Source organism: Glycine soja, chromosome 8, assembly GCF_004193775.1.
Source record: "Glycine soja cultivar W05 chromosome 8, ASM419377v2, whole genome shotgun sequence".
Classification (NCBI taxonomy): Eukaryota; Viridiplantae; Streptophyta; class Magnoliopsida; order Fabales; family Fabaceae; genus Glycine; species Glycine soja.
Window position 1 is genome coordinate 41555143 of NC_041009.1, and position 72089 is coordinate 41627231.

General features: G+C 32.1%; 4 protein-coding genes and 1 long non-coding RNA gene across 13 annotated transcripts in view; 3 read left to right on the top strand and 2 right to left on the bottom strand.

Moving 5' to 3' along the window:
- Positions 1–1193, bottom strand: part of LOC114423248 (mediator of RNA polymerase II transcription subunit 10b-like) — a 4767-nt gene extending 3574 nt beyond the window's left edge. For 2 of the 8 annotated variants that reach the window (XM_028389933.1, XM_028389928.1), the window contains exons 1-3: positions 945–1193; positions 724–796; positions 1–34 (exon numbers count right to left, since the gene is read on the bottom strand). The exon at positions 1–34 is cut by the window's left edge and continues 191 nt beyond it. The gene's annotated coding sequence lies outside the window, so the exon portion shown is untranslated. Of the gene's footprint in view, positions 35–173; positions 627–723; positions 797–944 lie in introns of those variants that run through there. The other 6 variants (XM_028389934.1, XM_028389931.1, XM_028389932.1 and 3 more) reach the window with 4 other exon arrangements.
- An 11302-nt stretch (positions 1194–12495) lies between these two features.
- Positions 12496–14157, top strand: LOC114424571. Its single transcript, XR_003669023.1, has 3 exons — positions 12496–12621; positions 12970–13177; positions 13760–14157. It is a non-coding gene; the product is annotated as an uncharacterized LOC114424571 (long non-coding RNA).
- A 2010-nt stretch (positions 14158–16167) lies between these two features.
- On the bottom strand, positions 16168–18851 carry LOC114423249 (mitochondrial outer membrane protein porin of 36 kDa-like). Its single transcript, XM_028389935.1, has 6 exons — positions 18568–18851; positions 18391–18458; positions 17886–17996; positions 17295–17381; positions 16931–17139; positions 16168–16815 (listed from the first exon to the last, which is right to left on the bottom strand). The coding sequence occupies exons 1-6, from the start codon at positions 18614–18616 to the stop codon at positions 16509–16511; spliced, it is 831 nt and encodes a 276-aa protein (XP_028245736.1). The 5' UTR covers positions 18617–18851; the 3' UTR covers positions 16168–16508.
- A 21088-nt stretch (positions 18852–39939) lies between these two features.
- Positions 39940–49701, top strand: LOC114423251 (alpha-amylase 3, chloroplastic). 2 transcript variants are annotated; one of them, XM_028389936.1, is made up of 13 exons: positions 39940–40335; positions 40761–40891; positions 41056–41110; positions 41205–41327; positions 41483–41603; positions 42195–42550; positions 43258–43940; positions 44240–44429; positions 44742–44848; positions 46691–46940; positions 47601–47723; positions 48090–48257; positions 49066–49701. In XM_028389936.1, exons 1-13 carry the CDS (start codon positions 40033–40035, stop codon positions 49222–49224), a joined length of 2769 nt encoding a protein of 922 aa, XP_028245737.1. In that variant the 5' UTR covers positions 39940–40032; the 3' UTR covers positions 49225–49701. The 2 variants fall into 2 exon arrangements, with proteins under 2 accessions (XP_028245737.1, XP_028245738.1); XM_028389937.1 differs by lacking the exon at positions 39940–40335 and having other exon boundaries at positions 40816–40911.
- Positions 49702–52172: 2471 nt separating this feature from the next.
- On the top strand, positions 52173–56134 carry LOC114424622 (pectate lyase-like). Its single transcript, XM_028391487.1, has 4 exons — positions 52173–52556; positions 53628–54288; positions 54869–55111; positions 55759–56134. Exons 1-4 carry the CDS (start codon positions 52333–52335, stop codon positions 55984–55986), a joined length of 1356 nt encoding a protein of 451 aa, XP_028247288.1. The 5' UTR covers positions 52173–52332; the 3' UTR covers positions 55987–56134.
- The last annotated feature ends 15955 nt before the right edge of the window (positions 56135–72089 follow it).

The window sequence follows — 72089 nt, forward strand, 5'->3', positions numbered from 1 at the left end:
ATTACCAGCGAATATTTTTACCCTATTTCCCAGCCTGTACATGTTAACAAGTGAAGTATAAAAGAATGGAATTCCCAACGTCATAGAATAAATGCTAATATATCAGAATCAGTCAGTTTGCAGAAGGCTCATAAACCAAGTTAAAAATTGCATGAGATGGAAATTGAACAAACCCTTTGGCCAGACTTCACGAGACAGATCCTTTTGTCCAAACCCCACAGCGGTTTCAACAACTAGCCGACCAAAAACAGTGTGCAACGCAATAATCTCAATGTAAGAGACTAAATGGTGCCTACTTTTCTCATCGGAAGATCATCATTCTCAAGTTACTACACTAATACTACCCATTTATCGTATTGGGTTCTTTGCTGCAATGCAAACACAATGCCTCGCTTTTTCTCTTCAACTCATTCATCATTCTGATAGAAACCATCTTAAAAGTGACACCTTTACAGCGTCTTGCCTCATCAACTCATGTGGGGTGTCCTCAATACACTTCAACAGGGACAATTTGAAAAACCCAGGTCGCCCAAATGTTGTTCTTGATCTTCTCAAGAACCCTTTTGCCTAAACTCAAGTTCTTCCGTTCTATTGGGGTTTCCAACACTGACATGCCTAAGATCCTACTTCGTAACCATGTTATATTGATGAGTAAGGAAAATGGAACCTCTTAGGATTGAGAAGCAAAAATGTTTTTTTATTATTAAAAAAAGCATATGGTACCTGAAGAAATCAAGGAGAAAACGTTGCGGAAGTTGCTTCTAAGCTATGAAGGGGGCGACCTCTGAACTCGAAGCTGCGTAACAGCGCGTGTATGATTCAGTCCAGATAATTTAGAGATCCAAATGGAAGCACAAATTGAAATTAAAACCAAAATCGAAATACTAATCAATGAAATAGAAATCGAAGCACAAATTAATAAAATCAAAATTGTATCAACAAACCCTAATATGAGACAAGAAATGCACATGGATGAGAGAGAGAGACGAAGAGAGAGAGAGAGAGGGTGTGATGAACAGAGAACGTGAGTCCCTTTCTCAATCGCAGAGAGACAGGGTGGAAGCTGGTAACTATTTGTCGGTCCAATATTCTACAAAAATCAGCGTTGAAGGCTCTTTCGTTATTCCTTCCTTGTTCGTCGACGTTTAGCTGCACTACTAAACCGCAGCAGCAAACTAAAAAAAAAAAGTAACAACGTGATCTTATTAGTTGTGTTGCTCCAGGTAAATATTTATTTTGGTCCTGACGTGTCAGGGGTTGTAGATTGATTCTTAATACATAAAAGAATTTAAATTTAATTTTTTTAATGTATAAAAATGTTGATTTCAAATTTTATAACTTAATATTAAATTAGTCTTAAAAAATATATTTTATTAGTAAATTAGTTCTTAAATCTTTGAACTTAATGACCAAATTATCTCACAAATTTAACAATAAGATTATTATATTCTTTTTTTTACACATCCAGAGATTAAATTTAAATTTTCTATCTTTCAAAATTCAAAATCGGTGTTTGGCGTTAAATTTTCTTAGTTTGCTTGTTGCAACATCACACCACTTACTATGATCACCATTTTTATTAAGTGTCAACAAGCAAGCAAGGACATGTAAGAGATGCATGTGTTTGAACGAGGGAGTCATGTTTATGTAGAGAGAAAGGTTCATCCTAAACCCTAAACAACAAAATTTGAATTGCATGGATTTAACAATGAAGGTGTTGGTTTCTTGCCCAAAAAAGGTTTCTTGGTCATTGGAATGATTTTTAAGGAGTTGAGAGGGGGGAGTATAGAGGGGAGAAAAGGAAGAAGAACCAATAACAAAAAATGAAGAAAAAAATATATAAAAAGTGGCACCATTAGAAATCGCTCCCAATGATGATGCATGATAAAGACATGATAATCAATAAAAAGGATACCCTTTGCAAGTACCCATAGAGTCTTAGTAGGATTGTCATTGTAACATCCTGAAAATTACACTAACTGGAAATCGATGTTTAATATATTTCTCGTGTTATTTGATTATGTGATTGATTTGAAGGAGTTGAAGTATTGTGTGAATTAACCATGTCTGATTTGCTTGATATGGATGTTGAGTTATGTAGAGTTTTATTGACTTAGGTTGAAATTATGAGATTTCAAGTTTTATCTAAATTTTTTCCAGTAAAACCGTGATTTTAGAATTAATAACCGTTGGATCGCCTTCATATTTTGACTATAGGTTCGTAACCCATTTCTTCACGCTTTGACTGTATGGATTTGCAAAATAACACTTCTTTACATCTCCTTTAGCAAGACAAGTGCACTAAGCACAATTCCAACCTGAGAGGAATTGCGCTCAACACGAAATGTTGCACCATAATTATGAAACACAGTCTGGTCATTGACCCGGTCAAAGTAGTGGGTTAGTGAGTTAATGGTCCAACCGATGGAACAGTAATTGACTCGATTTGACCCGGTATATATTAAAAGTTTAAAATATATATGTATCTATTATATATAAGTATATAACTAATATTATTTGAGTAAGAAAATCCAAAATAAAAATTGATAATAATGAGACATCAAAACGCCATTGTAGAAGTGCTTTATTTTTTTTTGTAAAACCGGTCGATCCAATCGGGATCCAGTGACCTAACCGGTTGGGTTTGGCTGGGTCATCCCGGGTCAATTACGTAATCGATCCAATAGTAGAATCGGCTTGGTTAGGCCCCCGATCTCGGTTGGACCGGTCCGACCGGCTAGGCTGAATCGAGTTTCACAACTATGTGTTGTGCTCAGCGCAAATCCCAACCCGAGAGAAATTGCACTTAACGCCAAAAGTGGATTTCCACTTAGCGACTCGCTAAGCGAGATCTGCAAATTATAAATACGTTCTTCAGTGTGAAAAACACGATTTCACGCCTCTTTCTCTCAATATTCCGCCCAAACAACCCTAGAAACTCTTTTTCCACCACCCACGACCACCGATAGCCACCACGAGCCGTTGTTGCTTGCCGTCGAACCACCACACGAAGAGGAACACTTTAATCAAAGCAAAATCCTCATAATCCACCTCAAGGATTCGATGGAGAACAAGCTCCCAATTCTTTCTTTCGTAGTTTCTTTGAGGTAATCTTGACTTCTATGCCTCCTAGTAAGTTTGAGCTTCTCTTAGTGTCCCTTGTGTGTTGGGTATCGTAATAGGATATCTTTACACTTCCTTTGAAAAACTCTTGAAAATGAGATGTTGTAGAAGTTAGCTTTTTATAAAATTGATGTTATTTTCGTGACCTTCGCTAAACCCCAATCACATTGGTGTGATCGGAATTTCAAAATGATGTCTCTTTGTAGTAGAACTTGAATCACCCCTTAGCCTTTTTTTTTGTTTTGACAGGGGTAATTGACCTCGAATGTTATTATTAACCTTATTTTTGAAATCTATAATAAATTCTCTTCTATTTGATATATAGAACTCTGTGTTTGGACCGATGAACAAGAACATGAAAGGCCTCTGAAGGACGTAGAAAGGAGTTGACGGAGAGCTCATGATTGGTACGGGGAATTTATTATAATTTATGGTTTTGATACCGTAATTAGGGTTAGGGAACACAATTATGGGAATGTATGTTTGTTCCTGTGCATGCTGGTTTTCAAGAAAAATAATGTTTTTGACTAATGGGATGCGATACATCAGTTGTTGGTAAATGATAGTATTGTTTTATTAGACTTATGTTGCTTGAAGACCTGGGAAGTGTGAATCTCATGCATGAAATTTATATGTATGTATTTGTGGGATGTGATTATTGATGATGTTGTTATCGATGATAATGTTGATATGAGGTGATATTGTAACTGATGATAACATTGATAAAGAATGGTGTTATTGATGATAGTATTAATAAAGAATGATGTTGGTATTAATGATAATATTGAGTGAGAATGATGTTGTTATTGATGATAATGTGACGTAAGGTGATGTTGTTATTGATGATAATATTGAGATAAGATGATGATGATGTCATTGAGATGAGATGATGTTGATGTTGAAAATGACATTGAGATGAGATGATGTTGATAATGACATTAGGATGAGATGTTGTTGATGTTGAAAATGTCATTGTGATGTTGTATGTTGTGTATGTGCATGGGGGGTGCAGTGAGCATGATGGATATCCTTGGTGGGGGAAATAGAGTGGTTAAAGAGTTTTAAACATCTCTGGAGGGGGATGACTTAAAATCTTTAATTATCCACGGTCAGTGCATTAATGATGCCTATGTTTCATACTTCATATTGCATGGAAATAGTATAAACTTTGTCAATAAGTACTTGTAGTTTCTCATGAAGGGAAATACTTGTACTTGGGGGCATGTCACTTGGTTTGGAACTCCCTTAAGACTCAGGCGGATCACCATGGGGGGGGGGCAGAGGGAGTTGCCTATGCACGACAAGGTGAACTTGAGACTTGCTGCTTAATTTTCCTAAGTGAGAGTGTCGCGTGAACACACTTAGGCTATTTCCTGATTAATGGTACCACATTGCATTTGAGAGTTGAGGTCAGGTGCATGCACCATACTGAGCATGATTGATTTGAAATTGTGAAAAAGTTGATAAGTAGTTATTAAGTATATGTGTATTGATTGATAATTGTTTATGAACATGGTACTTGTTATTGTTTCTCTTGCTAATTATGGTTATTTGATAATTGTTGGTTTCTTTTGTAATAAACCCACCCTTGCAATTTTTGTATCGTGTGATTGGTACTGTGATGATCGTGAACCTTTGTTTGTGGGAGCAAATGAATAACAGTAAATTATGTGGAGTGAGATTCTTTTGTTGGAGTCGCCAAGCCAACGCGATGATATTGGGATTATTTTTTGAGAGAGATGTGTTTTGTTAATCAACTCCTCCATAGTTAATTCAATAATTCTTTTTGAATTGAGGATGTAAATTACAAATTTAATTATATGTATGCACTAATTTACCTTCCGTCATGTGAATGATGTATACTGAGTTAATATATCTATATATACTCATTTAAGTATTTGTGCGTTTTTTGGTGAATGTATATCGTGAAAAATTTTACTCCCATTTTTCATAAGCAAATTAGCGGAATTTTCATTTAAAAAATTGGCATTTACACGGTTTAGAGTAATGATATTATAACGACGAGGCGAGTCATTACAATCATCCTTAGTAATCACATGTTATCGTCCTATATAACATATGTACAAAGTAATAGCCTTTTTTCTCCATGTTATTGGTGCGAAGTACTACCCATCTACTTTGCCAATGATTAATATTCATCCTAAAACCTATCACTTTTCAAAGTACTTTGTAATAGTATTTTTTTTCAAACATGGTGTTTGTTTCTTGAGGACTTCTAGTGCAGGAAGCCTACCATATGAATCTCACAAAATCTTGCAATCAAGAATGTCAAAAATGCATTGATGTCGAAGAAGAAAAAGAAACAAGTTGATAAATCATAGCAAAGATCTATGACCAAGTCAAAATTGGGAAACTTGGGCTAAAAACAAAGAACTAAAAAGGGGGGGGAGTGAGAATGAGAAAGAAAATGTTTTAAGTGGTCCAATCTCTCAAAATACAACATATAGACATCAGAGAAGATAAAGAGGCAAATTGATAGATCAAAGCAAAAATCTCCAACCAAGTCAAAATCTAGAAACATAGGCTAAAAACAAAAAGCTAATTTAAGGGGGAAATCAAAGAAGGAAAATGAAGAAGAAAAACATGGAGATCCATCAATAACAATACTCGTCACTATGGCACAAAATGATCTTTGTTGCCCATAGCCATCGAGATTAAGATGGTTAACATTCAAAATCTCAAAATATCCAAAAACATAATGAATGTAGTAGAAGAAATTGCAAAAAAAAGGAAAGTGATATAAATAAAGGGTTGAAGATTAAGAAAAATAGGAAAAAAAGAAGAAAATGAACACCAAATAAAAAGAAAAGAAAAGAAAGGCTTTGAGAATAATACTATGATACACCAATATTAACACAATGTCATGTATTGAACTATGTGGATTATTGTTTCTCTTTTCCATGTTTCTCTTCGAACGAACACAAATAATAGGTCTACATTCACACATCTTCTCACGTTCCTCAGAATCAATATGTACAACACTCCTTGTAGAAGCAAAGCTTCATGGTGAATCAAAGGTGATTCAAAGGTGTTTTGATGATAACAATGATGATAACAAAAGATGATGACAAAAAGCTCAAAGATCAATCAAAGAACAACTCAAGTGAATCAAGAACAATTCAAGAGTTCAAGATAACAATCAAGAAGAATTCAAGACTCAAGAAGAAAGTTTAGAGTCAAGAATCAAGATTCAAGGTTCAAGATCTCAAGAATCAAGATCAAGATTCAAGACTCAAGATTCAAGAATCAAGAGAAGGCTTAATCAAGATAAGTACAAAAATTTTTTCTCAAAAATTGAGTAGCACATGATTTTTCTTAAAACATGTTTACCAAAGAGTTTTTACTCTCTGGTAATCGATTACCAGATTGTTGTAATCGATTACGAGTAGCAAAATGGTTTTGAAAAAGTTTTCAAATTGAATTTACAACGTTCCAATTATTTTCAAAAAGTTGTAATCGATTACAATGTTTTGGTAATCGATTACCAGTGCCTTTGAACGTTGAATTTCAAATTCAAATATAAAGAGTCACATCCTTTCACACAAAAGCTTTGTGTAATCGATTACACTAATTTGGTAATCGATTACCAGTGTTTGTTTCAAATTGGTTTTAAGTTTTTCTAAAAGTTATAACTCTTCTAAATGGCCGTCTTGGCCAGACATGAAGAGTCTATAAAAGCAAGGCTTTGATTTGCTTTTCAATACACTTTTACACTTATTCAATCAATACTTTACATGCCTTGAATCTCTTTGAACTTCTTCTTCTTCTTTGTACCAAAAGCTTTCTGAAGTTTTCTGGTTTTCCAAACCTTAAAAACTTGTGTTATTCATCTTTTCATTCTCTTCTCCCTTTGCCAAAAAGAATTCGCCAAGGACTAACCGCCTGAATTCTTTTTGTGTCTCTCTTCTCCCTTTTCCAAAAGAACAAAGGACTCTCTGCCTGAATTCTTTTGTGTCTCCCTTCTCCCTTGTCAAAGAATTCAAAATGGCACAGTCTGAGAATTCTTTTGATTCTTCCCTTTCCCTTATACAAAAGTGTTCAAAGGACTAACCGCCTGAGAATCCTTTTGTATCCCCATTCACAAAGTAGCAAAGGTTTAACCGCTTGAGATCTTTGTCTTAACACATTGGAGGATACATCCTTTGTGGTACAAGTAGAGGGTACATCTACTTGGGTTTGACTGAGAACAAGAGAGGGTACATGTCTTGTGGATCAGTTCTAGTGGAGGGTACATCCACTAGGTTCAAAGAGAACAAGGGAGGGTACATCCCTTGCGGATCTTTGCTTGTAAAAGGATTTTTACAAGGTTGAAAGAAATCTCAAGGACCGCAGGTCACTTGGGGACTGGATATAGGCACGGGTTATTGCCGAACCAGTATAAAAACTCTGGTGTGTTTGTTTCCTTCTTCCCTACTCTTTTACTTTCCACTGTGCATTTAATTTTCACTTTTACTTTCTGTTAAGTTTCTCTTCTACTCCTCATTCTCTTAACAATTTAGTAAAAGCCTTAGAAGAGTAATTTTTAATTAGTAAAGGTTTATGAATAATTAATTCAACCCCCCTTCTTAATTATTCTGAGGCCACTCGATCCAACACTCCTTCCATGATTCTCTTCACATCGTCCTCCTTCAGCTCCAAGGATCTGCGAGGATCATCGTGGTCTGAATTATCTCCCTCCATCCTTAGCATCGAACCTACAACACTCCTTCCATGCTTGTCTCCACTTCGTCCTCCTCAAGGGATCCATGATTGAGGATTCAACCAAGGCTTGGAATTTCTTAAGGCAAAACAATTTTAATAGCTCAATCTTTCCAAATCGTGACCAAGAGAGGGAAAAAGAGAGACCGCAAGGAAGGAAATAGGGCATAAAGGAGGATGTGGGATGTGGGAGGGACTATGAGTGTTGAGAAAGATTTGGGGGTGGGTTTGTGTTTTATTGGTTAATTTTTGTAGGAGGAACTGAAGAAGGGGGAGAAGAAGATGTGGGGGAAAATGTATATGCCAAGTTTGAAATGGTGAAGAGACTTAGGAAAGAAGGAGAAATAAATGTGAGCGAAAAAAGTCAATAACAAAGTAAAAATATAAGCACTCCATAAATGTATGTTGTACACATAAGCCAACACATGGTAATATGCTAGGTTATAATTTTAAAAAATATATTATAAAACCCGAACCAATTATACGTTGGGTTTCCTTAACATAGCAATTCCAAAAGGAAGTTCTGGATCCATTGCCTTCGAAACAATGTTTTTTTTTTGTCAAACTCGGTGTTCCTCTTTTTCTAGTGCAGAAAGCTTACCATATCAAACACACAAAATCAATGTAATCGAGAATGCCAGAAACATGTTGACGTCAGAAAAGAAAGAAATTGGGAAATCAAATCAAAGATCTCCAACCAAGTGAAAATTTGGATACTTGGGCTAAAAACAAAGAAATAAGGTAAAGAAAAAAGAAATGGATGAGGAAAATTTTTTAATTAGTCTAATATCTCAAAACAAAATATATAGATGCCAGAAATGCATCAACACTAGTGAAGAGGAAAAAAAACTCATAAATGAAAAGAAAGATCTCTAACCAAGTCAAAATCTGGAAACTTAGGCTAAAAGCAAAGAACTAAGCCAGAAAAAAAAATTAGAGAAGGATAAGAAAAATGAAAAGGAAAACACATGGAGATCAATGAATAAGAATACTCATCATTATGGCACAAAATGACCTTTGTTGTCTATAGCCATCGAGATTGAGATGCTTAGAATTCAAAATATCGAGATATTAAAAAAACGAAGAAGAACAAGAAGAAATCACAAAAAAAAAGGGAAAACATGAGAAATAATTGTTAGATCAAAGTTTGAAGCCCTTAGTTTTTAGTTTTGGTTTGATAATTTTGCAATGCCCAACATGTTTAATAGATGAGGCATTTGTATTGAATGTTTTAGACTAAACACGTGTGTGATACGGTCTAAGTCTATTTCATGCTTAGTGATTGATCAAATATGAAGTGAATGAAGTATTCTTATTCTCTAAGTTTCTTAAAAACTTACTTTTACTTGAAATTAGGCTAGAAACATCAACTTAATCGATTGCCTAACCTAGTAATCGAAGGCCCAAGCCAGTTTTAGAAGGAGAAGGGGTTTGTAGCTTAAGATGATCTATTACCTCATTTGATAATTAATTACCCAACACCTGGAAACAAAGAAAAGCTCTTTGTGTGATTCTATAATCGATTACCACACATGATAATTGATTACCTAGACAACACAGAAGAAACATAAATATTCATACTGAAATGAATTAATCGATTACCCCTTTTGATAAAGTTTTTGGAAATGCAGATCAAAGGGAATTTGATGAATTAATCGATCACCTAGTTTTATAATTGATTAGATCTATTTTAAGTGTCAAAATTTATAAATACCCGATATGTCTTCTTTATTAAAGACTATTGATATGCTCAGTCTTGGAGAAAAAAATTTCAAGAGAGTCTTCTAAAAGAATTACACTGCATTTAGTTTGAAGATTGAAGTTGATCAAAGAATCATTCATTCTACCATTATGAATCAACCATCTTGTGAAGAAAAACTGGAAAATTAAAGATCTACACATTGTAGGTATATTCAATCATTTATCTTTCATTCTCTTAGATTATGTTTCTTGGTTAGAGTTGCCAAAAGGGTTAAAGAATTGATAGAGTTTCAATTTTGAGTCTTTTCTGGTAGAGTTCAAGACAAAGATTTGGTTTTTATTAGAGAATTGTGTGTGCATAGTGTTTGTACTTGTTTTCTCTATATAGTGGAAGTTCTTAGAGGACTTAGAACAACTGGATGTAGGTCTGGATTAGACTGAATCAGTATAAACTCTTGTGCGATTCTCTTATTCTCTAAACTCTGAGTCTTAAATTCATTTTGGTATTGTAATTGATCTCAAGGGGCATCATAAAAGATTCTGCTTTTTACACATGTTATAATCACTAAAGTTTCTAGTTCATATTGATCTTTTGAAGAAACTTTGATTGATTTAAAGTGGTGTTTTTAATATGTGTTAAGAACTAATTTGTAAAGATTTTGAAAGAATCTATTCAATCTTCCTCCCTTCTAGATTCCAACCTGATCCAACAATAATAGGTCGAAGATTGAGAAAAGGATGGAAAAAAAAGGAAAAATTGAAGAACAAATAAAAGAAGCCAATAAAGGCTCTGAGATCAATACCATGAGACACCAATATTAACACAACATCAAGTTCTAGAACACGTTGAGTATTGTTTCTCTTTTCCACATTCCTTTTCTGCACGTTTCATTTTGAACAAACACAAATAATAGGTCTATATTCACACACATTCTCACGTTCCTCAACAACAATATGTACAACACTCCCTCCATTATTCTCTTTATGGCATTCTCATCCAGCTCCAAGGATCTATGAAGATCATCGTGGTCTTAACAATCTCCCTCCATCCTTAATAGTAAACCTGCAATACTCCCTCCATGCTTGTCTTCACATTGTCATCTTCAACACACGGTATTATAAAAACCAAACCAATTCTACATTGACTTTCCTTAGCATAGCAAATCCAAATGGAAATTCTACAAATCCACTACTCTTGAAACAATGTTTTATTTTTTGTCAAACTCGATGTTTATTTCTCTTAAGGACTTCTAGTGCAAGAAGTCTATCATATCAAACTCACAAAATTTGTGTAATAAAGAAAACCAAAAATGCATTGACGCCGAAGAAGAGAAAGAGAGAAATTGATAAATTAAAGTAAAGATCTCGAAGCAAGTGAAAACCTAGAAACTTTGGCTATAAAAACAAACAACTAAGCCAAGAAAAAGAAGAAAGTAGGAAAACATTTTAATCGGTCTAATATTTCAAAACGCGACATATAGGTGTAGACACCAGAGAAGAGAAAGAGACAGAGAGAGATAGAGAGAGAGATTGATTGATATATCAAAGCAAATATCTCCAACCAAGTCAAAACCTAGAAACTTGGGCTAAAAACAAAGAACTAAGCCAAGAAAATGAATATCAAAGAAAGAGAAGGAAAAGGAAGAAGAAAAACATGGAGATTCGTTAATAACAATAATCCTCAGTGTGGCATAAAATGACCTATGTTGTCAAAAGCCATCTTGATTGAGATGGCTAAAATTCAAAACATCCAAAAAGCAAAATGAATGAAGAAGAAATCTAAAAAAGAAGGGAAAGCGAGAGAAGCAAAGGGTTGAAGATTGATAAAAGGAGGAAAAAAAGGAAAATTGAACATCAAATAAAAAAAAAAAGGAAGGCTATGAGATTAATAGTATGAGACACCAACATTAACACAATATCGTGTACTGGACTAGGCTAATTATAGTTTCTCTTTTCCATATTCCTCTTATGCACCTTTCTCTTTGAACAAACACAAATAATAGGTCCCAATTCACACACCTTCTCACGTTTTCATCGTGATCTTAATTATCTCTCTCCATCCTCAACAACAAACGGTACAACATCATTTCTATGCTTTTCTTCATGTCCTCCTCCTTAAAGTATGTGTGAGTGGGGGTTCAACCAAGACTTAAATTTTCTTGAGGCAAAATTGTTTTAATAGCTTAATCTTTCAAAATTGTGATCAAGAGAGGGAGAGACCATGAGGAAGAAATAGGGCATGGAGGAGAATGTAGGAAGTGAGAGGGACGAAGAGGGTTGGGAGAGATTTGGGGGTGAGTTTGTGTTTTTGGCTAAGCTGAAGAAGGAACTAGAGAAGGGGGAGAAGGATGAAGGAATGATTAGGGAGGATTGTCACTGTCCAAAAGAGGAACTAGTCAAGAACTTTGAGGAAAAAAAACTTAAATAAACATAAAAATGTGAGATGCTGAAGAGACTTGAAAAAGAATGAAAAATAGATGTAAGTGAAAAAAAAATAGTAAAAGAGTACAAAATACAACAACTTCGTAAGTGTATGTTGTACACAAAACACCACACATTGTGCTAGGTTTAGAATAAAGAAAGCAAAATATTATAAAATCCAAACCAATTCTAGGCTGGATTTCCTTAACTTAGCAATCTCCAATGGCAATTCTGGAAATTCATTGATCTTGAAGTAGTGCTTTTTTGTCTTCTAGTCCCACCATAGTTATTTTCATAATTGTTACGATATAGATAAATATAAATATTGAGAATAAAAGTTTTATTAACCATACTACTTCAGAATAAAAATTAGTGATATGTAAAAAAATAAATTATACATGCTGTGATAACATTGATTAGGGAGATTAATTGCAACATGACCCCATCAAGGCATCAACTATTGGTTGGTTATTACACGTACGGATATCTAACGTGTTATAACGATCGTGTCATGAATCCAATAAAACTAACAAATAAAGAAGGAAGATGCATATGTCGATTCCAGTGGCATATGTCGCGTTCCTCTGAATGAATAAAGACCCAAATAAACTACTGCATTTTGTGCCACCCCTTTTCCTTTCCTTCTCCACCTTTCAGGTAACAAATCAATTTTCTCTCTTCTTTTCTCCCTGCCTTTTAATTCTCTTTGAATTTGAATCTACATGCCATATCATATCACTCTCCATCATCATCATGCTTTTGATTCTGTTATTAATTCCCTCCACTTTGCATTGTGTTATTAATTGACATCATGCTCTTGATTGAGAAAGCCGTTGATAATATATCAGTCATATGTCAAAGGAGTCTAGCTGAGTTGATTGAGTAAAGTGCGTGAATTATTGTAAATTCCTGATACCGTATTCGATTGTCAGTGAAAAAAAAAAATATAACAGCCATATTCTGTTAGGCTTTATTTTATTTTATTGACAAATTTTTTTGTTCAAGGTTCCTAAAGAATTAAAAGATGGGACTGGCTCTGGGTTGTCTTCAAGTGGAGCAATCAACAGTAGCTATCAAAGAAGTCTTTGGCAAACATGATGATGGGCTTGAACCTGGTTTCCACTGTGTGCCATGGTTCTTTTGCACTCAAGTGGCCGGTTACCTTTCTTTGCGTGTGCAACAGCTAGATGTTCGCTGCGAAACCAAGACAAAGGTTTCTTCTCAAAAACTAAAATCCACAATCAGTATGATTAGCTTTAGGGGGCGCTTGATCTTTAGAATTTAATCGAAATGTAGGTTTTTATACTCTGTCCTCTAATCATATATTGTCATATATATACAGTAAGTTTATTGACTTTTATAATAAAGCGTTTGGTTAACTAGTGCCTTAGTCGTCAATGAATTCAAAATAGAAAGTTTTTATTGGAATTTACATTGAGAATGTATTGGAAATCACAGTAGAGATACATTAATAACACTTTTTAATGAAAACTTTCCATTTTTTATTCCTTAACCAGTGTCTTGTTAGTATTTTGCCTATAAAAATTACCTTAACAGTTATCCCAAGGATTATGTTCTTATGGTTGACCATGTAAATTTTTTTTTTTATAGTAACTGTATAAAAATTTAATGATCTTATGGCATTCCTATAAGTTCCTTTTACCTTATTTGCGTAAAGGTTATGAATGAGTTCTTATGTGACTAGCTCTTGCTAAATGCTTGCTCAATTAAGTTGTTTAACAAACGTGCCTTTGTTTTTTGTGATTGCTTATTTTATCTTATTACATACCTTCAGGACAATGTTTTTGGTGACCCAATACTTTGGCACGTTGAAGGAGATCGGTGCGTCCTCAAAATCCAATTCGGTTTTTGTTCCACATGGACCAGGTGCTGTGAGAGATATTGCTTCACAATTTAGAGATAGTCTTCTTCAAGGAAAGGTGGCTCAGTCATGAAATCACACACATTACATTACTTGAACTATATGAATCTATCTTCTAGACTCTAACGACATATATACATTTTAATTTTGTCTGAGTGTTAAGTTTGAACTAATTCGGTATGTTAATATCCCTTTCCATATCATCCATTGTCTCTCTATCCATATCCTCTTTTTTTGAGTTGAGAATAGCCAAACATTATACTCTTACTTTTTTTCCTTTGAAATAAACATAATGGTGTTCGAATTTGCTTCGCGCTTATGGCTTGTTCTTTTGTTTGCTTAGATGTTAGCCTTGTCCTTGACCTTGTTCATTACATGAGATGGTAAGATAATAAGATTGAAGTTTATACAATAATTCTCTACTTTAATGCAAACATGCACTAAACCTTTCTTACGTTAATAAGAAATAAAGTTGATAATTTAACATGTGAGTTACTCTTTAGTTTAACTTTTCAACTTACTCCTTCCAGCAACATCTATGTTAATAGGTGGAGAGACTTTTAGGGTAAACAGGTAATCACATGGATACTTATACAACTAAAAAATTACCTGCTACTGCAGGATTGTCATCATTTTATATTTATCTTTTAGGGAGTGTATTAAATGGGAAGAAATAAAAATGAAATATATGTAATATATGTAACCATGTGTCCATTTCAAACTTTTCTCTTGCACTGATTCAACAAGAGGCTCACGCTTTCTCAGCAATATTAATCATTATTATTCTTTTGGAACTAAAGGTAATCCTGAGTCTTTATATATATATATATATAAAAGGTACTCCCAAGGCGAAAAAAGTTTTGATTATAATTTTAGAGTTTAATGTCTATGTACTAATTGTACAAAACAATTTTATATCGTAGTTCAATTACAAATTATCATTTAAATTATTTTAAAATTCAACAAATTTATTATACGTAATAGATTGTGATTGAATGATTTTCTGAAAAAAAAATTACATTATTAATATATAATTCTTCCTCGTAACTCTGTCTCATTCAATTTAAAATACTCTGGATAAGATCAAATTTTATTTTATTAACAACAACAGTAAATAAATCATGAAATTCCTAATAAATATAACAAATGCTTAATTAAGTTTTTTCCCTAAAAAATTTCACAATTTTCTAGGTTAATCTTTCATATGTTTTTTCTTTTCAAATGAGTCTCATAAAACATTTTTCTTTAATAAACAGTCCCTTCATTAGCCTTCCATTAATTGTTCCATTAAATGTAGTCTTTGTATATTATTTGGTCCCTTAAAAATTTCACAAACTTGTCATTTAATTCCTCTAAATATCATGGTTTTTACTTTTAATTCCTCTAAAATAAGGGACTAACTAAAAAAAATCGTGATATTTAGAAACCAAATAGAAAGAATTGAAATATTATGCATTATGGCAGAATAATTTAGAAAAAATAAATAATTTTTTAACATGTATTTAACACGTGTTTTAAAAGATGTGTTACATAAAAATATAATATTTAAAATGTACAAATTCTAAAATACTCAATATCCCCTCATATGAATAACAAATTTTGTCCCCTAACTTGAACTCCTTTGGATTAAGGATATTCCATTTTCACATTATCTTTGTATTTATTTTATATTCGCACTAAATATAGTTAAACTTCATTTCAACCCTAACGTAGTCATGTCCTGCATATAGAGAAAGGAATAGCAATGCTGTTCATTTGGCAAATTAGGGTCCTGACTCGAGGGTCTTGACAAATTAGGGTCAAAAGGCCTTCTTTCATCTGTTATAGAAGAATGCTTGGAGTGTTGGTTTGCCTAGTTAAAATATATATAGGTTTGGGCATTTTAGCCCCCTATATTAATCATAAAAATAATTAACACATTGCTCCTCGTCCACACCTATAAAGAAGCCAAGCCTACATTGGTCCTCGACTCAGCCCCGTTTGATTATAGGAATGCGTCGGATGGTCCTCTTCCCAGTTTAGTATTACAAGAAAGTTACATTTCAAAAAATTTACCAAGACTTGCTAGTTGTTAAATAATTAATCTATATATGTCAATCACGGACTCATTTAAGTGAGCAGTTTTCGGTTTTTTGGTGTGTTTGTTTAATCTGCATCTGCTTAAAAAAAGCAGAAAATTTTCCATCTCTGCTTCTTAAAAAAGCACTTATCTTAAAAAGGCAGGTTTTTCACAATTGCTTTTTTTAAGTTTAAAGAATCGGGCCCTGATACATAAAAAAGACTAGCTATTCACTTTTGAACAAAAGAAAAGAAACTGGATATTACCAAATTAAAGGAACCAAATATTTACTAGGCATCTAAATCAAAGCTTTTTGATATACACCCCAAAACAATCAAATTGCAGAGCAATCACCTTTCCATGCTCAAAAAACTTACGCAAAGGTGAACCTAAATCGATGGCATTCGGGTGGATCTGTCAAATAAGTACAAATTAAAATTTTGTTTGTGCTTATTGCTTTTACACTCAAGCCCACCAAGATATGAAGAAATTGATATATCTCCAAAATGAAGCACTAAATGTTCATTGGGAAAGTGAAATCCTACAACTACTTATTACCCCCACCCCGAGAAGCATCCTATATCACGCACAAAACGACCTAGTCTATGGTTTCAAGGCCACAGCAAGACCAACCTTTGCACTCTTTTCAATGGCACCGGTATCCACCTCACCAACAAGAGAGAAACGAGTTCTCGGAGTCCAGTCATGCTGGATCAGAGCACTTGCCCGACCATAGTTGTTCACCCGGGACTTCAACAGAGTTAGTGGATCCAGAGCATGCTGTGTACCAAAGGTGAGTATATTTTCATTGCCAGAAAAGCTATGTGAAAGCTCCGCACCAACAGCCGTGTTAGTCAGCGGGTTTACAATGTGGTAATATGAGGCAGTAAGGTTGTCACCTTTATCATTTCTACATAAGAAAAAAAGAGCAGATAAATTAGGAGATCAACTCAAGTTGAATAGCAATATATGGCTAACCTTCTCTAAAATTGATGGACATATATAGCCTTGGGATAACTACTTACAGAGTTAGAGATGCAATAAGGTCAGCATGAGTAATGTTCAGCCCTGCATTGTATTTGGTAAAGTTGCCAGAGGCAGTATCAAATGAAAGATCTGTCCCAACGGCAACCAAATTATTTCCAACCACACCAGAGAAGTTAACAACAGGATTTGCTGTCAATCCAATGCTGGTGTTGATTCCAGCATACTCATGCTGGTACTGGAGTTCCACCTATTAAACCATGGATAATTAGCAAATGCCATCATCATTCAGGATAACTGGAATTACTACTATTATTATTATTGACATTAATTGAATATAAGGAAAGGGAAAACCAGTAATGAAGTAATAATTTACGAAAGAGGTAAAAGGTAAAAGCTTTTTACCTTGCCGGATTTCTGATCTGGAAAATTAAAGCTAAAAATTGTCTTGAGTCCAGGTGCAGGTTCATCCACAGTAATGGTTGTACGCAGCTGAAAAGTATTCAGTCAGATAAGAAATGTAGCATGAGCTCTAACTAATTACTCATCAAATTTTGTTGCATGAGTCTTGGGTGTACAATAGTCAATTCAATTATAAAGGATACTCAGACTCCTGATGCAGATATCATAGAAATGATCATGCACTATCACAGCAAACAACTCAACTAAGCCTGCGTTTGGTTACACGGTGGGCTCCCAAGAAACACAAAAAGTCCATGAATAAGTGCCCAACGAACATTGTTGCTTCAACACCAACGGGGAAATTTAATTGATCTTGCTTTTTCGCACCACACCCAAACACAGGCTTAACAAATTGGCAAACAGCAAACAAAAAATATAAATAAAGTGATTAATCACTTGTATGACAGGTAAGAAATCCAGGCAAAAATTGTGACCATATAAAATTAAAGAACATATAATTACATCAGACAAGTAAAAAAGAATTGCCTCAAGTGTTATAAGTCAAAACTATCCAAGCAAGAATTTTTAACTCACATTTGAGTTAGTGTCCACTTTGACATCAGTTGTGATGTTCTTGTTCTTCACCTTAGTGCTGACATCGGCCAAATATATTTCACCTTTCCTGACTCCAGTTGAAGTGATTTCCTGAATATATATATATATATATAAGTCATTGAATTTGAAATTGTCAGAACACAAGACTTAAACTCTTACAAGAAACCAATGAATCCACAATTCAAGCTATGAAACACTAATCTCACATGTAAAAAAAAAACATCCAACTTGTTTCTTGAATCATTTTCAAATTCACATCAATCATTCCAAAAAAAAAAAAAAAAAACAGAACAATCAGCAAAGCTTCTAACTCAATTATTCTAAATGCGCCGCCAGACAGGGTTTCAAGGAAATGCACAAAAAGCAATGATTTTTTTTTAAAAAATAACGAATATCTGAAAACAAAAACAAAACATTTTCCATAGTCAAATTTAAACAAAAAAATATACTTCAAAGACAAATAAAAAAATAAATAAAACCTTACCACTCCAGTGGAAGTGTAAGTGGTGATGGTGAACTTGTGGTCATTCTGATAATCCTTGAACAGAAGATCTGAGTTACGATTATCGATATAAGTGAGATATTCATGCAAATTAACAAATGAAAATGAAAAAACACACAAAAAAAGAACACGAATGATTCGAAGGAAAAAATCGGTTACCGCGAGCTCTCTTGCCGATGTCAGAGTAGAGACCTGGACCTTTCACCATGATTTTCCCGAGAAAACTAAAGCGGATAACACGAGAGAGGGGAAGAAGAGGGGAAAATACGAGAAAGTATTGACAGAAGAAGAGACTGAAAGAGAAACCCTAATTTTGGGGAGGAAGAGGACGAACCGCAGCCGTTGGATTAGAAGATGAAATGTGGCCGTTGATTTAGAAGAAGGGAAAAGTTGCCTCGAGAATCGGGACAAGAGTTGAGCTGGGAGCATATTCGGTTCCCGTCCGGATTCTCTTCAATGAGTTTTGTTCAGTACTACTACGTGTAAACTAGAGAAACATTAATTTTGTTTTTTTCTTCTATTTTTATTTTGAAAAATAACACGGACATTCTTCATAACATTTTTTTTTATCGGCTTGAAATTTATTGATAACCACCAATTTTAATGAATCAAAACAACATAACATATTGTCTTAATATCATCACACACAATGCATCAAAATACACATTACATTTAAATTGAGCTGGTGCCAAAATATGATTAACATAGACGTTTTTGATAAATCTCAAAATGACACACATACATATAGTTCATCAAAAATACATTCAACCAAATTTCCACTACTCATATAAGTCATGCTTCAGTCATGATTGTCCGCAAATAAGGAGGCATCTCAAACAATATGCAGACTTCAAAATGATTCTTGCACAAATAATTGAAGGCTAGATATGCATAAATTTCATCCTCTAAATCGATACTAAGCACCAACTCCCAAACATGTGCATCATTATATTCAATTCTACTGCTTTGTCTAATGATGTTCACTTGATCTATCATAATATCATTGCGCCTCTCAAAAGCCACAACTTGGCGTTTCAATCAAAGTTAATTGTCTCTCTGCAATGTTATTAACTTTTTCAATCAATGTATTCCCACCAGCTAGATGGTGACACACTTCATCAAGACCTATTGATATTTTTCCATATGTGCATCAAGAACATTTATCATGGGTGCTTTATGCTTTGTTCCCTTTGAAGTGGAAGTCCCACCACTAAGTGGAATGAGCATTTGTGGCAGAAGGAATGAACTAACCATTTGAGCAAGATCGAATGAACTTAGTATATTGTGGACTGAAAGAGCCACCATGTGAAGGGAAGGCATTAGGTGTAGAAAAGTTTCTTATTTCTGTCTCATTCATGGATGTATCATTGACAACATCATTCAAATAAATGGCGATATTTTCCCTCTCCAAACCTCAAAGGATTTGGCCAATAATTGATCCCATTGCTCATGTTGCATGATCAAGTCCATACAGCTCTTCAAGAATGTCGTAGTGCTTGTTTAGGCAAGCTTTCCATCTCACAATCTAAGAAGCACAGACGCGACTCATCATCGGCGTGTCCCGCGTTGGACTCTCACCAGACATGTATGCGGGTACGACTCCGATGGGACGCGGTGTCTGTCGCCTCCGCCGTCACCGGAAACGGTTGAACAGTAAGACACGCGCGGTTGGACGCGGCCCACCACGTAGACACGCGCGTCGCGGCCCATTAAGCCTTAGGTTTTTTTATTATTTATTTAAAAATGCTTACCAAAAGAATAGCTCTTCTGCGTCTTCTCCTTGTTGTTCCCGCAAGCACCTCCATTGCTGCACAGTGCCGCGTCCGTTTCCTTCCCCGCGCAGGTAGGCCCTTGCTTCCTATTTCTTCTCTGGTTTTTTCTTGCTGCCTCTGGTTTTCCTTCTGTGTTTAGTGTGAACCGTGTGGTTCCACTTTGTTCTTTAAACTTTTTACACATTCTCTCTCTTTCTTGTTGTTATCGGCTGGGTGTTGGGTGTTGCATGTACCCCACTTCTTTATTTTATTGTAAAAAGCAAGTTTCTCTTTCTTTCTTTTTCTGCTACTTCTTTATTTTATTGTAAAAAGAAAATTTCAATAGTTTTTGTGTTCACTTCTTCATCAACATAAACTCACACCATATTAACTGATTTTAGGAGACGTTTAAATTAATATAAAAAATTGATTAAACACTTATTTAATAAAATGAGATTATTGAAATAAAGATAAATTGAGTTTATAAGACGTTCATATCACAAGGCACATTTATAAGCTCAACAAAGCTCTCTAGAAGCTCTACCAAATCAAATGCCCCTATAATTGCATAGGCTTATTCTATTCCTAATTATTCTTTTTTAGATGTCTAAACTATGCTATATATTTTAAGAGTCATGTAAGAGAGAATAAACGAATAGCAAAAACTTTAAATACTTGTCAATTTTGTGTGCCTCGTTAATCAAGCTGCACAAAATATGATTTATTTGCAATTTAAGGGTTGCCACCTAAATGACCAAAAACAAGGCTTCAGTATTGCATGCATCGCCAATGAGTGTATTATGTAACTAGATTTCTCAAGAAGGGAAGCAGAGTGTGTAGGTCATGTTACTATTCTAGGAAGTTGGAAAATATGCAGCATTGTGTCAAGAGCTAAAAAATATAAAAAGTAATTTTTTTTCTTTATTTTATTGTAAATCTTGTGATAATATTTTTTTGCAGATGCCATTAAAAAATTACCTTTCTTGCAATTTTTTTTATTTTCTTATTTATTCTTAAAAAAATTATTTGCTAAGTAATCAAAGAAATAACAACAGACATATTACAGAGGGAAAAATTATAATAGATCACTTTTACATTAACTTTTTTTGTAAATTCAAAATTTGAATGTTTCAGTTCATAAACATTTCACACATGGCTATGAATTTGAATGTTTCTTTGTTTTCCTATTTATTCTTAAAAAAATTATTTGCTAAAAAAGGTATCTAAATTGTTTTAAAAATAAAAAATAAAACAAATAATTTACAAAAACTAAAATTATTTTGAATAGTCCTGTTTTGAATAAAATTAAGCTACAACATGTCCAATAAGACAATAACAACATTGATTAGAAATTGCTTCTTGTTGTTTGTTTTTTACTTAGAAATTGTTTACATTAATTTTTTATTTTTTTAAATTGTTGTAGAGATGAGTGTTTCTAGTCCTAGTCAAGCTAAAGAACAAGATGATGATACCAAACCTTTATGGACCTATGTTACAAAGATAAAAAAGTGTAGCTGGTGGTGGAAACTATGAGATAAAATGTAATATTTGTGATTTTACCTTTAATGGGTCTTATACTAGAGTGAGGGCACACTTATTGAAGATGACAGGAAAGGGAGTTAGAGTTTGTCAAAAGGTAACAGTTGCTAAACTTATAGATTTGAAGAAGATAGACAATGAAGCTACATTGAGGGTGGAGAGGTCAAAAACAAAATCTGTGTCATTGCCTCCAGTTTCTACTCAACACCAAATGGATACAAACACTCTTGGTGTTGATCCAAAAAAGAGAAAGACATTATCTGTAGAAAATGCCTTTAATTTGCAAGCTAGAGAGACACTTGATCATGAAATTGCTAGAATGTTTTACTATTCGGGCTGCCTTTTCATTTAGCAAGAAATCCTCATTATAGGAAGGCATTTGCCTATGCTGCCAACAATCTGATCAGTGGTTACCAACCTCCAGGTTATAATAAATTAAGGACAACATTACTTCAAAACGAGAGAAGACATGTGGAGAATTTGTTACAACCAAATAAAAATGCATGGAGCCAGAAGGGTGTGAGCATTGTTAGTGATGGATGGAGTGAGCCGCAAAGAAGATCTCTTATTAATTTCATGGTTGTCACGGAGAATGGACCTATGTTTTTAAAGGCCATTGATTGTTCAAATGAGATCAAAGACAAGGATTTCATTGCCAAACATATGAGGGAGGTAATTATGGAGGTTGGGCACTCAAATGTTGTGCAAACAGTGACGGATAATGCAGTCGTTTGTAAAGCAGCGGGTTTAATAATTGAGGTTGAGTTTCCTTCCATCTATTGGACTCCATATGTTATCCATACATTAAATCTTGCTTTGAAGAACATATGTGCAGCCAAGAATACAAAAAAAAAATAATGTTGCTTATGAAGAATGTTCTTGGATCACCCAAATTGCGGATGATGCAATGTTTGTGAAAAATTGTCATGAGTCACTCTATGAGACTATCAATTTTCAATTCATTCAATTCATTGAAATTGCTATCCATTGCTCCAACAAGATTTGCCTCCACTATTGTAATGCTCAAGAGATTCAAGCAATTGAAGAAAGGACTCCAAGAGATGGTCATTAGTGACCAATGGTCTTCTTATAAGGAAGATGATGTTGCAAAGGCTAAATTTGTGAAAGATACTTTGTTGGATGATAAATGATGGGATAAGGTTGATTATATTCTTTCTTTCACTAGCCCTATCTATGATGTTCTTAGAAGAACGGATACAAAAGCTTCATCTCTCCATCTAGTATATGAGATGTGGGATTCAATGATTGAAAAGGTGAAGAATGCCATATATCAATATGAGAGAAAGAAGGAGAGTGAAGGATCAACCTTTTATGAGGTAGTGCACTCCATATTAATTGACCGTTGGACTAAGAGTAGCACTCCTCTCCATTGTTTAGCTCATTCTTTAAATCCTAGGTAATTGACTTTATACTTTTTTACTTACATTTTTTTAGAATTACATAAATTTTAATCATGTATATATTTATTTTTAATTGTAGATATTATAGTCATGAATGGTTAAGTGAAGATTCTAATCGAGTTCCTCCACATCAAGACATGGAACTCACTTGTGAAAGATTAAAATGTTTCAAGAGGTTCTTTCTTGATGTGGATGTAAGGAGGAAAGTGAATATTGAGTTTGCCAACTTCTTGGATGGAAGAGAAGGTTTTGATGGTCTTGATTCTTTAAATGATAGAGGTCAAATGGATCCAAAAGCTTGGTGGCTAGTTCATGGCATTAATGCTCCAATACTTCAAAAGATTGCCCTTAAGCTACTTGTGCAACCTTGTTCATCTTCTTGTTGTGAAAGGAATTGGAGTACATATTCATTTATCCATTCTTTAAAGAGAAACAAGATGGCACCACATAGAGCTGAAGATTTAGTATTTGTTCATAGCAACCTACGACTTCTCTCAAGGAATACTCCACAATATCATCAAGAGGAAACTAAAATGTGGGATGTAGCTGGAGATGATTTTGGATCACTTGATGATTGTGGTATTCTTGAAATTGCTAGTTTGTCTTTAGATGAACCAGAGTTAGAGGGTGTCTTTTTCAATGATGATTGCTAGTTTGTGGAATTCTTGAAGACTTGAAGTTGCTAATTCATCATCTTGCTTTATAATTGTTTTTTTTGTAAAAAAACAAAGCGTACAAATTGTATAATGAGGTTTCTTAGTATTTTTTGTGACTCATTATCATAGGAAAAGTTCTTTTGAGATGATGATGAATATATGAATCTCGATTTTTAATTTAGATCTTTTATGCATATCGCTCATATTTAATTTTATGTAATTTTATTTAATTATATATATATATATATATATATATATATATATATATATATATATATATATATATAGCCGTATCCGTGTCCTACATTTTCAACATTACAGGTGTCCACGTGTCGGTGTCCGTGTCGTGTCCAGTGTCGGTGCTTCATAGCTCACAATAGATGGTTTTCCTACAATCATGACACTATTTCATATTCGAATCCACTAAAAAGGAAGAAATTACTCATATTTATTAATCTTGAAGGACTTATATAGTGACTCTTCATTTACCTTTATGAGTTCAACCCAAACTACATCTTCAGCCTCAAACTTGTTTATTTGTGGATTCCATGTAAATCCACTCAAACCTTTGAATAGGTCATGCGCTTCACTCCATTTGTATTTCAAGGATCATTGTCTATTTTTGACATTGGTCTTTGTTACCTCTGCATGACACTCATTCTTTGTCACTAACAATGGTGACACATTTCAAATATCACAAAGTTCAAATGCAATTACAACATAATGAGAATATCGTAGCTCATACACAACCATTCAAATCAAATCTAATTAAGGTTGAATCTTCACTGAAGTACAATTCACACAATATTACATCAAACCTAAATTAATGATGATATTCATTCCACATTTGATTTGCAATGGTGTCTCTTAGATCTACTCCTTGTCTATAAATATCGTCACACAATTCCCTTTATGTTGTATCCACATGAGATTGAAGCAATTCATTGTCAACTTCTAACAAGTAATGCATCATTGTTGTCAACATGCTACTACAATGTTGTTGAAGATTAAATATTTCTTTTGGATTTTGAGGCCCTCGAGTATAGTAATCTTTCAAGCGGTAGCAGACACCACAGTATGGTGTTAGAATTTGATGTTTGAGCACAAAAACAGCATCTCCAAGATAATACTTTTCCTACATACACAATAAGCTTTTATCACTCACGAGGCACACATATGGTGTTAAGCAAGATAATTCATTTTAACTAACCTTCAAGTATTTTGAATGTGTCCTTTAATATCCTAGAATCATATGTCATTTATTACCACCTAGTTAAAACATATGCAAATTTCATGTTAAAGTCACAAGCTACAAAAACATTCATTTTTTTGTGAACTGCAAAAACAATCATGATGTGTGTGTGTGTGGAGGGGATATAGGAATATGACCATCAAGAAACCAAATTAGAACTAAACTTAGAGTAGGAATGTGCTAGCAATTAGTTTAGACAAGAAAGCTTTAACTCATTTTGGGTTGAAAACTTTAACTCATGGGACCCATATTTTTTTAAAATTTGTAGCTGCAATTAACCTCAAACAAACATCTATCCCACAACATTCACCCCTAAAATAGCTCAATTTAATTACATCTCACATTCACCCCTTTAAACCACACCTTAAAATAGCAATTGTAAGATTCTCACACTTTTTTTCATTTCTAAACGTGTAGAAGCTTAATTATTCCAAAACAACAAAGTAAAGAGTAGTATGTTCCCACATGGGTAGAAAAAAATCATATAAAAAAAGTAAGTATAAATTGTAATGATGCTTAAGGGCTCTTTAGATATCAAAGTATTTGTTTCAGGAGCAAAACACCTAAATGATTGAGATGTCATTATTAAATTCTATTAACGTTTTAAAATAAAATATATAAACTTTTTTAGTTTAACTGTGATTCACTATAAAGATTTTTATACTACTAATAAATTAATTTTTTTTCTTAAATATAACTTTAAAATAACGATTATAAAAATCAATAATCTTACCAAACATAACAATCGATAATTGTTAATGTGTGGATATATTTTAGTTAAATTTATATGTTGTGTACATTAATATAAATTTAATGGACAAAACTTAGACATGTTATTGGTCATTTCTTCTAATCAAAATTGTGAAATAACAAGAAGAACACACGATAGAGGGGCTTGAATTATGTATTTTTGGAAAAAAAAAATTGGCAAACAAAGGTATTATTCAAAAACACTTTGTAGAAGAAGCATCCAAAAATAGTGTGAAGGATAAAATCTTAAAGGAAAAGAGATGTCTCAAAGAAATTTATAATGGATGACTCTTAACCAAGAGCTATGTTTAGTTCCTTCAACCTAAAGGATTTTCATTAAACAAATTGCTTACAACTATAAGTATTCTCTAAGCCTTTTCAAGATTTACAACAATGTTAACCCAATTTAAATTAATCAAAGTATTATTTTTATTTTTTAGAACTTTGTGAACACAAAGAATATGAAAGTTTCAAAACTTGTATGAAATCGTCTAAGTGAATGATCAGGTTGTTAAACTATTCAAGTTGCATAACTTTGTAACCTTGTTGTTTTTCACTCTTAAGTCTTCTTATAGGAGTTTGAAGGAAGATTCATTGAAAAAATAAGTAAGTTTCTTTCCATTCTGAATTGTATTAAATGCATGAGATATTAAATCACATAAACTTGAGAAGAGAGACTTTGTCACCACCATCAACACTAGTGACAATATACCTAAAATGTATTTATCTTTCTAAACATGTGTATGACACATTTTACCTTCTTTTTTTTTCCCTTTGTTGAACTACTTTGGTATTAATTTTGATAAGTTTACTTGATTTTTTCTTTAGTTATGTTTTACAATAAATGCTATAAAACAAATACAAAGTAGGATATGAAACATTGTAATACTTAGTCATTTTTTAGAAAGCATTTTATGATTTTAGCTTGTAGGATAAATTTCCAAATATACAAGAGTTTGATGTTTATACACTAATAGTAAAATAATTTTATATAATCATTCAATCACAAATTATCGTTTCACTTTAAGATAATTATTTTAAAAGTCAACAAATTTATCATACATGATGGGGTATGATTGGATGATTGTGTAATTTTTTTTACAATATTATATAATTAAGTAGAAAAGTGTATAAAAGATCCTTTATAGAAACATTACGATATAAAAAATATATAGACAATTTTTATAATATCTTCATTTTTTACACTGAGTACTTCCTCTTTTTCATTAAAATCTCAAATTCTATTGAAAGTTTTGATAACTTTTTTCCCTTCAAATCTTTGTATCCAATAAAGAAAACATGAGTTAAAAAGTAGTTATTGTATATTTTTTGTTTGAAACTCATAAGTTTTCAAGATTTACCTCATTGTCCTCTTGTTTTTGTTTTTAAGTGTGTATGTCATCAAGCATATGTTGGATTCTCCATCTTCTTCTTCCTCAAATAAGGAAAAATGAAATTATTTCCATGTTGTCATGAGTCTTTCTTCTCTTTTGAAGAAACAGCTTCTTTTTCTCTTTTCCAGTGTCACAATTTTTTTTTTTGTAGAATTTGCCCTTAAAGTTTCAAAATGTCACCATTTTTCAACTGATCATTAATTTTATTAGTCAATTGCTAATGTGACAATTTTGATTGTTGACACGACAATACACATAATGTTGACATAGGTTGTTGACATGACAATGAGGTGACACTAACATAATGACATGCTATTAAGGGTTAAAATGCTAAACACTAAAAAGATGAGGGTAAAATGTGCAACTTTGTGAAAATATAAGGCTACAATGTGTAACATAGTTAAATATGAAATATTGCGAAAACATAGAACTAAATGTGTAATATTGTGAAAATATGTAGGCAAAATGTGAAAAAATAAATAATAAAAAGATAAAAAAAAGCGTTGGTATTTATTATCTTTGAATCTCCCTGAACTATTATAACCTTCAAACACATGGCATATTTTGTATCTAATATTCAATAAATATGCACATTTTGTCCCTATATTTTCACAATGTTGCACATTTTGCCCCCTAATGACATGTATATTGCTACATTAGCATCAAAATATCATGTCAATAATCAATGTTGGACAAGTGGCCTCAGTTATCTTCAGAAGAGGGGGTTGAATTAAGATACAAAAATTATTCTCAATTACAATTTAACTCTCTTTTTGAATTAACAATGCACCCTTAATATGAATTACTCAAAAGACAATTCAAAAATAAACTTCTTTAAAGCAAAAGATAAATAACAACAAATAAAAAAGTTTAAGGAAAGAGAGAATGCAAACTCGGATTTTATACTGGTTCGACCACTCCTTGTGCCTATGTCCAGTTCTCAAGCAACCCGCTTGATATTTCCACTATCTTATAAAATTTTTTTTACAAACTCTGAACCACACAGGGACACCCTTCCCTTGTTTTCAAATATCCTTATAACTTAAGAGACCCTCGATCTCTTAAACAGATCTCTTTGAATAAGAAGAAGAAGAATTTTCTCTCTTTAAGAGAAGGATATTACAATTGAAGATTGATCAAGATTTCTTATTGAATTTGCAAGTGTTTTGACCAAGGAATATTTTGAGAGTGATAAGATAATTTGGTTTAGAGAGGATAATACAATGTTGTTAAGAAAAACTCTAAGGAATTTCGTATCCCAAGTCACCTATTTATAGGCCTTTGATGGCCATTCAAAAATTTCTTGAACAGTTGTGACTCTTGGGAGATATTTTCAAAAATTCCTTACTGGTAATCGATTACACAATTAGTTTTTGAAGAGTTATGACTCTTTAGACTTGAAATTTGAATTTTTTTTGTGTCTAGTAATCGATTACACAAATGATGTAATCAATTACAAGCTTTTAAAATTTAAATTCAAAATTCTAAACTTTTGGTAATCGATTACAAGCTTTTAAATTCAAATTCTAAAATTTCAAATTGTTTCAGAAATCAATTTAGCCACTAGTAATCGATTATATCTTCTGGTAATCGATTACCAGAGAGGAACTATCATATTTTTGAAAAGATAATTGTTCTTAAAAAACTTTTGTAAAATATTTCCTTTAGCCAAACTTGTGCAGCATCAATTATGGAATTCTTTCTAAGATCTTAACTAAGTACATCGTTCTTCTTGCATTTCTGAATTCTTGACTTGAATCGCATTCATCTTTGGCATCATCAAAACTTCATAACATATATGCTTCTATAATCTCCCCCTTTTTGATCATGACAATAATCTGAAATCAAGCTAAACGATATACCATTGATAATGCGTGCTCACAACCCTTACTCTCCCTTAAGATTGGAATTTATGCCTAAGTTCATGATAAATTCTACCCTTAAGTTCTCTCTCCCTTTGGCAACATCAAAAAGTCAAAAATGTCTAGAGAAAGGAACTAAGACAACAGTAAAATCATAGCACAATTTATCCATAAACTAATTCAATCCATAGAATAAATCAAACAACTCTTAATCATCCAAATCAAAGTCTAAAATAACCAAACACAAACCAAAACATAATGGTAAACATCCAAAACAACCATAACAAAAAGTACTAAGCAATAAAAGCCAAAATACAAGGCGAAAGAAATAACCATAAAGCTTAAGGAAATAAGAAATTTATGAGGATTTGAAGCGATTTGGTTAAGAAATGAAAAAGATATGAGGATTTGAAGATTTGGGGAGGATTTGCGCCGTCACACGAAAGGGGAGAGTGAAAGTTCTGCATAAACGCAGATATTTATAAACAGAGACGCCTTGTAATCTATTATAGACCATTGTAATCGATTATAGGAGTAACCTGTAACTATTGGAACCTACTAGTAATCAATTATAGTCTTGTTGTTCTAAGGCAATCAATTACATGGAATGGTGGTAATCGATTACCAGACCCTTAAACAAGGCTTTTTCAACTAAAAACTAACTATTCTTAGGTCATATACGTACATAACTATAATAATCGAGCACAAGCAAATATAGTCAATCAACAAGCACAATCAAACACATTCAATCAACAATCATCAAACACAAACAAATCAAAACAATCTAACAATCAATGAACTACACACAATAAACTATATTACTATTAAAAATTCAAACAAAGATAATCAAGGACAATTATTAAAAGACAAACAACAAATAATATGACTATTAATAACACAAACAACTATAATCAAAGACAATCATTTGAACATAAGGAAGATAAAACTCAATTTGAGTTACCTATTTGTCTAGATCATTGATATCTAAAAGACCTAATTCTCTCCTAATTGCAAAGAATGTTTCTTTAGGAAGAGGTTTTGTAAAGATATTAGCTAACTGATTCTTTGTATCAACGAATTCTAGTACATAATCTTTCTTTTGAACATGATCTCTCAAGAAATGTTGTCTTATCTCTTTATGTTTGGTTCTTGAGTGCTGAACAAGATTCTTAGATAGATTTATAGCACTCGTGTTATCACATCTTATAGGAATAGGATCAAGAAATATTCCATAATCAAAAAGTTGTTGTTTCATCCAAAGTATTGGAGCACAACAACTGCTAGCAAAAATATATTCAACCTCAGCAATGGATAAAACAACACTATTTTGTTTCTTACTATGCTAAGAAACTAGAACAGATCCAATGAAATGACAAGTTCCACTTGTGCTCTTTCTATCAGTTTTAGAACTGGCAAAATCAGAAACAGAGTATCCTATTAAGTTGCATGTGAAATTTTTAGGATACCATAATCTTATATTTATAGTGCGTAACAGATATCTTATAATTCTCTTAACTGCACTAAGATGTGATTCTTTGGGATTTGATTGAAATCTAGCACACATACACACACTAAACATTATATCAAGTCTGCTAGTAGATAAATAAAGAAGTGATCTGATCATACCTCGATATTTCTTGATGTGTATTGACTGACTGGTTTTATCTTTATCCAAATAGCAAGCAATACTCATTGGTGTAACCATATGCTTAGCATTCTCCATCCCAAATCTGTGAATCAAGTCTTTGCAATATTTTGATTGATTGACAAATATTCCATTCTTGGTTTGCTTGATTTGCAACCTAAGAAAGAAATTTAGTTCTTCCATCATTAACATTTCAAATTCACTTGGCATGTCTTGAGATAATTCTTTGCATAAAGAGTCATTAGTGGATCCAAAGATAATATCATCAACATAGATTTGAACTAATAATATATCATTTAACTTCTTCTTAATAAAGAGAGTAGTATCTACTTTACCTCTAGAAAAATCCTTTTCTAAAAGGAACTTACTCAGACGTTCATACCAAGCCCTAGGGACTTGTTTTAAGCCATATAAAGTCTTTTTCAATTTAAAAACATGACTAGGCTTATTTGAGTTTTCACAACCAGGGGGCTGATCTACATATACTTCCTCTTGGATAAAGCCATTCAAAAAGGCACTATTTACATCCATTTGATAAAGTTTAAAATCCATTATGGATGCAAAGGCTAATAACATTCTTATGGCTTCTAATCTACCAACTCGAGCATATGTTTCTTCATGGTCTATCCCCTCTTTCTGATTTTATCCTTTGGCTACTAATCTAGCCTTATTTCTAATAACTATGTCATTTTCATCTAACTTATTTCTGAATACCCATTTTGTTCCTATAACTGGGTAATTTTCAAGTTTCTCAACTAATTGCCAAACATTATTTCTTTCAAATTGGTTCAACTCTTCCTGCATAGATATTATCCAATGTTCATCAATTATAGCTTCTTTCAAATTTTTAGGTTCAATCATAGAAACAAAAGCCATATTATTGCAAATATCTTTAAGAGAATGTCTAGTGGTTACCCCTTTTGATATATCACCAATGATGTTGTCAAGAGGATGATATCTAGAAGCTCTCAATTCTCTTGGAAGATCAACATTTGCTTTAATTTCATCAATGTGAAAATCTTCATTTTTTCTATCTCCTTTGCCTTTGTGATCTTCTTCATGAATATCCATTTCTTCTAATGATTCTGAAATATCATCTAGTACATCTATTTTTCCAACTCCAAGAATTCTACCTTTATTGTTGTCGCCATAAGTCATATGTCCGCTTTTCTTGGGGGAAATATGAGTGAATTTCAATGCATCTCCCGTCATGTGTTTATAGTATCTGCTATCTACCAACTCTTCTTCAAGGAAACCTCTTCATCGCTTTCATAATTCTTGGCCATCAGACTCAGGTTTACAACTTCGTTTCCTGAATCTTCAGATGAGTCCATATCATTGTCATCCCATGTAATGTAGGCCTTCTTAGTCTTATTTTCATTAAAGGCTTTCTTTTCAGATTTCTCTATTCTTTTCTTGAAAATTGGGCAATCAACCCTCAGATGTCCAGGTTGATTGCATTCATAACATTTTGGAGTAGAGGATGAATCTTCTGCCCTTTTCTTTGATTTAAAATTTGATCTTCTTTGATTTCCTTTGACTCTTAGAAATTTATTGAATCTTTTTACAAATAGACTAAGATCATCATCTTCGTCTATTTCAATTGAATCCTCCTTATTACTTCCTTTTTGGGTTGAAGATGAAGCTTTAAGAGCAATTCCTTTCTTTTTCTTATCATTCTCCTCATGTTGATTCAATCTCATCAATTCCATTTCATATTCCTGTAACTTTCCAAACAAAGTAGCAAGAGACATGTTAGATAGATCTCGTGATTCAGTAATGACTGTTACCTTGGGTTGTCATTCCCTGCTTAAGTATCTCAAAACTTTATTGATAAGATCTTTATTTGGAAATGTTTTTCCTAAAGATGCAGGATGATTAATTATGTGTGTAAACCTCTTTTGCATGTCTTGTATGGTTTCATTTGGATTCATTCTAAATAATTCATATTCATGAGTCAAAGTATTTATCCTAGATCTTTTCACATCTGTTATTCCTTCATGCGTTACCTGTAAGGTATCCCATATATCTTTTGCATTTTTACAATTTGATATCTTAAAGTATTCATCCATCCCTAAAGCAGATGTAATTATATTTTTGGTTTTTAAATTGTATTGAACTAATTTTCTTTCCTCCTCACTCCACTATTCCCTAGGTTTTCTATGGTTGTATTTCCTACCACCATAATGGGAATGTAAGGTCCTATTTCTAGGGCTTCCCAGATATTTAGATCTATAGCCTCTATAAAAATTTGCATGCGGGTTTTCCAATAATGGTAATCCACACCATTAAAAATAGGAGGCCTATTTATAGAATTTCGTTCGGGAAATAGATAGTTAGATGAGGCCATATTCTTGAAGTTTCAAAACTTTATACAAGAATGAAGCTCTGATACCACTTGTTGGACAAGTGGCCTCAGTTATCTTAAGAAGTGGGGGGGGGGGGTTGAATTAAGATACAAAAATTATTCTCAATTACAATTTAACTCTCTTTTTGAATTAACAATGCGCCCTTAATATGAATTACTCAAAAGACAATTCAAAAATAAACTTCTTTAAAGCAAAAGATAAATAACAATAAATAAAAGAAGTTTAAGGGAAGAGAAAATGCAAACTCAGATTTTATACTGGTTCGGCCACCCCCTATGCCTACGTCCAGTCCCCAAGTAACCCGCTTGAGATTTCCACTATCTTGTAAAAAACCTTTTACAAACTCTGAACCACACAGGGACACCCTTTCCTTGTGTTCAGATATCCTTACAACTTAAGAGACCTTCGGTCTCTTAAACAGATCTCTTTGAATAAGAAGAAGAAGAAGAATTTTCTCTCTTTAAGAGAAGGATATTACAATTGAAGATCGACCAAGATTCCTTATTGAATTTGCAAGTGTTTTGGCCAAGGAATATTTTGAGAGTGATAAGATAATTTGGTTTTGAGAGGATAAGACAATGTTGTTCAGAAAAACTCTAAGGAATTTCGTATCCCAAGTCACCTATTTATAGGCCTTTGATAGTCATTCAAAAACTTCTTGAACAGTTGTGACTCTTGGGAGGTATTTTTGAAAATTCCTTACTGGTAATCGATTACATAAATATGGTAATCGATTACACAATTAGTTTTTGAAGAGTTGTGACTCTTCAGACTTGAAATTTGAATTTTTTTGTGTCTGGTAATCGATTACACAAATGATGTAATCAATTACAAACTTTTAAAATTTAAATTCAAATTTCTAAAAGCTGTTACAAACAGTTTAAACTTTTGGTAATCGATTACATACCTTGTGTAATCGATTACAAGCTTTTAAATTCAAATTCAAAAATTTCAAATTGTTTCATAAATCAATTTAGCCACTAGTAATCGATTACATCTTCTGGTAATCGATTACTAGAGAGGTACTATCATATTTTTGAAAAGATAATTGTTCTTAAAAAACTTTTGTAAAATATTTCCTTTAGCCAAACTTGTGCAACATCAATTATGGATTTCTTTCTAAGATCCTAACTAAGTACATCGTTCTTCTTGCATTTTTGAATTGTTGACTTGAATCGCGTTCATCTTTGACATCATCAAAACTTCATATCATATATGCTTCTACAATCAATGAGTGACTGATAGACAAATTTGCAACATTGTAAAATTTTAGGAACAAAATTTGCAAAAAAATAAATAAAATTATCTAGCACAGTCCTTATGACAAAGCTAAACCTTGAGAGCAAAAGGTGCAATTAAGCTAAAAAAAATCTTATCTATTCATTGTTTTAGTCATTCTTAAACATTTATAATTATAATAATGAATCTCATAGTTGGGGCAACTCTTTACATGAGTCAATCTCTCAACAATGCATCCAAAATGACAATTCAAAAAACATGCCTTATTTTTTGCAATTGACTTGGTCTGATGAGACTGTTGGGTTGTCTTATAACACAAGATGAAACCAAAAACTATTATGCCCATTTGAACAACCCTCCAAATGATAGAGGCTAAACAAAGCTTGGGATAACATGTTGTCTGAAGTGTACTCAGGAAGATGAATACAATTTTCCTTGTTAGTATTTGCTCTGGGATACATAATTCTTCAAAAAGAAAAGGTCATTTTCTTCTTCCCATGTTGAGCATTTGACATATGGAGAGAAGGTTTATTTGATGAGAGAGTAGTTGTGAAAAAGTATGGACTTCAAATTCACACACTTTTTCTGTTTGAATTAGAATAGTTGAATTCGTAATTTGAGATTTTGAATTTGGGGGGAAACCAACTTGTCATAGGGTTTGATGAACTAAGTTAATAAGAGAATGCTCTCTCTGTATATTGAGGTATCACCTTTTGTTCTCTATATACATGGTTCATTCCTCTTCCCTCCCTTATTTCTCTTTTTCATCTATTTTTTTCTTTTAATGTTTTCAATCGTATGATTTTATTAGTTTTTGTTGTTCCATTGACTTTGGTGTGGCTTAATTGTTTACATGATTCATTCCTCTTCTCTCCCTTATTCATTTTTTTCATCTATTTTTTCTTTTAATATTTTCATCCGTATGATTTTTTTAGTTTTTGTTGTTCCATTGATTTTGGTGTGACTTAATTGTTTCTGTTGTTGTAAAATGACCTGATTGATGGGTTATGGAGAAACAACTAAATATTTCTTTGATTTGTTCTCTACTACTTTGTGGGCTAAAAGTTACATGTTTGGTTAAATGCTCAAATGAACTTTGAGATTTTCTTTGACTATGCAAATAGGACTTCTAATCATTTGTTCTTTTAATGTTGCATCTGGATAATGCTATATGAGTCTTTGTACATTTTGATTGAATGATGTTGTGCTTTTTTATTCGTTTTGAATTGATTTGTGGGTTGCAAGTTATGTGTTTGATCTAATGCCCAAATGAATCTTGAAATTTTCTTTGACTAGCTTTATTGGTTGGTTTTTTAAATATTGATTTCTTATGGCTGATGACATTACACAACCAGAAGGAGCACCACGTGAAAGCAACAAATGGCAAGGATCTAATATTTTTCTATCTCCTTTTTTGTGTTTTTTAGTTGAATTCTAATGGATTTTGGACATGTGATTTGTCTCATTGAAGGGCAATCAACAAAGAGGAGGGGATGAATTTGCAAAGAAAAGTGGACTTATGCTCTTGGAAGCTTTTGCTAGGACAACTCTCATTATGTTGTTTGGTTTGTTATGCTAAAAATCTATATATGAAGATGATTTTTTTTAAGATAAGTAAGAAAATTTATATTTAATTTACAGGGAGAAATTTTTTAATTAAAGATATAAATTGTATATTAAAATATAAAATATAAAGATGATTTTTTTAAGGCAAGTAAGAAAATATTTACTTAATTTATGGAGAAGAATTTTTTTATTAAAAATATAAATTAAATACAAAATATAAAATATGAAGGTGACTTTTTAAAAACAAGTAAGAAAATGTATTCTTAACTTACATGTAAGAACTTTTTTTTACTAAAGAAAAAAATTATATATAAAATATGAAGATGACTTTTTTAAAGCAAGTAAAAAAATATATACCTAATTTTTTTTTACTAAAAATAGAAATTAAATATAAAATATGAAGATATTTTTTCAACTTAATTCTCCTATTAATTATAGAAAAAAGATTTTGACTAATTTGAAGTTTGATTAGAAGGTAAGTAAAATCTGAAATGATTTTTTCAAAGCAATCAAACTTGGATACTATCTGAAATGATTTTTTTAAAGCAAGTAACAAAATTTATACTTAATTTAAGGGGATTAAATTTTTATTAAAGATAAAAATCAAATATAAAATATAAAGATAATTTTTTAAAAGTAAGTAAGAAAACTTATACTTAATTTATGGGAGGAAGTTTTTAATAATGATAGAGGTTATATTTAATATATGAATTGTTTTTTTAAAGCAAGTAGGGATATCAATATTTAATATATGAGAATGAATTTTTTTTTATAAAATACAGAAATTATATATAAAATATAAAATATAAAATATGAAAATAATTTTTTAAAAGAAAGTAAGAAAATATACTTAATTTGTCGGGAGGAACTTTTTCCTAAAGATAGTAATTACATATAAATATAAAATATTTAAAATTATTTTTTTAAAGGAGGTAAAAAAATTACTGAATTTATGGAGAGAAATTTTTTTTATTAAAGATACAAATTATAAAATATGATGATTTTTAAAGCAAATAAAAAAATCTATAATTAATTTACGGGGAAGATTTTTTTTTTACTAAAAATAAAAATTATATATTTTTACTCTTAGTCAGAAAAAATAGAAATCATATTTAAAATATAAAATGTGAATATGATTTTTTTAAAAGCAAGTAAGATAATTTATACTTAATTTATGGAGAGAAATTCTTTTTTATTAAAGATAAAAATTATATATTTAAAAATCTATGGTTAATTTATGGGTGAAAACTTTCTTTTAGTAAAGATAAAAGTTATATAATTTTGTGATTAGTCAGAAATTTTTTTTTAAATATGAAGATGATTTTTTTTTTTTAAATCAACTATGAAAAGTTATATTTAATTTTTCGGATGGAACTTTTTTTAGTATTGATAGAGATTATATATTTTTTTATCAGTTAGAAAAAATAAAATTATATTTAAATTATATACTTACTAAGATAGAAATTATTATATATAAAATATGAAGTGAAATTTACACTTCATTTAAAACATAAAATACGAAGTAAGAAAATGTAATTTTACTTCTCAATAATTTATTAACCATTTGTATTATTCAAAGTGGAGATGAATAAGTAAATGAAGATATGAAGTGAAATTCAGATTTTTCTTAAAATATAAAATATATAAATATAACACATGGGATGTATTATTTTAATGGAAAGTAATAAGAAAATTTATACTCAATTCATGCCGATGAACTTTTCTACTAAAGATTTTTTTTTATTAAAATTAGAATTTCTTCAATCTAATTAATATAATATCTAATTACATAAAAAATATTTTAAGTCAATAAAATTATGATTATTTACTTCTCTATGAAAAATTACAATAAAAAATTAAATTTAGGAAAATAATTATTTATTTCTTATTTAAATAACCTTAAAACAAACATTATTAACTTCTCTATTATCTAATTATTTTATATCGTCTTAAAATTTAAATTTCTAGAAAGAAAACATATTATATTATAGTTTTTAAAATTTTTAATTATTGTTGTAATAATTTAATATAATTATATATGAAATATAACACATGAGATTTTTCTTTCTTCATAAAAACACGTAGGAAATTTTTTAATTAATTCACGGGGATACATAATTTATTTAAAATCACATTAATAATTATTATACATACCTATAATTAGATATTTATTTTGATATTCTTCTCTTATATGTTTTTTTAATGAGGCGGTTGTCTCAAATTTGTATTTCTAATATCTTGAACACACTTTATTGTATATTTTATACAAGAAAATACATGAGTTAAGGATATATGCATTCTTATAAAGCAAATTTTGAAAGTTAATGGATTTCATGAAGACAACAAACATATATTATGTATTGTAAACAAATGTCTTAGTGAATATAACAAATAAACACAACTTGGATATCATTTTTAGATTTGTTGTCCATCTATTAGATAGTTTTTGGACAAAATTTATATGTTTTTTTAATTTAGTAAATTTGGTTTGCTGTCCAACTTATTTATTTTACAAGATATCATGATATCACGTTTTTTTATATTCATAATAATTCTTATATAATATTAAAAAAAACTGTGCATTACACGAGTCCAAACACTAGTTTCTTAATATTTTAGAAAACATTATAAAAAAATAGAAGTGTAACTTAATTTTAACAAAAATATTATTTTTATGATAAATCACTAGGGTGGTCCTAGCGGTAAAGGTTTGAATGATATATATGAAGACTTAGGTTCAATTCCATTATCTTTATTATAAGAAAATTATTTAAGTTAATAACTTAGCTCGATGAAAATTTCTAATTCTAACACATTAACATGTTGAATAAAGAATCTCTAATTTATAATTATAATTGTTCATAAAAGTAAATACAAATTTCCGGTTAAATAGCTTCAAATAATTTTTCACTGTAGTCAACGTATTTAAGAGAAATGATTGTTATCTACTTTTTTTTTAAAGAAAATTACAAAAGGAGTTATTATTTTCTAAATTAAAAAATATTTAATTTTATGAATATCTTGACCAACATTTTTAACACATAAATTACAAAACAAAAACAAAAACATTTAGTCATTTATCATATATTATTCAGTAAAAAAAATATATTTTTAAAAACTTAACAATTATTTACTATCTAATTTGATTGGGTGAGATTAAGGATTTGGTCAGATCCAATTTAATTCAGTTGCCCATGAACACCCTTGGTCAAAGGGAAGAGACCAAAAATTTATGAAAGACCACACGGAGGTATCTTTTCTGGTGCATCAGACAATACTTGAGTAGCAACAACAATAGTGAAGTGAAGGAAGAAGATGTATGGTGACGGAAGAAATTATTGGGAGAAGAAATAATCCTGTAAAAAAAGGTGTATGGTATCACAATAAAGATCAAATAAAAATCTAACAGTATAGGAAAAGAATCCTCCATAAATGACTTGCCAAGATGGATTGAGTTCAATAGAACAATTTACTATTAAACCACCATAAATAACTAGTAAACCTATCAGTATCTACACATATAGAGAAAATAAATTATGCGTTATTAATGTATAATCTTTAAACTCTAATATATATTTATATTTTATGTTATTTACATTGGTTATAAAATTTAATCAATAATCCACTAGTTTAACTAATAATCAATCTATAGTCATAAAAAAATTAATCAATCTATTAGCGACAAAAAAAATCAATCAATCTAATAGCTGGATTGAGTTCACGATTGATCCAATTTTTAACGCTGCTATATAACAAAAACTCTTGAAAAGCAATCTTAGCCAACCTGATTAATATTTTTAATGGAATCTTCCTTCGTAAATCTAAAAGCTTACTTAAAGATTCAAATCCAGTTTTTCAGTTGATCGAGGTGTTCATTCGGTGATGTGCTACTAGTCCCTTGCTTTGCTCACAAAAAAGAAGAAAAGAAATCAAAATCAAAATCAACCTCATCCATCCCAAGAGGGGAAATAATAATAATTATTGAAAAAGAACACGCAATATATTATTCTTTATTCTTAATAATAATAATTCTTAAATTTGAAAAAACATTTCTGTCCACACCTCCAAGTTGCTACAATCCAACAAAACATACAAAGCTGGTTGTTCTTTATGTTTCTACAACCTCTTTCTTTCATTCCCATTTCCTTGCAAAAGGAACCATCATACATAGTTACATACCATGAGTATCTCCACCACTACCACCACCCCTCTCTTCTGCTTCAACCACTACTTCACAAGAGAAAGAGAACTTTCCATTCACCGTTCCAGGCCAAAGCCATTCTCTCTCACTTCCGCTTCCACTCTCACCCTCTTCAACTCCAACAACAACAATAACTGTAACTATAGCTTTGCCTCTTGCAAACCACACAAGTTTCACACTCCAAAGTTTGAAGCTTTTGCCACAAACACGGATACCCTCGAGTCAATTCAGTCCTCTGATGTCTCGTTCGATCAGACTTTCCCCATCAACCGAACTGAACTGGTCTCTCTTTCAGTTTTTTTGTCTTCTCACTTTTTTTTGGAGTGGTGTTTGGTTTATAGAGAGTTTTGGGAATACCCAGAAGTGAAATTGTGATTTTTTTTTGAGGAAATAGTGGAGAAGTTGAAGGGTGTTAGAATTTTGTTTTGTACCTTTTTTTTGGGTTTCAAGGGGTAAAAGTTTGGATCAGCTTGATTGTTGTTGTTGATATGCACTCTTTTATTGTTTCACGTTTTTTCTTTTGTTTATCTTTGTTCTCTGACCAATCAGATAGAATGGAAATACTGTAAAAAAGGGGGGGGGGGGGGGGTGTGGAATATCCAGAACTTAAAAAGGCCTTTTCCTTTTTGCTTTTGTGTTTTAATAGACATAGTGTGTGGTGTTTGGCATTGATGGGATTCTTGTGTTAATTGTGATGGAATCTGCAGGTGGAGGGAAAGATCTTTGTAAGATTGGATCAGGGGAAGGATTTGGGAAATTGGGAGCTTACAGTGGGTTGCAATCTACCAGGGAAATGGATTCTTCACTGGGGAGTTTCCCGTGTGGATGATGTTGGAAGGTACAGCATGTTAAAATAAGGTGTTTGAATTAACTTTCATTTTGATTTTGAGATATGAGGCGATTCATGATTGTGCTTTATATTTTGCATCATGGTATTAGCTTAATCTTAATGTTAATGATCCAATGAAGATATATGATTAAGATGTAATTTTGGTTCTCCAGTGAATGGGATCAACCTCCTCGCGATATGATACCCCCTGGATCTATTCCTATTAAGGTAGACAATGGATTCATGACTTCTCATGCTCTCACATTTGGCCCGTGTTCATTATTGCCATGCAGAAATTTTGAGTGTGAAGTGAAATTTTCAGGACTATGCAATAGAGACACCTATGAAGAAATCATTGTCATCTGCTGAAGGAGATATTTTACATGAAGTCAAGATTGATCTTAAACCCAACAATGATATTTCAGCTATTAATTTTGTTCTCAAGGTTTATATTTCTTACAGTTAGCAGTTGGAGATGTTAGTTCTTAATGTTGAATATGTGGTTGACCTAAAGAACCTTTTGGTCAAATTCCCCCCCTCCCTTTCAGTACTTATTCCTTCTTTCTGATTGATTTGAGTGGCCATGTTGATCCATTGCAGGATGAGGAAACCGGTGCTTGGTACCAACACAAAGGAAGAGATTTCAAGGTTCCTCTGGTCAACTACCTTAAAGAGGATGCTAATATAATTGGACCTAAAAAGGGTTTTAGTTTGTGGCCAGGTTTTTTGAAATCATATATTGTGATCTTTTTTGCTTCAGTTTTTTCTATTTCATCTCTTTTCTGAAATTTATACTATTTCATGGCTTTTAGAGTGTGTCAAACAAATCATAATTCTATTATTCATTATATCCTATAGTTCCAACTGGTTCATGTTTACGTATGCTATCTTCATCTTCAAGTAATGAGTAACTTTTTCTTAAGATGCTTAAATATAATGAACAACAGTGTGATCAGTGAACAGCCATAAAAAAATTGCATCAAAGAAAAGAAAAAGAAAATGTTTGTAATTTGATATGTATTTCAATTTTGTATTCCACATTAAGGGAAAAGTAACAATGTTTATTTTGTAAGAAGAATGAAACTTGGTTAGATCCTAACATCATCTTGTATTCAATATTTGTGCTGACAAAGTTTGCAATAATGAGCCAGTTATCTACTTAATTTTGAAATCATCATTTTTTGAGTTTATAATGTGTTTGGCACTCTCTATTTCTTTTCAATTTAATCTTTTAATCCTTTTAGCTGTGTCCTCACACCTTTATTTTGGCGTGCTTGAACTGCGACACATTTCATGGTCTTTCCTCTCCTAGGGGCCTTGGGGCAGATATCTAACATTCTCCTCAAGTCAGAAGCAACACATGACAAAGATCAAGATGACAACAGTGGATCCATAAATACAAAAGTGGAAAATAGTCAACTGGAAGGTTTCTATGTAGACCTATCAATTACCAAGGAAGTTATTGTCGAAAACTCTATCAGTGTCTCCATTAGGAAGTGCTCTGAGACAGCTAAGAATATTTTATATTTAGAAACAGATATACCTGGAGATATTCTCCTTCACTGGGGTGTTTGTAGGGATGATTTGAAGTGGTGGGAAATTCCACCTGCTCCTCATCCACCAGAAACAATAGCATTTAAGGACAGAGCTTTAAGAACTAAATTACAGGTAGAGTTCTGACAGGTTGTCTTCTTTTTTTAATGTTTTAGCACTGCTGTAGGTTATGAAATATATTTCAATACTATTGCTCTGTTGGTGATGCTATTGATTTTGACATATTCAAGGAAGATGTTTCTATACTCAAATAATTCCATGGGATTTTGAACTTGATTTTCCCATCATTTTTAAAATTGTAGTAAAAAACTCACATTATGTGATTTGTTCTTAATGGACTATAAAAACTAAGACTGTATGTTGTGCCAATATCTCAAGGATTAATCTTTTGTTCTTGTCCTACCTTTAGTTATGTATGGTGTTTTCTTGAACTCAAATCTATGCTCTATTTTTCTAGTTAGTCGTTGTTTTAACAATTTAATCTGCTTAATGTTCAAAATTTTATATCTAAATAGGTCCAGCAATCCCAGTGCATTTTACCCTCTGCCCTAATCTTGTACTTCACTGCAGTTCCTTTTTCTAAATACTGATGTATGCCTATAAGTGATGATGAATATATCTGGATTATGATTGAAATATTGAATGCATGATATTAATGCATCCTTTTATTCTAAAGGTTTATTTTAGTTACTCTGTTTCCCCTTTTATTCTTTCTCTTGGAAAATTTGGAAATTTGGTTTATGGCAGTCAGAATGTGGTATTGCATTTCTATGCCATTTTGGTGTTTTATAATATATTTACCTGTCTGTCCTCCTCTGCAGTCAAGAGACAGTGGAGAGGGAAGTTCAGTACAACTCTCTTTGGGAGAAGAATTTTCTGGATTTCTTTTTGTTCTTAAGCTAAATGACAGTACTTGGATAAATGACATGGGAGATGACTTTTATATCCCTCTCCCAAGTTCTGGAAGCATAATTACTGGCAACAGAGAAGATCAATCAGAAGGTGTGCAGAGGGAAGTGACTGAAGAGGCAGGTCAAGAGGAATCTATATCTGCATTTACTGATGAAATAATCAACGAAATAAGGCATTTGGTGACAGACATTTCCTCTGAGAAGAATCGAAAGACAAAATCCAAAGAAGCACAAGAAAGCATTCTTCAAGAAATTGAAAAACTAGCTGCTGAAGCTTATAGTATCTTCAGAAGCTCAGTTCCAAGTTTCTCAGAGGAAACTATTGCGGAATCTGAGGCTGCTGTGGAATCTAAGACACTATTATTGCCTGACTTGCCTCCACAAATTTCCTCGGGAACAGGCACAGGGTACGAAATTGTATGCCAAGGGTTTAATTGGGAATCTCATAAATCTGGAAGATGGTATATGGAGCTTAAAGAGAAAGCTGCAGAACTGGCATCATTTGGCTTTACTGTGATATGGTTACCACCACCTACAGAGTCTGTTTCACCTGAAGGATATATGCCAAAGGATTTATATAATTTAAATTCTAGGTACTTGATTCAAATTCTTTTAAAGGTCTCTATTGTTTCATAGTTGCGGAGGCCATTTATCTATATAGAGGGCCTGTTGTTAGGCAAATTGTTTACCCTTAAATGCATATGCCATATGCTGCACCTTCAAATATTATAGTCACCGATTGACTTGTGTTGATGGCGACATTCTTTTATGTTCTGGTTTATACATTGCATGAAAAGAGAAAAGAATAAGATGCCTTGGGATGTAACATAATTGTACATCTCCTTGAAAAGGAACTTTGATATGAACTACTATGTTTTATTTAATATTTCAGATATGGAACTATTGATGAACTGAAGGATGTGGTGAAAACTTTGCATGAAGTTGGAATCAAAGTGCTTGGAGATGCTGTTTTAAATCACCGCTGTGCTCACTTCAAGAACCAGAGTGGTATTTGGAACTTATTTGGAGGTCGTCTCAACTGGGATGATCGTGCAATTGTAGCTGATGATCCACATTTTCAGGTAGACGTGGGTTTTCTATATGTACTTTGCTCTTTACTCTTTACTCTTCACTCAGTATTGGTAATCATCCTAAAAGAATTGAATATTTACATTTGAAAACTACTGATTGAAGTTTTATAGTTCATTGGTAAAAGAATGAAGAGACACTTTGCAAATAGTTTATTTCATGCTTATGTTTGGTTACCATCTTGTTAAGTAAATAATGTAATATGAAACCCACAACTCCTTTTGTTGTTAGTGTCTCATACAATGATACAATTATCCTTCTGGGTGAATCTGATATGCATAATATATAGTCTTTCTGCCATGCAGGGGAGAGGCAACAAGAGTAGTGGAGACAATTTTCATGCTGCTCCAAACATTGATCATTCACAGGACTTTGTGAGAAAGGATCTTAAAGAATGGTTATGCTGGATGAGGTTTGTATTTCAGATCCTAATTTTTAAAACCTTACAACGACCACAAAATGTTGTCAGATAAGAATATAGCCAGCCAGTTTGCTACTTCATTCATTATAATTCTATTGTTTATTATTCAAGGTTTCATTTTTAAAGAGGCTATGCCAGAGAACTAAGATAATTTGTCATAAAACTTGACATTAAACCATCTTCTAGATTTTTGTAGACTTTTTTGTTGGAAGCTGTGTTTCAGTCTCCAGAATGTGGCTTAACCAATTAGCCACTGTATTAGTTTCATGTGTGCTTCAATTCATGATATAACAAGAGAATTCTGACTTCTTTTAGGAGAGGATGCTTGAGGTATAGCAAATAGAGATCTAAGTTCTGTATTATCCTCATTCTTCTATGGGTGTCTTAATTTTTCTCAAACATCTAACGACAATGAATTATTTTGTATTTGAGTTGTAGCATAGGCTTATTTGTATCTTAGTTTCTTGATTTTTACCCTATGACATTTCCTCATGGACTCAATGATTTTCCTTCAAATCTTCTTTGTTGTTGCCTATAGCTGGCCTGTTCAGGTGATTGCCAACAAAACCTACTTTGTGCTACACATATTTCTTAATAAAACATTTGTTTATGTAAAAACATGATGACTTTATGTAGGAGGCTGAAGGGTTTAGCTAATATGTTTTCATCGAAACTTGAAAGATTTTCAAATTTGAGAATGTGCCTCATCTATGGTCATAAGTAATTATGTTTACTGATACTATTTCTTCAATTTCTTTTAATTTTCCCCTTTTGTTGTTGTGTGTGTTCCAAGGAGGGTGTTGACTATGGGCTTCTCTAACAGTATGTCTAAATTTGTGCTGACTTGATGCTGTTACCATTTTGGAAATCTCATACGGAGTGGGATTACAGCATTATCTAATGTTTCTCTAGATGCTCCTGGTTGATTTGATGTATTGAAGGATTGGATATGTTTCTGACATTGACACCTGTATGACATGTGCCTAATACTGCTAACTAATTGTCCAATTAAAAAAGATTTCTGGTTGGCTTGAATACTTATAGCCAAACCCTCTGTTCGCTCAAATTTAGAGATATTAGTTTTAAGAATACAGCTTAGAGTATAATGTTAAAAATTAAAATTAAAATATTAAATAATGCCTTTTATTTATTTACTTCATTGCTATGTTAAAGAGAAGTGTCTGTGTCAAAGTGTCCTGCTGGCCTCTATAGGAAGCTCATTGTGTAGTGTTTTTGCATTGTGTGAATAGAGTCCAAAATTGTGACTAAATAGCAGTCAATCACAGAGGATAGCCTGCTATTCCTTATTCACATCCCAAACTTGGGATTAATATCTAATCTTTTATTTTGCTGTCCTTGAAACTCAGTTGATTCTTTCCTTCTATCCTATAGTCATACTTATTTGCCCTTTTCCCCCTTATTGTACTCTTCTAGAATATCTCAAAATAATATTCTAATTAAGAGTACTTAAAGTATAATAGCTGATCTCGTAAGAGTGGTTTGCATATTTCATGATTTGATTCCTTAGTTAATTGGACTTAGGAGTCTAGTATTAATATAAATAAGGGTAAGTACGTTTTTTTTATCACTCTAGTAGTCTAGTAAATGTTAGAGAATATGATTCATTGTCCCTTATATATATATATATATATATATATATATATATATATATATATATATATATATTATTTCTCTCATTCTCGTCCTAAATCCCTGTTCCCTATAATGTTTCTGTGATGCTTGTTAATAAAATGTTAACCCCCCTTTGTTTCCGTTGTGTTGAAGTATTACAATTATTGTAATTCTTTTTTCCTAATATTGTTTACTTTTCAGGGAAGAAATTGGGTATGATGGGTGGAGGCTTGACTTTGTCAGGGGATTTTGGGGTGGCTATGTAAAGGACTACCTGGAAGCAAGTGAACCTTACTTTGCGGTAGGAGAGTACTGGGATTCCCTTAGTTATACATATGGTGAAATGGATCATAATCAAGATGCACATAGGCAGAGGATCGTTGACTGGATCAATGCTACTGCTGGTACTGCTGGTGCATTTGATGTTACAACCAAAGGGATTCTTCACTCTGTAAGCACTCAACTTGAATGTTTCAACTTTCAATAACAGCTATTTAAATTTTTTCATGCATAAAATTTTCTGAATCTACTGGGTATATCTCTAGGTTGACTTGAAAATCTTACAAAGTCAGTTATTTGTTTTGAGATACTAGTATACTACTAATTTCGTTGGCTTGTTGGAATTTGTTTGTAATCTTTTTGTGCAAAGCCAGTGAACTACTATGTTTCTTTTTTGTTTTTAAATAATTTTACTGTAGCAGTGATAATGCTGCTAGTGAAACAACCTCACTGCTGATAAGCTGCTTACTACCACGGCTGAGATTTTAATGGATGTTCATGTGGGGAAAATTATAGTGACTTAATTATATGTATTGTATTGCAAATATGAAGAATTAACATAAACTTTTCATAAGGCTCTCTTGTTGATAACTTATCCCAAGCAAGTTTTGTGAACAACTTTACCTTAGGCTGTTCTGATGTAAACAACTTTACCTTAGGCTCTTAATTTATTTTCAAAGTTCGAACTGAAACTCACTGCACCTCTTGTAAGGATGCTTCAAAAGATGAGCAGAAAAATGTGCATGCTGTTAACTTTTTTCTTTTTACCAGACCAGCAGGCTGTATGTTATATAATGTTGGTGATATTTTGTTTAAATTCTTCTCCGTATAGGCTTTGGAAAGATGTGAATATTGGCGCTTGTCAGATCAGAAGGGGAAACCCCCCGGTGTTCTTGGATGGTGGCCGTCTCGTGCTGTTACTTTTATAGAAAATCATGACACTGGCTCTACCCAGGTTTGAACTCCCCCTTTCAAAAGTATTTTGGTACTGTTGGATATTCTTTCAAGGTTAAATTTGATTGAAATAATTCATTATCATTGACTGTGCACCTATTATTATGAAGACTAGTAAAATTGGAGATTTTCAAATTAGGAATTTTCCTTTGAATCTTTTCAAATATATATACATACAGAGAGAGAGAGAGAGATTCCTATTAGTGTATTTATAAACATTTGTAACAGTTTTATGCATAAAAAGTAATGGTAAAAGGAATTGAAGTTTTATTCATTGTTGTTTTTTTAAAATGTTTTTTGGGTGCACTTATTTGATATGCTAAAAATATTTACTATAATGAATTTTCTTTCATATATTCTCTTGAAGGGTCATTGGAGATTTCCCAGTGGAAAAGAAATGCAGGGATATGCCTACACTCTTACTCACCCAGGAACACCATCAGTGTTCTATGACCATATTTTTTCTCACTATAAAACTGAAATAGCAACACTTATCTCTATCAGGAAGCGGAACAAGATCCACTGCAGGAGTACAGTAAGCATCAGAATATTCTCTCATGTACTACATTGTATTGTTTAAGTGGATATTCTCTGGGGTGGATGATGAGGAACTTTATCTTTGCATGTCAAAGTCATAGGAACTGAAAATCAGAACTGAAATATCATTGCATTAATTAGTGAAAGTGACTGTCACTGAAACTAACAGATACCAGAAACTGAGGGAAAGTAATGCATAATTCTTTCAAACCGGAAAAGGAAAATATAGAATAACAATAATCTGTAGAGTGTAAGCTGTTTCCAAAACCTTAATTTCCACATAACTCTCCAGCACCAGCCCCTTTATGCTTTCTTTAATGCCTTGCTTTGCTCCTAACTGTTCCTTCATTCTTGCCACTTACGCTAGTTTGCTGCAGCCCAAATCCACATTCCACACCTCTTTCTCACATTATCCTCACTATCTGGAGTTTCTATTCCCTTGTCAAACTTGCTTTTCCTACTGTGATGGGATTCTATCACAAAGCATGTTTTGGTTATTAACTTAGTTTAAAAGAGTTAACTAAATTACTCATCATAATATAGATGGCAATGGCAATAATGATGGAAAAAAGTAAAGGAAAATCTCTGCTTGCAATATTCCTTGAGAATGTATCTATGTTTTGGTGGCAACTATGTCTTAGTGCTAACAGTTGAAACTTGAAATGCATGATATTTGTTTTTCTTGGTGTTTGATATGTAAACCATATGCATGCTTACATTATATTTTTATCTTAATAAAAAACTGAAGATCCTCATTATATAACATACAAACATTGATACTCACATTTGTCTCCTCTTGTTTTAAGCTTAAAATTTGCAAGGCAGAAAGGGATGTTTATGCAGCTATCGTTGATGACAAAGTTGCTATGAAAATTGGACCTGGTCATTTTGAACCACCTAGTGGATCTCAAAGATGGTCCTCAGCTTTGGAGGGAAGGGACTATAAGATTTGGGAGGCATCATAATATAATTGTTTGTATTTTGGAAAATCACCACCACCTTGTATATGTTTCTTAGGAGGCAAGTATAAAGACAGAAGAGTAGATGATGGTATGGCAAGTCACAATTGAAGTGAGTTGAAATGTGCCACTGTTGCTGAACGTATATATGCTGCATTGAAGCAAATATTATAGAGAAGGTTGCAGAGGGTTCATTTCAACCAAATGCTGGCTCTTCTGAAATTAGGAAGCCTTCATATTATATATACATTATTATGTTTACAAAGTATACAATATTTAGATAGTATGACAAGATTGTATAAAACTGCCATTGATAGCACATAATTCTTCAACAGGTTCCTGGATCTAGATGGCAATGTATTGGGGAAAATTTGGATTGGGAGGTTTTGGACAAAAAGGAAAGGGAGTGTAAAGTTTTATTTTTTGAATTAAGAGTATATAGTGTTTATAAATAAATGAATAAGAGATGAAAATTTCATGATAGCTTATCATTTTATGTCTTTATTTTAAAAACTCTTCAATTAGAAAATATTTACTCAATGAAAAATTTATCCTTAGTTTCCTTTTTTTTTTAATAAACATGCCCTAGTCTTACAAATAACTGAAACAAGTTTATGAATGTTGGTTGATTTTTCAGTCCGATTTTCTTGAATGCTAGAAAAAAATTTGATTTCACCAATAACTTTAAAGAATTAGATTTGTAGGTTTTTTTAATTATATGTTGTTCAACTTGTTAATTTTTACTCTATGCGTGACTTGACATCAACACTTAAATTAATATTTTTTTTAATTCATGTCAAATTGTTAATTTAAACTGTATTTACAATATTACGGATTTTAATTTTAGAGTTATTTTAGAAAGGATTTATACTTTTACCTATACTATTCATAGCATGACAGATAGATTCATAACCTGTCTTGTCAGTATTCTGGTTAAAGACAAAAAAAATAAATAAAAAGACAATTGTATTTGTGAGGGTCATAAAACTATGGTGTCAAAATGATGTAACAAAAGAAAATATCTATACTTTTATATATAAAATCCGTGCATTGCTTTGCCTGTTGCTGTACAGCAAAAAAGCATTTTCTCTCTTTGTACACGCGTGAAAACATTTTGTCTCTTCCTTTTAAGTTAAGAAAGCACACAAAAGTAGATTTCTATATAAAAGGATAAGGTGTCTTCTTGATGAGGTTTCATTTTGGATCATATTTCTCTATGATATGGATGGTGGATCATTCGTACTACAATAAACACGAGAGGGTTGCCGTTTCATGCATATTCAAGTTGCTTCCTGTATTTTTTTTTTCTGATTTCCGAAATGACCAATTACATTTCGGATTGATTAGATATATATTTTTTGACTTTTAGAATGACTAATCTAAAAGATAAAAAAACATTCCAAAAAAATGCAAAAACAACTTGAAGGTACAAGAAACAGCAATCCAACTTGAGTTCTGACATCATGATTGATCAAATTTTAGTTTCTGCAAGGACTTAGACAAGGTTGGTTTATATGTTTATTTATTTATTTCTTTAATAAGAAAGAAGGCCTATCCTACGGTGAGAACTGGAGCATCCAAGGATTAATTAACACTAGTTACACGATTTTACTAATTTAATTTGATTTTTTTATATTACTTTTAATATGGCACGTTTCGATTTTATTTATTTTCTTTTAATCTAATTTTAAACAAGATAGTAGCATATATAGTGCAAAGTAATTTTTTTTTTATATTTTTATGAAATCAATTTTTATAAAATATTGAATTTATATTCTAATGCATTTCTTTATTTTTTTCCTTAAGAAATTAGGGTAGAAATATTTTGGTTAATTGGTTTAAAATAGGATAAAGGGTTTTTTTTAGGGGAAATAGGATAAATGTTAATAATGTATCATTTAATATAATTTTTAACATTTTTATTATAAGTAAATTTTAGGTGAAAAAAATCAATAAAATATAGTTTTAATTTTAATGAAATTTTATACTGAAGAAAAAAAATTAGTGTAAAGAAAATATTGATTGTGGTGTATATCACTTTTCACTAAGCACAAACCAACATTGTTTCTTGACTATAACCTACAATTTCTCATGTTCGTTATAGACGACAATTTACTAATTCACCCCAAAAGAAAAAAAAAGACTATACTTTTCTATTAAAAATGTTAATAATACACTTTCAAACAAATTTATTTATTAACATAATATAACATGATTGATAGATACTAAATAACTTTTTTCTTAAGCTAGTGGTTATGGGTAGGATCTTATACCTGTGTATGGAAAAAACATCGTCTGTGAATTTGTCTTTTACTTTCGAGAAATATACACTTTTATACTATTGACTAAAATCAGAAATATATTGGGACTCAAGATATCATATGAGGTTGTTTCTTATTCAATTCAATGCGATTCACTCATAATTTAATAAGTCTAGACACATTTCAATTAACGATAAAAATTGTATTACAAAGAGTTTGTCAATGTTTTACTTACATTTTTGCTTTTTATTCGAATGATTAGAATTTAGGGCTAGACGTTAAAATACAAAGCATTAAATTAAGGAAGGAATCCATGTGTTGCATCTTGCATGGCAAAACTGAAAAACATCCAATTCAGGTTCATTACCTCGTCCATGCACGTCCATGCATTGCGTACGTGAATCATATTTTATTTTTAGCACAATTTGGAAGATCCTTGCTGCATGCCTTGTTTCAGAGGCAAACGTAGATCACTCATTTTCTTATATGGATACATGAAAATTAGGAAATTGCAAAATTTGCATTTTTGTTTGCCACAAGTAAAATGAATGCCACTCTTAAAACTCGGTACGTACGTATCCCGTTTTTTCTGGCTTATTATGCGTCTCCAACATGACCCAAATGTGGCTTTTGGTGCGCCTTTCCTTTCACTATATAAATGCTTTCTATTCCAATATGAACTTGGGAGCCTTTCTTACATTTTTTCATCCAACCCCAAGAAGGGTTCTTCAATTTTGTAGTTTTTTTCTTTGTGGTGGCCGGGTTAAACTTCAATTAATAATTATTTGGAGTCCAAACCTTGGCAGCTGGCATCAATACCGGCCACCAACAAAGAAAAAAACTAAACAATATTATGGCGAACTGTCAGCAATATTATTTTCTTTTGCTTTCTCTGGCAATTTTTATTCCTACCCTGAATGCCAATTCCTTAGAGAAAGATGAGTATTGGCAGAGCCATGTCTATGAGTTTGATAGTTATTGGCAGGAAAGGGCAAAAGCCGCTAAAGTGGACAGTCAGGCAGCTTATTTTGAAGACCCATATTCAGTCTCCAGCAACTTCACTTCCAGTGTTAGCGAGTGAGCTTTCTCATACCATATAACACCTTACTTTAATTTCTTAATTAAAATGCATAGGTATATGGCATATTAAACTATGGCATGAAAAAGTAACACAAAACCAACGAGGATTAGATCTAGCAAAAGATATTAATTTTCCACAATGTATTGAACAAGGTTCGAATTTCCGTTGGAAAAAAAAATCATATTTAATGTCTAATGTGCCTCGAAAATTACCTCCAAAAGAGGAGGCTTGTGGGAAAAAAAAGTAATACTAGAAAATTTTAACAATTGATCAATTTGATAATAATTACATTAGTTTTAATGATTCATGTAAGATTAAGTAATAGATAAGATTAACTCCTCATTTTTTTTTCTCTTAACAAAAAAAAAACTCTCCTAATTTTTTTATAGGCATATTCCTTTTCTGTCATACATAGAAAGATTAACTTCTTTTTCATGTCAGAATTCAAAGAAAAGAACACAAAAAGTTACTAGCCTTTGCTGGATGTAAATCAATTGTTAATGAATATATATCACAGAAATTGACAGAAGTCTATTACAATATAAATTCTCTTTTCTATCTCTTCTTTGTCATGTATGGTCATGGGATAACTTAAGGACAATATGTCAAATATGCAAAAATTTTGGTAACAAATTAACTATCCTTTTTTTACTACCAAGGTAACAAACTTTTTTTTATTAAATATACAACAGATTATTCTTATTTCATACTAACTTGCGTTATTTTTTTTTTCAAATTAAAAAAAATTGACTATTTATCTCTTAAAAATTCATTTGGACTATAAACACACGATGATCCAAAATAATTTCTCGATAAAAAATATCTAATAATTTCTTATCTCTCAATTTAAGAAATATTAGTGGCACTTTTTGACGCTAATTAATTAAAATTAAATAAAAATCACTCGTTTTGATGAATCTTTGTGGCCATTCACGGTTATTTTCAATAAATTCCAAATAATCACAAAAGAAGGGTTAGAAAGAGAACATCTTCATTTATCATTTCTCCCCTAATTTATATTTCTTACGGGATAAAGCTAATAAATTCCTCTTGTTTTTTACAAACAGACTCACAATTGGCAAGAAGGATTTACGAAGGAACTTGAAGGGAAAATATCGTGGTGACGGTCCATGCATAGCCACAAACCCCATCGACAGGTGTTGGAGGTGTGACCCCAATTGGGCCAACAATCGCCAGAAGCTCGCAGATTGCGTCCAAGGCTTCGGTAGAAACACCGTTGGAGGCAAAGGTGGACCATTCTACGTGGTCACCGATCCCTCCGACGATGATATGGTGAACCCTAAACCCGGCACGCTCCGCCACGCGGTCACGCGTGACGGCCCGTTGTGGATCATCTTTGCTCGAAGCATGTTCATCACCCTCCAACAGGAGCTCATCATGAACAGCAACAAGACCATTGATGGAAGAGGTGTCGATGTTTACATTGCCAAGGGTGCTGGCATCACGGTGCAGTTTGTGAAGAACATCATCATCCATGGGATCAAGGTCTTTGACATCGTGATTCGTGAGGGTGGGATGATCAGAGATTCTGAGACACATTATGGTTTCAGGACTAAGAGTGATGGTGATGGCATTTCCATCTTTGGTAGCAGCAATGTTTGGATTGACCATGTTTCCATGAGAAATTGTAGTGATGGACTCATTGATGCCATCATGGGATCCACTGCTATTACCATCTCCAACAGCCATTTCACAGACCACAATGAGGTAATAGTTCATTTCAGACTTATTGACCAAAATGGATTATTTTTGTCAAGTAAGATACATGAGACGTAATCCTGAATGATATTTTATATTTTTTTTTCCAGTAACAAGAGGAGTCACCTTGAATGACACCTCCTTTTCATCCATGATCATTTGGTTTTGATCAATGTCACTTATAAAAGGAATAATAAAACTTAATTTTACATGTGTCATGCATAGAGATAATTGTTTATATGATCTATGACTTTTGGCCAATCTCATGTAAAAAAAATTAATAAAACTTAATTACATGTCATACAAATATTGGTTAAAACATATATTCTTATCATATAATAATTTATCGAAAAAAAATATTATATGGTCCAATACCATATGATCCTGATTAATCTCCTTATATAACATGTATGAAAGAATTAGTAAAACTTAGATACATTTTCTGTAAAGATTGGTCGGGATCACATGGTCCCAAACCATATCATAATTTCTCCATGCAATTAATTAAAGGGAAACAAATTAAAAACAACCTTTAGGTTGGCTTTAATTTGTAGTTGTTGGGTTTGAGTTTTGTTTGTGCATTGTGCAGGTGATGTTGTTTGGTGCCAGTGACAGTTATTCTGATGATAAGATCATGCAAATCACCTTGGCATTCAACCACTTCGGCAAAAGATTAGTTCAAAGGATGCCCAGAGTTCGATATGGTTTTGTCCATTCGGTAAATAATGACTACACTCACTGGGAAATGTATGCCATTGGTGGTAGCAAGAACCCCACCATTATCAGTGAGGGTAACCGTTTTATTGCCCCTGACAACCAATTCGCTAAACAGGTATGCATCTAAATAGTATTTGTTAGTCAGTGACACTCTTTTCTTCGTACTATTATGAGCTGAAATTTATTATAGAAATTATCAAATTTTTTGTAGATGTCATTTTCTTATTGACTAAAATAGAATGTTGGGCCTTTATCAACTACATTTTAAGTTTCAGTTTCATTCCTTAAGTATATATATATATATATTTTTTACTTTGATCCTTATAGTAGTGTCTTGTTATACTAAATTGGTCTTTTTGTCAGTTTTTGATACTAACGACATCAATTTTAACTTAGCTGATATCTCTCACAGTGTGTCACATGTTATTAATTGACCAAAGTAGTATGATAAATTAAGTAATGAAATGACTAATTTGATATAATGGAAAATATTAAGAAATTAATGTGAGACTATTCAATAATAAGGGAACAAACAAAAACTTAAAATATAAATAAGAGATCAAAATTTTAGTTTATTTTATTAAATTTATCTCATTCGTAATTTTACAATTTTTATTTTTTATAAATAATTTTAATCAATGCTAAAAAGAATGTATTAGAAAAAGTAGAAAAATATGTTAGTAACAATATGCTATCATGTACTCTATTTGATCTTGACACCTGGATTGATCATAATTTGTTATATTTTGATGTTGGTTGAAGATTACAAAGAGGGAATACGCACCAGAAAACGTATGGGCAAATTGGCAGTGGAGATCAATTAACGATGTGTACATGAATGGAGCATTTTTTGTGCAATCTGGGCCTGAGCTGGCTAGCAGACCATTCTCAAGAGAAGACATGATCACCGCTAAGGTAGGAAATTATGTAGGAAGGCTTACACGCTATTCTGGCAACCTGTTGAAGTGCAGAGTGGGTCGCCCTTGTTAATTATCCTTTTTCCCATTAATTCTCTTCCTCACAATACCCATAATGATAGAATGGCCAAGGATAGAAACAAGAAGAGAGAAAGCAAGAAAATTGTATATATACGCCATATGCTTTTGAAAAAAATAAAAAATTGATTGATTTTATCTCATTTTTTTACTTAATTTCCTTTTTCTTTTTATTTTCTTATTCAATTGAATCATTGTTAACTTATTGACAAGTCTATTAGATCACTCCAACAATGTGACATTCCACTTTTTTGGAACAAAAATTAAAATAAAATGTTACAGGATATAGCTAGGCTAGAAGTAAGCAATGTTCGATCACGAAGTTAGACTTAAGTGTAAAAACATTAATATTTGACTTAAATAAGTTTTGAGTCGCCTAAATGCTTTTTGAATGAATAATTTGAAGAAAAAAAATATACATGTGGTAGGGTGTTTAATAATAAGAAATTAAGAATGCAAAATCAAAGGGAGTTATCATATAAATGACTTATAATATGTTAAGTTAGGTACATGAAAACTCTAACAACATTTTGTCAAAGGGACTAAAATAATATTTGTTTAAGGAAAAAAATAGACAAACACTCAAGTAGTGCAATATTCCCGTTAGACACCCGCTTAGTTGGTTTTAAATATTATTTTATTATTTCAACTATTAATTAATAATAAAAATAAAAACAGAAGACAAATTTGAAATTAAAAAAGGAATGCAAAGAGAACAAGAAAGTTACTCTTGTATATAACAATTGAAGATGAGGGAGTTACTTCTTGGCAAATTTCCCAGTTTGATGTCCTTTTTCAAACTTTTTTTCAATCTAGGGCTATTTTGAAACATATGCCATGAGGGTGTTATTTTTTTACGTGGAGGGCATGTAAAAATGCCATCTCCATTGGCGCTTTCGTCGGGACTTGACACGTGGCATGTTGCCACTGCCACTGGCGACACAGGCAGTGGTTGTCGCCACTGGTATTGGCGCGTCCAGCATTGCAGGCTGAATGGAAACGCTGGTTTGACCAGCGACTTCAGCATTGCAGGCTTTTCAGGCAAGCAGCAAGCGTCAGGTGTAGGCTCAGGTGCTGCAGAAGGCGCCTTCTGTGCTGGCGAGTTGCTTGGAGGATGTCGCCATCCATGGTAGCGCTTTAAGCTTGGTGGATTTATATATCCCCAAGTGCAGAGAGAGTGAAATGTGTTAAACGAGTGAGTGAAATTGCTTGTGTCGAGAGAGTGAAATTGCTAGAGGTAGTTGCTTGCTGTTGTTCGTGTTCTTCCATTTTCTTAAAAACTTGTAAGTTATATATTGAATATTTTGTATGTTTTATTTATATAGATGTTTATATTCTGATAATGGAATGGTTTTAGGTATTGTAAGTTAATAATTTTGTATAGTTTAGTTTCAATTCTTAATGTTATATGGTAGATTAGATTTAGTTTAAATTTTTTATATGGTAAATTAGGAATAGTTTTACATACTCTAAGTTATTAATTTTATATGGTAGATTAGGAATAGTTTAAATTTTTTATATAATAGATTAGGAATAGTTTTAGGTACCATAACTTATTAATTTTAGATTAGCTTTAGTTTAAATTTTGTATATGGCAGATTACATTTACTTTAAATATTTGATATGATAGATTAGGAATAATTTTATGTACTGTAAATTATTAATTTTAAATTAGGTCAGAATTAAATTTTTTATATAATAGATTAGGAATAATTTTAGGTACCGTAACTTATTAATTTTAGATTAGCTTTAGTTTAAATTTTATATATGGTAGATTACATTTAGTTTAAATATTTGATATGATAGATTAGAAATAATTTTATGTACTGTAAATTATTAATTTTAAATTAGGTCAGAATTAAATTTTTTATATTACGTTAGTTTTAGTTATTATTAGTTTCATATGTTATGTTTAAATTAGAATAGTTTTATGTATTTTAAATTATTGATTTTGTATGTTAAATTATTTTACTTGTAATTATTTGAAGTCATTAATTTTGTATATATATTATTTTAATTTTTAGTCGAAAATATAAATATTATGTTATATATTTAAATTTATATTTGTATGTAATTTAATTTATTTGTAGAATATATATATGAATTAGGTTATTTGTAGAATTTATATTTGTATGTAATTTAATTTATTTGTAGAATATATATAATTTTTTATTTATGTAAAGTTGTGTTTAGATGTGATTTAATTTATTTGTAGAATATATTTAAATTTTCGTGATTGTATATTATATTTTGTTATTGAAATATGTAATTTTTGAAAAATATAATTTGTTATTTATTTTAATTTGTGTTTGCATGTATTTGAAATTATTTGGAGAGTATATTTAAATTATATTATTCATATAATATATTTAGTGATTAAAATATATATATTTTGTTATTGATTTCACTCCATTTGTTTTATATATTTAATTAATTTTTTGTAAATATACTTAATTTGTGTATGTATAATTAATGTATAAATTTTATCGTCAATTAATTGTATTATATTTTATTTTGTAGGATCAATGACATATTCGTCGTCATGCTCATCACATATACAAACTAGGTCTGGTCAAGGCAGTGTGGTAAAATTAAGTTGGTTGTCTTACCATTTTTCTCACATAAATATTCATGAGGGTAACGTAGAACAATTACAAAGATTTGTTGGACCTTGTGGCCTCAATAATCTTAAGAGGGATAGGCTTAGAATGCAGAAGAAGCAACAACAATCAATTTAACAATATTCTTTAAACATGCAAGACACAATTGATTGCAACAAAATAAATAAGATAAGGGAAAAGAGAATGCAAATACAATTTTATACTGGTTCGACCACTTCCGGTGCCTACGTCCAGTACTCAAGCAAACCACTTGAGATTTCCACTATCTTTGTAAAATCCTTTACAAAGTCTGAACCACACAGGGACAACCCATCCCTTGTGTTCAGATGCTTTAGAACAAGAGACTCATAGTCTCTTAGCCAATCTCATTGAATAAGAAGAATGGAAGAAGAATTCTCTCTTAAAGAGAAGAATATTACAATGAAGATCATGTAAGAATCCTTATAGATTTTGCAAGTGTTTGGCCAAGGATTTCTTTTGAGAGAGCATTTGACAATGAAGTTCTTTTGGAATCTCTTTCATTGTCTTTTGAGAGGATAAGACATTTTTATCAATCAAGACTCTCTCTTAAAATTCATGCCCAAGTCACCTATTTATAGGCCTTTGATGACCATTCACAAATCCAATGAAAAGATGTGACTATTGACAGATTTTCTGAAAATTCTCCACTGGTAATCGATTACAATGTTTGTGTAATCGATTACACAGTTATAATTTGAAGGGTCATGACTTTTGAATTTGAATTTCAGGAGTTTCGTTGCTGGTAATCGATTACAGACATATGGTAATCGATTACATGTTGAAAATTCAAATTCAAAACCTTTTTCAACAGCTATTTCTCAACCTTGTCTTCTGGTAATCGATTACACTTCCTGGTAATCGATTACCAGAGCCTTGCATGTCTTGAAAGCACTTTGTTTTAAGGAAAGGCTTGGTCTTTAGTGAATCTTGAAACAATGCTTTGTTTGTTGAAGCAATCTTGAATTATTCTTGAAGAAAATTCTTATCCTTGTTTGATTCTTCTTTTGACATCATCAAAATCATGTATATATACATTCACAAGGTTTACCCGTGCATGGATCCTTCGATTCATAGGAGGTGTCCTTTTTGTTAACAAAAGCAGTAGCAGAGTTTCCTTAAGGTACCTACAATTTTTACGTGACTTTGAACAGTGCAGCACGTATGCGTGGGGACCTGCCGTACTTGTGTATTTATATAGAGAGATATGCAGCGCCACTGATTACAAAGTTAAATCAATCAGAGGTATGTGCATCTTAATCCAAATGTGGGAATGAGAACGATGCACGACTTTGGCTCCAAAGAGGACGCCTCCCGTAATAGAAAATAAACCACTCGGACACAGGTTTGTCGTTTAAAAAATTAGATTTCAATTGAAAATAATTAATAATGGAGCGTGTTGACAATGATGATTTCATTTTTATTGTATGTGGCTGCGACGTGGAAATCAACATATTGTCAATGATGATCTTAGAGTTTTCCATCGCAAATTGGATATCATGAAACGACATGAGGTAAGAAGATCGTAATGTATTGGTTAAATGAAATGTTAATATGTTATGTTTGACTGAAAATTGACAACTATGTTGTTATATGCAGTTTGTCTGGGAGCCATACACAACAACTGTGATGGCAGCGTTGCCTCTAATTGTGTGGTTGGAAGTGTAGTCTGGTTCGCAATGGTGCCACTGATTTGTTTCCATGTTGAGTGGCACCAACCTGATAGAGTTTTACAGCAATTTGGATTGCAACAACCTATTTCCGGGTGTTCTTCGCAACCGCAGAATCTCCATGGCATAACGCTCAAAGGCAAACCAGATGAAAATTGGTTCCAGCTGTTGGCCCCGATTATCAGTCAATGTAAAAATCGAGCTGAGTTTAGGGTTGATGTTTATCCTCAACAGGAGGGCCTACTGAGTTTTAACTCGGACTACATGGTCTGGTATAGGCGTAAAACAAATATGTTTGTCGACCCAAACAATGCAAACACAACTACATTGGTATTTATCTATTTTTCAATGTTTAACTTCAAATTATTTGGTTAAGCATGAGCATTAATTTCTTAACGCTAATAATTGCAGGGTGAAGTTGTGGAGACTTTACAGTATATGGTGTCACCACAAGGGAGGAACACTTGGACAATTGATGATCTCGTGCCTTACGTGGAAAAGTTAGCGATTATATGCAAAGAGCAAGAGAGAATCACTGAGTCAGTGTCACATGGTCCAGCATCAGAGCGTGAATTCACAGCACAAGAGTTTCACATTCTTCAGTCAAGTGTTGAAACTCGAGCATAGGCAGACGAAGGGAGCCTGCTGAAGCGGAAGAATATTCCCAACAAATGATGGAGCATGGTCATGGAATGTATTACACGCCAACAACATTTTCCCAATATCCTTCACAAATGTATCAGTATCCTTTTGAAGGTCATCACACTGATACTTCTGCGAGCGAACATTCGTTCGGTGGTGTTGTGGAAACACAACCTCATTTTTCATGGCCCACTATGACTCCTTCACAGCAACATGATGCCCCAATGGCAACACCTAACGCCCCATTTGCTCCGCAATGGAATGTACCCGGAGCAATACCTGATATGAGGGACTTATTAGGTGTTGATTTGCGTCAGGAGTTTTCTGCTGAGGCTAAGCAAGTAGAAGCAGGGAGACATCACGGCAGAAGAAATCCTGATTGTCAAGCGCGAAGATGGGATCGACAATGTGGCACATCCTTACGACATCACGAACACCATAATGAATGATTTTGATGTCTCTGTGTAAATTTGTTGTTGTATGTATGACATTTGATTTTGATAGTTAATCTAGCACATCTCATTTATTATGCCTTACTAATGTATACAGTTTATGTGGCCCATCAAACTATAATAATAACGAAAGTTTAAAAATAAAACTAAAGTAGACAAACAAAAAATAAATAGTTTTAATAACTAAAGCCGAACACCAACGCCATATGTGCAGATACTCGACATTGATAAAGTCCATAGTTCATCATTGTATATAGTTTTCCTTTAGTATCAATTTGAATACCCTTAACTACAACATTGGACTCCCCATTTTCACTCAACCTAGGTTTAGGGTTGAGGGGTTAGGGTTTATGTTTTAGGGTGTAGGTTTAGGGTTTATGTTTAGGGTTTGGGTTTAGGGTTTAGGGTTTTGTGGTTTAGGGTTTAGGGTTTAAGGCTTAGGGTTTTGGTTTAGGGCTTGGGGTTTATGGTTTTAGGGTTTAGGGGTTAGGTTTAGGGTTTAGGGTTTAAGGCTTAGGGTTTTGGTTTAGGGCTTAGGGTTTATGGTTTAGGGTTTCGGGTTTCGGGTTTATGTTTACGGTTTTGGGTGTATGTTTAGGGTTTAGGGTTTAGAGTTTTGGTTTAGGGTTAGGGTTTATGGTTATGTTTTTAACTAACGAATTCATTGAACCCCATAAATAACTAATGTACACAAACCAAAATAAGTAATGTTTTTAACTAACGAATTCATTCAACCCCAGAAATTCAATACATTGAAGAGAACATAAACAAATACAAGTCACTCGACTAACATACATAAATCAATGATTTGAACAACTTCCACGCTCATATTGCATTGGTCAACGACGCCTGTTATGGCCTCTGGCTCCACATCTACTACATTTTTGTCAGTGCTCAGATGGTTCGACCCAATCCATCTCATTCCTTATCCTTGTTGATTTTGGCCGACCTTTCACACAAATTGTAGTTGGGTCAGGGATTAGTGTCCATGCGTCATTAGAAGGAGGAATAGTCGCTTCATTTCCAAGAGGCCACCATTGTGTGGAGTAAGCTTTTAAGATGTGCTCATTTGTGTAAACAACATCTATATATTGGTAGTAGTTCATGCTCACATAACCACAAGCTGCAATAATGTGTGAACATGGATAGTGAAGCACATAATACCTTCCGCACTAGCAATAATGACCATTCAAGTTAACTGCCCACTTTTGTCTACCATGTTGCGTAATAGGATTGAAGGTCTCCTCTACTTCAAACCTTGTGGAGTGGATATCATACACGGGAACGATGTGCGAACAAGCTTGTTCTTGATTTTTTCTAAGTTCTTTAACAAGCTTTGAACAATATACTTGTCCTTCATTTAACTGTCTTTGGGCTTGGCGGCCACGCTCAACAAAGTACTTTCGACACCTACTGTACGTTGATTTGACCAATGTTGTTATGGGAATGTTGCAACAATCCTTCAAAACCTTATTGATACATTTTGAGAGGTTGGTTGTCATGTGGCCATATCGACGTCCTTCTCTATCATAAGCCATCGTCCATTTTTCCTTTGAAATGCGATCAATCCATGTTGCTGTGGCTGGACTTAGTTGACGAAATTTTTCTAAATTTTGGTAAAAAAATGTGCTTGCAAGGAGTGTATGCTGCATAAAATGAGTTATGAATAACAATTTTAAGTATATATTAAATAAACGTGACCATCAAATATGAAATCTTACCCAATTTCTTCAACATTTCTTTTTGTTTGGCATTATTGAATTTCCGATTGAAGTTGCTTGCTATGTGTCACACGCAGCAGACATGATAACCGTGCGGAGGTTGCCAACCAAGTGCTTCGTTAGCGACAACGTACTTTATACTTGCGTGTCGATCATATATCAGACAAATACCATTTTTATCTGTGACGTGTTCACGCAAGTGTGCCAAAAACCATGACCACGCTGTCAACGTCTCACCTTCGACCACCGCAAATGCTAGAGGAAGGACACACCCATTTCCATCTTGTGATGTGGCCATTAAGAGGGTCCCACGGTATTTGCCGTCAACTTGTATGATTGGCTTACAATACTTGAAAGCCTCTTTACATTGGCCAAAAGTCCAAAAAACTCTATGAAACTGACGGTGTTCGCGACTAACCGTATTCCCAATGATAAAATCGTCATGTAGTATTCGAAAATATGATCCAGGAGAATGATTTTGCATGTGTGTTAGCCACGACGAAAGTTTCGGATATGACTCATCCCAATCGCCATATTCAATTGCAATGGCTTTCTTTTTCGCCAACCAAGCTTTTTTGTACGACACCTTGTACGTAAATTCACTGGTAATCCTCTCTTGAATCAAAGAAACTTTTATTGATGGATCTTCTTTAATCATGTCTGTCAATAACATAACAAAATTTAAATGACAATTAACAAAAAATTAACATAATATGAACATAAAATACGTACCTACTACACAAGTGGCAATTAAATCTGAATCAAGTTTCTCGTGATCTTGTGTCATGGTCATATTCAGACATGTGTGTGGTCCACCCCATTGTGTGACTTTCCACGTATCTATTTTTTTAGATTAAATTGCCCTCATATAGAAAGGGTAATGACACTCTGCATTTTTATTCAAGCAACAAACCACATACTTGTTCGATTTGCTTTCAACAACTTTGAAACTTTGATGCACCTTCATAACATATTGTTTGACTGCATTTTTGACCGCATCTTTACTATCAAATTCCATGCCAACATATAATTCTTGGCCAGCATTAAAGGTCGACGGCATCTCCAAACCGCAAATGTCCTCCTCATCAAGATAACTCCAGTTGATATTGTTATAATGCAAAGCATCATTCCAAAATGGATTTTCAATTCCTTGTGCACTTAACAGTTCAAAATAAAAATTCAAATCATACTTATTTAGCATTAAATACAATTGTCATCAAATAATAAATGTATTGTCTAATTCTTTTATACAGCAAATTATACCTTTTGCTGGGTGAACAATTCTTACTGGTTGAATCATGTCGGTGACTTCATCGTCCGTATCAGATATATCGTCAACACTCTCATCTTCGTCTAAAGACTCTTCAACGTATGAGTTAGACACAAGATAATCATCATCATCATCTTCGTCAAGATGTAAATTGCTCATATTTGTTGGCGGTTGTGTCTCATCATTAGATAAATAATTTCCATATGATGTAAGCGAATTTGCAGAATGAAACATTGAACCACCAGCCACATCCTTTTCTATGTACAATTCCAGAACTGACATTTGTTCTTGTTGTTTAAAACTTTCCAACATCGTTTCAACGTCTTCGTCATCACAAATTTGCAAGGCAATATATTTTCCTGACACTAAAAATCTACAACTGATAGTAGAAATAATTTCATTATTTTATAACTTTACCTTATCTCCAATTTTTTTCTTCAAAGCATTGAAACTAATTCCACGTTTAATCTGAATCGCTTTTTTACTGCCTTCAAATATTATACCATCATTATCTTCATATACCCTTCCATTGAAATACAACACTGTTATAACCGAATTCATCGTGTACCTACAAAAACAATATTTTAAAACTTTAAATAATAAAATGGTTATCACAAAAAGTCCTTACTGGAACTTCACAATAAAACTTAATTTTAAAAAAAAATTAACTTCAAATAAATTTCACATTAACACACTTTAAAAACATTAACGATTTCAACATAGTAATTGTAAACTAATCAACATGTAATCAAAATTATTAACTTTAAATAAATTTCATATCAACACACTTAAATAACACGAACAATTTTAAAAAACTTTAAATCCAAAATAATAAAATGTAATCACAAAATGTCCCTTTATTGGAACTTCACATTCAAATTTTCTTTTAAAAAAAATTAATTAACTTCAAATAAATTTCATAGCAGACACTTAAAAAAAATGAACAATTTCAAGATAGTAATTTTAAAGACAAAATAATTCATGAACGAAGTTAGTAGTATAAATAATTAATCTTAACAATAATAACTTTAAAATGAAGATACGTAATTACAAAATTAGTACAAATATAGTAAAAGAAATATGATACGAGAAAAAACAAAGCATCAAATAACACTTTCAAGTTGAACGCTTATAAATTTTTAACACACCAACAAACCAACCTAATCTAATTAAAAAATACTACAACTTCATATTAAAAAAAAAATTCGTACTCAAAATACTTACTTTAAATAAATATGATCTACAAATTTTTTTTATTCAAAGTTCAAACATTCATCAATTTTTAACACACTAATAAATCATCAACACCAACCTAATCTAATTAAAAAAATACTACAAATTTCATATTCAAAATATTTTATTTTCACTGAAAATATTATCTTCAAATAAACATTTTTACACAATTTTTTTTTATTTTTGACATTTAAACACACACTAACAACACCATATGCTTTGTGAATGAACACTTTGAAGAAAAAAATATACATGTGATTTAATAATAAGAAATTAAGTATGCAAAATCAAAGTGAATAATATGTTAAGTTAGGCAAATGAAAACTCTAACAATATTTTGTCAGACAATATTTTTTCAGAGGGACTAAAACAATATTTTTTTTAAGGAAAAAGATAGGCAAACACCCAAGTAGAGTAATACTCCCATTAGACACCTGCTTAGTTGGCTTTAAATATATTATTTTATATTTCAACTATTAATTAATAAGAGAAATAAAAAAACAAGATAAATTTGAAAATTAAAAAAGGAATGAAAATAGGGACAGGAAAATTAGTCTTGTATACAACAATTGAAGATGAGGGAGTTGTTCCTTCTACACATTGCTCGCACCCACCGGACCATGCAAGGGAGTAGGCCTAGTCACACTGCTTCTCCTTCTCTCTCGTTAGTCATCGACGTTGGAAGAAGTTTGTGTAGTTGCTCTGTTTCTCCTTTTCACCCACCAAAGGTGATTTAGTGGTCAACATCGGTGGTGTCTCTCTCATTTCATTCTCAAACAAAAATACCACCAGAGATGCTTTCAACGTGTGTTCTTATCTTTTTCTTAACCAACTGAGTGACCCTTAATCAAAGGTGAAAATTACAAATGATTATGTTGCAACTTTCTCATGAAAGTTGCTTGCTTTCTCTTTTTTTATATTTAATTGTTTCTCAGTACCTTTTTCCCTTTTTCCCTTCACAACAAATCATATATTTGGTTTATAACCAAAGATGGATCCATAAACTAAGATACAGTTTGGGTTTTGTTTTGCTTTGCTTTGGTTTTCATGTTTTTGTTCTAATTTTAAGTTACTTTGGTCCATTCCTCTGTTTTGTGGTCTAGAGTTTGATTGTTTTCCATTTAAGTGAAGGGTTTCCATAAATTTTCAATTTTTAGTGGGGATTATGTGAAATCTAGTAATGGGTAATTTGGATTTGTCTATGTAGCAAGAAATTTATGTCAACTTATTGCGGCATGTATCATGACTTTTTAACTTTGTTTTGTGATGTAATTGACTCCCTTAGACTATGTTATTGTTGTTGGGAATTGAAAAATGTGATTTACATGTAACTCTTAACGATGAGATTTTTTTACTACATATAGTTATCTTCTTTATGTATGTTGAGTTTAGAAAGTTATAGATGCTTGATTTAGAAGGAATTTTAATTATGTTCCTGGTTGTAGTGCTTTTGCTTGAATTGAACATCCCTTTCTCTATGGGATCTCTTTCCTGCATTTGATTTTCCTTGTAAGCACCATTGCTGATATTTTATGCGTCATTCATTGTGCATATTGTTCCGTCAGTTTTTCATTCCTTCATCTAGTTAGGAACTATACAAGTGTACAAATTTGCACCCTTTATTTTTTGTTTGAAGATATAAATGGGATATATGCAAGCCACTTAAAGAGCCTCAGATCGAGATTGTGATGTGGTGATAGTTTGAGGTTGAGTTCTTGTTCGCATCCCTACCCGTTTCTTTCTAACTTTCCTTGATTGCAATATCTGCCTTTGTTTATGAAATGAAATTGTTAACATTTTGTCAAAAACAAGCAATAAGTTGTGAAGTAGCTATAAATAATTATTTATGCTTTATATTTTTTTGAGAACAATTATTAGTATGAAATCAAGTTGTAGTTTGTGTGTGTGTGTGTGTGTGTGTGTATTAACCGTTGGATTTTCACGAAATGTTATATGTTGTTCAAAATTCAATTACGCACACCTTCACTGTTGGGATTTATGAGATAATAATCATGGAAGGAGAAAAAGGAATCACATGAAGATAGTACAAATGGAGGCTTTAATCCCTTCTCCGTCTCTCTGATGTTTGGAAACTTTATCGGAGCAGTCGAAGGAAAAACTGGAGGAATCTCAGGAAACCGCTAGAGATGCCACTATCGTTGTCGGAAGACACGTGAGTCCGCTTAGAAGTAAGGGATGAGTTATTCACAATTGGGGTTAGTGAGAACATGTGTAGGAATCCTTAGAGGATTAAATTGGGATTTTATTTTGGGATGTTTATTAAATTGCAATTTTTCCTCTATGATTATAAATAAAATATTGATGTTCTAATGAGAATTGTTTGATAAATTGTGCTCTTGATATTTGTATATTTTGACCTATGATTTTGATATAATTGTGTAATATTATTTGAGGGGTTTTAGTTCCCAGGTTGTGATAGTCTTTTGTATAAATTGTTATATTGAGGATATGAAATGATGATTCAAATTGTGAGTATGTGGTGAATTGAACATGTGATGAATGATGGAATACATGTATATTGAGATGTGTATAATGTCGTGAGCTATGAATTGTGCAATCACACAACTATAAGACCCTTTAAGGGCGACAAGTTTTACGCAACGAGTATTGTGATATGATCCACTGTGGAAACCCGACGAGTTTAATCACAAGCATGACGAGTTAAAATGATTTTGAAAATAATTGAGTAGTTGTGTGGATTGTATAGTTCATAGGTAAAGTGTGTATGATTCATGGGGTGTGATAACATGTTATTTTGAGATTATAACATTGTGATTGAAATCGAGTGTATGTGATAAATTGAGTATGCACATGATTGAGATGTTGTGTGTATTGAGTTGTAAACTATAGATTGTACAATCACACAACTATAAGACCCTTTAAGGGTGACGAGTTAATGCTAAGTCCCTTTAAGGGTGACGAGTTAATGCTAAGTCCCTTTAAGGGCGATGAGTTAATGCTAAGACCCTTTAAGGGCGACGAGTTAATGTTAAGACCCTTAAAGGGCGACGAGTTAAAAATATTTGAGAACAATTGAGGAGTCGTGTGTTTTGTACAGTTCATAGATAGAGTCTGCATGCTAAAATGTTTTCTGGGCTGGACCTAAATCAGGAGGGAGAGGCCCTGACGGACTCTTCGGAGTGTAGGCCTTGGGGGTCACCCGGTTTGAGTGCTCCTTTAAGCCTATGTTGATCCCATGTGGTTGGAGCATTCTCGCAAAACACTATGACCTTGACTGGTCTCCCTATGATATTACCTAGTGAGAGTGACTTGACTTGGTAGTGTGTGGTTTGTCTTATCATGTACTCCTAGGCTTGAGTCTTAGCATAACTGTTACATATGTTTGCTAATTGTTTATTATGAAATTGATGTGTTATTATGTCTTGATCGGAGTGTGTGATTTTTGTGTATTGTCATTGATGATTGAAAGGTATGATTGATGATTAAAAAGTGAAATTTGAATGACAAAGTGGTGAATTAATGTGAGCTATGCTAAGTAAATTGTATTTGGCTACTATATGTTGTCTTGTTTCTCTTCATTAGTTAGGAATGTGATAACTCACTCCTTGTGTGTTATTTGTGTTTGGATCCTGTGATGATCTTGAACTTTGTATTCGGGGGAGCAGATGACTAGGTGAATTGTTGAAGAAACCTTGTGCTGAAAGACGTTGGGACACAATGCTCTGATAGGATGTGACATTGGGGCATAAGTTTATATTAATTGCATGATGTTAGTCTATTTCATTTTACCTCACTGATTTAATAAAACATTTTGTAAATCTTGACGACCTTGTTTCGAGTCGAATATATTTTTAATAAGTTTTATTTGGTAATTGTGAACATTTTGTTTACCAATATATTTTTATATATTTTATTTATTTATATATATATATTGGGGTAGAGTGTGTCACACGAATATTATAGGGTCTTATTATCTACAAGAACATGATCCTCAATTAATTCATATGGATCTTAAATGTAATAATATAATGGCTATCTTGGACAAGTAAAAATTGGTGATTTTTATTTTATTTCTTATTCCCTGTCAATTTAGAACACTTATGTGGTATCCTATGTCTTCTTTAGTTGCTAGAATAAAAATCGTAAGCTTCAATAGAACCATAGAATTTCATGTGTAAACAAGTCATTAGTATTTTTATGTGCTTTTATGATGTTATGCAATATTCTATGATTTATTCTTGGTAGGAAAACACTAAAATGTGATGGATAAAAATGGTTAACTACATGTCAAAATATTCTTAATAAATTTAAGTCATTCAAATTATGATAGACTTAGCCACCTAATTCATAGAATGAATACAATTTTTCAACAATGTGCTTAAATTTAAAACAATACTAAGAGTTAACATGTGGATTATACACTTATCAAATCATTTAGGATCATTATTTTTTGTACTTTTTAATGAAAGTTTAAATGTAAAATGAAATCCAATCCAATGTAACAACTTAAGTTATTAATGTAATCTTAACTTTGCACATAACCAGTAAATGTCGTTATACCCGTGTGGTAGAGGTTGAATTATTCTTAGAATACATGACACACACTTTCCTCATATAAGTTCAATCCTTCATGCATCAGACAAACAAATCCTTGTTCACGTTCAATAGAAAGGATTAATCGTTTTTTACTATAGACTTATCCACCTTATTTATAGCACGGATACAAATTTTCATCATATGGTGTGCCTTAAATGTAAAACAATTATAAGAGTTACCAAGTATATTATACACTTATCAAGTCATTTAGGATAACAATTTTTTGTAGTTTCTAGTGAAACTTTGGCTATAAAACAAAATTCAATCGAATGTAACCACTTGAGTTACTAAATTAACATTAACTTTGCACATAACTAACTAGTGAAAGTTTGGATGAAAAACAAAACAAAATCAAATGTAACCACTTAAGTTACTAAACCAATCTTAACTTTCAGCATAAATAACTAGTGAATGTTTGGATGTAAACCAAACAGTCGAATGTAAGGACTTAAGTTACTAAAGTAATCTTAATTTTTGGAATAACTAATAAGTGAAAGTTTGGATGTAAAACAAAATCCAATTGAATGTAACCACTTGAGTTACCAAAGTAACATTAACATTGAGCATAACTAACCACTGAAAGTTTGGATGTAAAACGAAATTAAAAAAGTGATATTAACTTTTGACATAACTAACCAATGAAAGTTTGGATGTAAAACGAAAGTCAATTGAATATAACCATTTAAGTTACTAAAGTAACCTTAACTTTTGGAATAACTAATAGTAAGATTTAACATATGCATTATACACTTATCAAATCATTTAGGATCAACATGTTTTGTAGTTTATAATGAAAGTTTTGCTTTAAAATGAAATCCAATTGAATGTAACCACTTAAGTTACTAATGTAACCTTAACTTTGCACATACCTAACCAATAAATATAACTTATATTATTCCTTTAGTATAGGTAGAATTAATCCCTTAGAGACATGACAAAGATTTATTTTGATGACAGTTATTTTGATGTTACTCTAATTTACCCATTCTATGCACACGACTATTCTCAAAATAACATTTAATTAATAAAAAATATATAATATAACACATTATTAAAGAATTTATTCTAAAATAAATAATGCTCATTATTTGTATCTTCAAAATAACATTCAATTAACTCAAAATAACATTTTAATCGAGATTCTTAATTCTATCATCAATCTCATCATCTTGAGACAGTAGGTCTTCATCTTTAGCAACTAATTTAATAGTATCAATTGATATACCAATCTGATGTTCACCATCAGCAATCTTCATTTCCCAAGTTTCATGTACAGGACATAAGTTTGCTTTAAGATTTGCAACCATGCTTTCAAGCTTTTCAACCCAGCTTATTTGAGCAAGAACCTTTCTTTCTTGAAATTAAAGATAAGCAAGAATATCAAGTTGAAGACCATCTTCACAGAGTCATACCAAACATCACCACTTCATATCATTCTAATTAAAAAACATAAAAAATGGGTGATAGCCTTCATATAACAATAATTGTACTTTTGATCTTTGCCTTATTACTGTTATGATTCATTCTTTTATTAGCAGTGAAAGTGTTAAATTCTTTCATCAACATTGAAGGTGTCCCATATGTAAATTTGATTTTTGGAAGCTTCACCAATATTAGCCTTCACTTTCAGAAGCTACATATAATTGCAATTTAATATAAAAAAATTCAAAAGGCCATAAGTTTATAAGTACTAATAGGTAAAAAGAACACATTGCTAGAATATATCATTGACTAGCATTTTTATTTACTATGTTAATATATCATCGCCCAATATTTTGATTTGTTATTTCTCCTCTTTGTTGGCCACCAATTACATTAATTCAATTAGATTTGACTAGCCTAAATATTTGTTTTCTTCAAAAGCCAAAACCACAAACAAACTTAAACAAGCTA

What these genes read in the sequence shown, in the direction of transcription:
- LOC114424622 (XM_028391487.1), top strand. Translation starts at nt 52,333, where the DNA reads ATGGCGAACTGTCAGCAATATTATTTTCTTTTGCTTTCTCTGGCAATT. An exon ending in ATTTCACAGACCACAATGAG is followed by an intron (nt 54,289 to 54,868) that starts GTAATAGTTCAT and finishes TGCATTGTGCAG; the next exon opens with GTGATGTTGTTTGGTGCCAG. An exon ending in ACAACCAATTCGCTAAACAG is followed by an intron (nt 55,112 to 55,758) that starts GTATGCATCTAA and finishes TGTTGGTTGAAG; the next exon opens with ATTACAAAGAGGGAATACGC.
- LOC114423249 (XM_028389935.1), bottom strand. Translation starts at nt 18,616, where the DNA reads ATGGTGAAAGGTCCAGGTCTCTACTCTGACATCGGCAAGAGAGCTCGC. An exon ending in CTTACACTTCCACTGGAGTG is followed by an intron (nt 17,997 to 18,390) that starts GTAAGGTTTTAT and finishes ATATATATTCAG; the next exon opens with GAAATCACTTCAACTGGAGT. An exon ending in AAGTGGACACTAACTCAAAT is followed by an intron (nt 17,382 to 17,885) that starts GTGAGTTAAAAA and finishes AATACTTTTCAG; the next exon opens with CTGCGTACAACCATTACTGT.
- LOC114423251 (XM_028389936.1), top strand. Translation starts at nt 40,033, where the DNA reads ATGAGTATCTCCACCACTACCACCACCCCTCTCTTCTGCTTCAACCAC. An exon ending in CTTTAAGAACTAAATTACAG is followed by an intron (nt 42,551 to 43,257) that starts GTAGAGTTCTGA and finishes CCTCCTCTGCAG; the next exon opens with TCAAGAGACAGTGGAGAGGG. An exon ending in ATGACACTGGCTCTACCCAG is followed by an intron (nt 47,724 to 48,089) that starts GTTTGAACTCCC and finishes ATTCTCTTGAAG; the next exon opens with GGTCATTGGAGATTTCCCAG.